General features: G+C 36.1%; 1 pseudogene; it reads left to right on the plus strand.

Annotated features, from left to right (window-relative positions):
- The first annotated feature begins 4,504 nt into the window (after nt 1–4,504).
- Nucleotides 4,505–34,936, plus strand: LOC102731016 (ragulator complex protein LAMTOR1 pseudogene; annotated as a pseudogene).
- Nucleotides 34,937–72,089: the final 37,153 nt, after the last annotated feature.

Raw genomic sequence — 72,089 nt, forward strand, 5'->3', positions numbered from 1 at the left:
GAAAACAGTATGGAGGTTCTTCCAAAAGTTGAAAATAGAGCTACCATATGATCCAGGAATTGCACTACTGGGTATTTACGCCAAAGATACAAATGTGGGGATCCGAAGGGGTACGTGTAGCCCGATGTTTATAGCAACAATGTCCACAATAGCCAAACTGTGGAAAGAGCCAAGATGTCCTTCGACAGATGAATGGATAAAGAAGATATGGTATATATATACAATGGAATATTTTACAGCCATCAAAAGGAATGAGATCTTGCCATTTGCAATGACGTGGATAGAACTGGAGGGTATTATGCTGAGCAAAATAAGTCAATCAGAGAAAGTCATGTATCATATGACCTCACTGATATGAGGAATTCTTAATCACAGGAAACAAACTGAGGGTTGCCAGAGTGGGGGGTGGGGTGGGAGGGATGGGGTGGCTGGGTGATAGACATTGGGGAGGGTATGTGCTATGGTGAGCGCTGTGAATTGTGCAAGACTTTTGAATCACAGATCTGTACCTCTGAAACAAATAATGTAATATATGTTAAAAAAAAAAAAAAAGAAGATAGCAGAGGGGAAGAATGAAGGGGGGGAAATCTGAGGGAGAGATGAACCATGAGAGACGATGGACTCTGAAAAACAAACTGAGGGTTCTGTGGGGGAGGGGTGGTGGGAGGATGGGTTAGCCTCGTGATGGGTATTAAAGAGGGCACGTTCTGCATGGAGCACTGGGTGGTATACACAAACAATGAATCATGGAACACTACATCAAAAACTAATGATGTATGGTGATTAACATAACAATAAAAAATTTAAAAAAATAAAAAAGAAGGCACAGAAAAGGAAAAAAAGAGAACCAAAAGGAGATAGAAAACTGGAAACCAAGTAGGATGATGTAGATTTCAACCCACATATTTCAGTAAATATATCAAATGTAAATATAATTAATATTCCAATCAAAAGATAGATACTGCCATAGTGATTTTTAAAAAATCCAAATATATGCTGTTACTAGAGACACACCTTAAAATTAAGAACACAGGAATGTTGAAAGGAAAAGAATGGGAAAAGACATAGTAGGCTAACACTAAACTAATATAGCTATCCTAAGCATACAAAGTGGATGGTTAGGCTAGCATCATTGCTACAGGTGAAGAAAGACATTGCATAATGATAAAACAATCCACCTGGAACAATTCTTAGTTCAAAGACAGCTAATAAAAGTACTAATAAAAGTTTGCTCAAGTTCTGTTTCATCAACGAAGACTATTAGGGGAAAAATAGATTACCATCTTCTATCACCATCCATTTTATAAAGAAAGAGCTTTTAGGGCGCCTGGGTGGCTCAGTTGGTTGGGCGACTGCCTTCGGCTCAGGTCATGATCCTGGAGTCCTGGGATCAAGTCCCTCATCGGGCTCCCTGCTCAGCAGGGAGTCTGCTTCTTCCTCTGACCCTCTTCCCTCTTGTGCTCTCTATCTCTCATTCTCTCTCTCTCAAATAAATAAATAAAATCTTTAAAAAAAAAAAGAAAGAGCTTTTATAACACAAATAGAAAATATTCTGAGGATAAAGAACAGCACTTTAAGGAAATAAATTTACGAAAAACTCACTACATTGCCTATGTTGTTCTTATATTATTACAGATTAGAAAAACAAACTTTCTTACAAATCCTTCACTATTTTGCAAATTCTACTCTACCCATGCTCTTCTTCATCAAAAACTATTAGCTTATTAAACTAGTCACATATTGCAATATAAGCAATCTCATTCTTACTAAATAGATAAGGTAGGTTCACAGTGCAATACTGAATCTGCTTTTTCCAGCTTTGTGTATAATTTTGATTTCTGAAATGAAAGCTTCTTAACTTCTTTGCTAAGATATTTGAAATTCTTTGGTTGGTTTATTTTATACCTAAAAGTCAAGAAAAGCAATTTTACCTATTGCTGGCTTTCAGATATAAAACCCTACCTCATCGCAGTTGAGTCCAGCCATTATTTCCCTATAGTCCTCTTCCTCCTTTCCCAACACCAAATGCAGTGCCTTCCAAAGCTATAAGTGTTTGATATATTTCTTTCATAATCTATTTTCTTGGCATTTATATATCTACGTGTGTGTAAAATTTAAATGTTTTGTCACATGTATCTGTGCCTTTTTACATAAATGGCCTCACACTGGGATCATTTAATTTGAATTAATTGAACTAGCTTCTCTCTGAGATACTTCTACATGGAGATAAAACTGACGATTACATGTTTGCTTGTTTTCCCCTTTAATAAGTTATTTTACTAAGCAGTTATCTTAGATTTGTTTCTTTTGTTTCATCAAGTAAAATCTACATTTCTTATGATATGTGATGTGGGAAACAAAGGCAGAAGAAAAATTATTAAATTTCCTTACTACCTACAGCCCATTAACAAGTCTTTGAAACAGGCAGAGTGACTTAGGAACTCAACTGCCTCGAAGTTAATACTTTGCTAAGGGCGAAAGGCAATCCTAGCCCAAACTGCACACCCTCCAGGATCCTGTAAGTCTACTTTAACATATATTTCTAAATTCTTTTAGAAATTTCATTTATCTCTAAACCCCCAAAATATGTGTTGGCAATCATCCCCAAGTATATGGCCCACCGATATACATCTGAAGGGTCTCATGACTAAGGTTTTATTAGACGGTAATAAATGACGTTTTCCCAACAATAGCTAGCCCCCTCAAGTTCCTGGGAACCTTGCTTCCAAAATTCCTTAGAGACTTATGCTATCCCTAACCCCCTCCCAACTTGAAAGTATATAATGGGCCATTCCTCACGACCCTGGTACAGCTCTTTGTGCTCACGGGTCCTGTCTCTGTATTTTAATAAAATCACCTTTTTGCACCAAAGACGTCTCTAGAATTTTTTTCTTGGCTGTCAGCTTCAAACCCTAATGTCATCTTTCCTACATCAATATGTCCAAAACTTTTGTTTTTAACCACCAAACACACCATAGGATAGATTTCAAAGCTCTCTCTAAATCAGAAACTAGTCTTACCTGAAGAGGGAGGAACATTCCAGATATGATGTCTTCCTAAAAAGTATAAACTGCCTATCTAACTGTATTATTTAAGCAAGAGTACCACCATCCATCTTCATCACGAAAAAATGTTTTCATGATTACTCTAGTTACTTGTCATTCAACTGTCTACTTTTAATAAACTTGCCTGAAAAATAAAGTGCTTCATTCTATGATTTGTGATATGGTTTAAAGTCCCTGTAGTCTCATGAGTGGTGTTTAAACAATCCAAATTAAAATGTAAGCACTTGAGAACTAGATTAAATTATGCATCACCAGTTTCTCTTCTTCAAAGTTCCAAACTCATGTTGTCTTTGAAATTGAGTATTAAATTGCCCCTGGTGGTGCTGAGCTCTTCTTATCTTTTATAAATTTATACTGTTATCCACTAAGTTTTTTTTTAAAAATCACACTTACCAAATTCATTTTCTGAGAAGTGCCAGAGACTTGCTCTGAATAGATAGCAAGCTTTCTTTTTCTCTTCCTAAGTAAGGACTCTGTTTTGAGGTGAGAGAGGTGAATGAATGCTGGCCACCCCACCATGGGTAAGCATAACTAGGATATTTGCATGCCTTTATTTTATTAATGCTTTAAATATCCGTATGAGGCAAGTATGTTTTCAGGTTTTATAGATGAGGGAACTGAACTCAGAGAACAAAGTCATTTTCTTCAGATCCCTCAAAGCCTAGCTTATCCCAGCATATTTTACATAGGTGGTGGTGAGTAAGGGATAGGTGGGGCTAGGTAAGGAGAGATAGGGGGATAGGTGATCAGGCTCACAGAAATCCCAAAATGTGGGAAAACCAGAGATAAGGGAACAAACCAGACCACCGTGCCCTAGGACCACCCTGCCCTAGGCATGGGGATGGGTGTCTTTTTTATGATAATAACCTGTGACCAACAAAGAATAACCAGAACCTAAAAAGGAAGTAAGCCATTGAAGGTGTTATCACTAGTCCTTGCTCAGTGGTTATCAATAGAGATGTTAAAAGGATTTAAATTCCCTGGTTAACTTTCTATAAAAGACCAACCCTAAAGGCAGTCATTGGCAACCCTTTCAGGACCCCTCTCACTGTTGAGAGCTTTTTCTGTATTTTCACTTAATAAACTTCTGTCGCTTTACTCACTCTCCTCCATTGTCCAAGAGATTTATTCTTTGACTCCGTGAGACAAGAACCTAGTTCTCCCACTTCAGTGGGAGGTGGAAGGATGAGGTAGACAGGCATCATGGGATCTTTTGGTTTCCCATTTTGTAAAATCTAGGCTTAGCCCCCTGTCATTACTATGGTATGCAATCCATCAGTGCCCCTGTCTCTCTGGGTCTAAGCCGTTGTCCCCACCAAGTCTGTGAATGCTTTCTATTGGTACTAAAGGGGTTAAACTGCATCAAGCATTGCAGAACCCAAGAATGAAGACCTGGCTGGCTCTTAGACTCTTAGAATGTTCAGGTTCCAATAAGAACAATGTCGGCCTTGGCAGTAAGCTCAGGATCCGATCAAGATGCCGTGAGTGAGGAGGGCAGGCCACCAGAGTCCTCTGGCTTGTATGTCCACCAGCTTGTTTCCTCTTTCACGTATGGAAAGCAGTTTCCTGGATACTGTGGACAATGAATTAAACTACAGTCTCTCTCCTTGTCCAGGCATAGCTTCAGACCAATAACTCACCCAAATGTTACAGTAGGTATAACAAGTTTAACAAGTACTATACCTTCAAAAGTCTCATAGCACTTCTCAATGTGTGTCTTTGGCAGGAACTGCTAAGCCCTTTTCATTGCATTGAGTTTTCATTTTTCAGAAAATACTCTTTGTCTTCTATATAGTTATTCCTTCGCCATTCCAATATTTTGATGACATCCTGATGAATACTATTTATGATCGCCTGAAGTTTTTGTAAGTGGTATACTTCCTCCCATGGCAACCTCACATTCCATGAGAGGCCATGGAAGTGATCATCAATAGTTATTGTGCAGGGAACTAAATCTACACCCATGAGAAATTCCAAAGGAAATTTCACACATGCTGGGGGAGAAGACCAGGAAATGGTGTACTTTGATCATGTTTTTCATATCCACATTTTTTTTTTTTACCTGTTTCTTTGTCCTTAAGGATTGTACTATGCAGATGGCCATGGCCATTCTTGGGTCAAAGACTCCAACCAGCAGTGTCATATTTTCTGCAGTGACTGAGTGGCCCTCCACCTGTCCCTGATTTTGGTTTCATACTTTGGATTAAACATGGTGGTTCCAAGACAGTGTTTAGCTCCTTTAAGGGTCTACACTGTCTACTGCACTGATTAGGATGGGGTTAACTTGATCCCAAGGGAAGGATGTAGTTGAAGGACTGCTTGTTCTGAGTGTGTTTACTGAGACAGAACAGTCATAAAGCATGAAGGAAAACCTTGTCTGGCACAGACAGCCTATTTAAGGAGTCTGGAACATGGTCCAGAAAGAGCACTCCCAGATGTGAGAGCCACCTTACTATCTTGGACCCAAAGGTTTGTATCCTCCTCTGAGAACACAGCCCTGAAATGGAACAGAACAGCCTCTCTGCCCTGCACTAAATATCCTCACTTCCAACGTTGAGTGTGATTTCTAGCTCTTTCCCCTGTGGTGTGAGTAGTTTGATGATATTGAGGAAGATTGAATTACAGTCCTGGGATTTTCTTGTAATTCAGCCATTCAGTGACCGCAATTTTTGATTTAACCACAAATAAATTCAGGAAGGCTTGGTAAGAGCTCTCTCTTTTTTCTTAACCAAAAACAAAAAAATAATAATAATCAAGAGACTGACATTTGAGATGATTGCCATGTGTTTTAAGGCTATTTTTTTCTCTTTTCTTTTTTTTACTATCTCTCTTGCTTTTTTGGAGGGGATTCACTTTTACGTTGATCTCTTTCCTCGGCTGTATACGAGTATACACTGTGAGATGGTGTTTCCCAAGATTCCAGGTTTCAGGCTAATGTTGCTGAATATCGTAGGCCTTTCCTTTTAAAGGAGTAGATGAGCCCAAGGACTGGAGTTTTGCAAACGTTTGGAAATTATATAGGATATTTATTTTTTTAAAACTCTGCTGAAAGCATTTTGTATTTAACCTTTCCTTCCTGCCTGCCTACTGCCCCCCTTTCTTTTTTTTTCTCTTCCTTTTTCTCTCTCCCCACCCTCCAACCACACACACATGTTCTTTCAGGCTCTAGGACATTTAGTTCTACCGAGCTGTTGTTTTTTCATTATTCATTTGGTTTCTGTATTTTTCCATGTACAAGGTACTTTCACTTTTTTAAAAAATTGAGAAAAAAACAACGTTGTCAGTATCAATAAATCTGCATCCAGAGAGTCACTTCCTATCAAGGTTTCAAAAGTGCTTCATGGTTTTCCGATCTCCTGTCTGTGCTAATCAACGCTGATGCTTCACATACGCAGGACACACGATGCCAACTTCTAAACCAGCTCTGTGCTTTGCGTTCCATTTTAGGAATGAGAACCTGGATTATTTATTTATAACTGTATAAAGTCCTGTTGTTAAGCTGCTCTCTGTGAAAAGCAGAGAGTGCTTTGAGCCAGATGGGGAGAGGCTGGGCAGGATGATGGCTGGATTCTGTGGAAAAGGAGGGAGGAATTTTATTTCCTACTATAAATTAAATAGCCTAATTTGACCCTCCACCAATAATGTGATGACCAATTAATACACTAATGGGCAGGGATTATGCTGTCTGGTTTTAGAGAATGGAAACTGCGAATCAATTCCATTTAAATACTCTTTGGGGTGTTTTTTTTTTCTTCCTGTGTAGCCCAAACCAATGAGAATTACAAAAGAAAGACAGTGAAACTGAATTGTTTAATGTTTGTTTGTTTATTTGTTTGTTTTTTTCTGGATATTAATTCTGGCTCAGCCTTTTATTATCTGTAATGCAATGGGAAATATCTCTGTTTTTTGTTTCAGTTTTATTGAGAAACAATTGACATACATCACTGTATAAGTTGAAGGCATACAGCACAATGGTTTGATTTACATATGTTGTGAAATGATTACCACAATAGGTTCGGCTAACATTCATCTTCTCATGTATAGATACAATAAAAATAAAAAGGAAAAAGGAAAAACATTTTCTCCTTGTGATGAGCACTCTTAGGATTTACTCTCTTAACAACCTCCCTGTATATCAAACAGCACTGTTAGCTCTAGTCATCATGGTTTACATTACATCCCTAGTTCTTCTTTCCTTCTTTCTTTTTTTTTAAGATTTTATATATTTGTTTGAGAAAGAAGAGAGAGAGAGCACGAACAGGGGGAGGGGCAGACAGAGAGTGAGAGGCAGACTCCCCATTGAGTGGGGAGCCCAACTTGGGGCTTGATTCCAGGACTCGGGGATCATGACCTGAGCCTAAGGCAGATGCTTAACTGGCTGAGCCACCCAGGCACCCTACTAGTCCTTATTTCCTAACTGGAAATTTGTACCTTTTGATCACCTTCCTCCCATTCCCTGTCCCTCATCCTCTGTCTCTGGTAACCACAGGTTTGAGCTCTTTTTCCATGACTTCAGGGTTTTTGTTTTGTTTTGTTTCTAGATTCCACATAAAATGGAAATCATACAGTATTTGTCTTTTCTTTCTGACTCATCTCACTTGGTATGGTGTCTTCAAGTTCCCTTCATGTTGTTGCAAATGGTAGGATTTCTCATTTTTGTGGCTGAATAGTATTCCACTGTGCATATAAATATATATTTATATATATACCATAACTTTATCCATTCATCCATCAGTGGATACTTGGGTTGTTTCCATGTCTTGGCTATTGTGAATAATGCTGCTATGAACATGGGGGTGCAGATATCTTTTCCAGTTAGTATTTTTGTCATTGTCTTTGGATAATATTCCCTGAAGTGGAATTGCTGATCAGAGGGTAGTTCTATTTTTAAGTTTTTGAGGAACTATTTTCCTCCATACTATTTTCCACAGTGGCTGCACCAATTTACATTCCTATCAACAGGGCACAAGGGTTCCCTTTTCTCCATATCCTTGCCACCATTTGTTATCTCTTGGCCATTCTAACAGGCTTGAGGTGATGTCTTATTGTGGTTTTAATTTACATTTCCCTGATGACTGTGATGTTGAGCATCATTTCATGTGTCCGTTGGCCTTTTGTACATCTTTTTTTGGGAGAAATGTCTCTTCAAGATCCTTTGCCCATCTTTTAATTGGGTTACATGTATGTTTGTTTTTTGCCATTGAGTTGTATGAGTTCTTTATATATTTTGTATATTAACCCCTTATCAGATAATATGTTTTGCAATTCTTTTCCGATTCCATAGGTTAGCTTATCACTTTGTTGAGCTCTCTTTTGTTGTGCAGGAGCTTTTTAGTTTGATATAGCCCCACTCATTTATTTTTTATTTTGTTGCTTGTGCTTTAGTTATGGTATCCAAAAATTTATTACCAAGACCCATGTCAAGGACTTTTATTCCTATGTTTTCTTCTTTTCATGGTTTCAGGTCTTACATTTAATTTTTTAATTCATTTTGAGTAAGTTTTTATGAGTGGTGCAAGATCTGGGTTCAGTTTCATTCTTTTACATGTGAATCTCCAATTTTCCCAGCACCATTTACTAAAAAGACTGTTTCTTCTCCATAGAGTATTCTTGGCTCCTTAGTCAAATACTAGTTGAATGTTTATGCTTGAGTTTATTTCTGGGCTCTGAATTCTGCTCCACTGGTCTATTTCTCTTTTTTCATGCCAATACCACACTGTTTTGATGACTATGGCTTTATGGTATAGCTTGAAATCAATACATCATGAAGACATAACCCTTGTAAATATTTTTGTGCCCAACATTGGAGCACTTAAGTTATAAAGCAAAAACTAACAGAGCCAAAAGGAAAAATAAACAATAATACAATAATAGTTGGGGACTTTAATACTTCACCCTCAACAATGGATAGATCATCCAGATTAAGAATCAATAAAGAAACAGTGAATTTGAACAACATTATAAACCAAGTGGACCTAACAGGTATATACAGAATATTCTATCCAACAACAGCAGAATACACATTCCTCTCAAGTGCTCATGTGATGTTTCTTTAACCCTTAGACAAGAAGTGTTGTAAGTAGAAATTACCTGACATAATAGTTATGTGAAATAATAAAAAAGCAGTGATTATCCCATTTTTCTGTAAATTTTATTTCTCCCACTTCAAACCTTGGTAGCATTTTATTTTTTATTCTAGAAAGCTGATCTATATGGCATGGCTTATTTTATCTATACAACATTTCTGTTCATTCACACAGCAGATGACGCATGTTGCAGTCTCTCCTCAAGGCTTTTAAAAAACATTTTTAGCCCAAATGACATAAGTCACTGCTAACTAATGATATGTAATTTAGCAAATCCCAGCTTTTAGAACACTTTAAAATCAAAGAGAAAGCTACACATATTTAGTGACTAACGTATACAGATGTGATAATGATGCCCTTACTACTTAATAGTGATTATTGAATTGGAATTCATCTTCAACATTCACACTGCAAGTGGTTTAGAATGACCAGACGTGGAATAAGAATTGCACTTGTAGAAAATAGGGAAAGAAATAAAATTGCCCTTTGAGCATGAAACAACTCTAGGACCCAAATATTTGGGGGAAGAAATTGAGCCTAATACTTGGGAGACAATGGACATGATTGAATATGATTAAGTATGGTTTTTTAATTCTTACAAATGTGGACCCTGATGAAGACTGGCTTCTATTGAGTCCCACTGATTTAATTTGGGCATACTGTAATTTACTGGGCTGGAGTAGAAACAGTAATTCAGTGAGGCCATAATAAGCTCATTAGAAACACACTGAGAATGCTTAATGGTGTACAACCCACAGCTTTTTGCATCCATTTTATAGTGACCCCCTCTTGCCATGCCTGCTGCTTTCTACTCCATGCTGTTGATAGTATGGTCATTTTCAAACACCCCAGAAAATGAGAGGTATTTTTAAAACAAGATTGAAGTCACCAAGAAACCTAGAAAGCCAACATTTCAGGGGTGTGCAGCACACTGTTAGAATAAAAAACTTCTCGTGTATTGTTAATCATGGTAAGATTGGTTAGCTGTTAAGTACTGTATAGTGCAACTAATCAAAAGCTCAAACATCCTACACAATGGAACAGAAATAATTACTCTCCCTGAGCTTCTATTGTTTCCTGCCTCAGCCTTCCCTGAACTAATAAAAGGTTTAATTTTAACTTGGGTGAGGGAAATGTCAGCATTACAAAGAAATACAACATTCAGCTGCTTTGCTCACCATCAGGTAACGCACATAATGAATTAGACCTTAATAGACCTAAGCGTGTGAAGCCTAAACAAACAGGGATAACCCCCCTTCTTCCCGCCATGCACTTTTTCTCTTTCCCCCTAACTGATATGACCACATGCAAAAAGCCTGGGTCCCAGCATCCTCACGTTTCAGATGAGGATGTTCTGATAAGGTGCGGGAGCTCTGGTTATGAGGTATCTATGTCTGTGCTTATGATACCAGCTACGCACAGTGGGTGATTTAGTTCAAACGAGGGATGTTTATTCTGATGCTTCACAGGAAGAATGGGGGGAGGGGAGGGCAGAGGAGATGCTTAAAGGCTTCCTGCATTCAAATGTGTGGGTTTTTTTTTTTTCACTTTACTATCTTCAAAAAAACTAAGATAAATTTTCAATCCAAAACGTGTGTTTGAAGTTTCAGTTTACTAAGAAGAAAGTACTACTCTATGAATATACGGAGAAGGACAATTCCTCCACAGTCTTCTGAACTGTGGGTTTTGCAACATAATTTGACTCAAATTTCAAACAGAAACAACAAAAAGAAAAAAAAAAAGCATACGGGTTAGTTAATATTTATTGTACAAAATAACCAAAACACCATGGAAATTTTGGGAGATTTGATTATCCTTGTGCATTCTTTTAGCTATCCACAAATAACTATGAATGACTCACTGCTTCCTGGAATTAAATGTTAGGGTGCTTCATAAGCAGTAAATAACATATCTGAAAGAATTACCTATTTGTTTAAGTCACACACAGTACTGTGAAATCGCTGGGAAGCAATTCTGCGCCGTAGCATATGAAAAGCCTGGATTGGACAAGTCACTTACCCACTGCAGCCTACTAACAAGAGGGTGATAACACCTGCCTGGCTAGTTGTGAGAATGACAGAGGCTGGATGGTGTGCCTGAAGGACTCCACACAATCCCAGGCACACAGCAAGTGCATAACAAATTGTAGCTCTGATAATCAAGATACTTAGCAGGATATTAAATGTCTCCTACTATGTCCCTATATTTTCTCTCCTCTTCCAGCTGTTCACTCCATTGCCACCAGAATTATTTTCTTCTAAACTACAGTTCTGTTAATGTGACTTTCCTACTCAACGTCTATCTACAGTCACAACTTTCAAACATTTATTAGAAAACCCCTAAAAGAAAAGACACCTACATCTAAAATTCGTAAAGAGGCACTGTTTTAGTAGTATAGACCTTATAAATTCAACTTTGTAATATATACTATATTATGAGACAAGAACACAAGAACAGGGAAACTGTTTTGAAGAATATTAACAATTTTAATATATTTTGATAATATTAAATAGACAGCTAGGAATGATAGTGAAGTCTGGTATCAGTTCAGCATGGAAAGAAGTTATTTCAGACTTCTGGTTGTACAGAATAGAAAAAATATTGAATCACAAAGATAAATAGTCATGAATGAGAATAGGTCTTTTTACATAGCAGTTTATAATCTTGAGGTTTAAATAATTTAACAGATCTAGAAACTTGAAAGGAAGAGTAGTAAATTTTGTTTATTCTTTAACTGCTCATATTTCTTCTGCATTTTGGTGGGAGTCAGCAATTGAATCTCTTAGATAATTTTAAACTTTATTTTTAGCAGAGACTTTTATAGTTTGCAAACATGTTATCAAAATTTATTTAGACTTAAGTTTCACACGATTCTTTACCCACTCCTGTTTTATAGATATTATTAGTACCTTTTGAGATTTTTTTATTATTTGGGTATAATATTTTGGACTCTCCCTCAACCCCCTTTCCCTTCTGCCCGGGGAGGGGGGGGTGAGGGGGAACCAATTGTGATGAGTGATGTGCTTTTGGAATTGGAAATATCTGAAGTTGCCCTTACTTCTTCCTTATTTATAAACACTTGGCTAGGCACAATATTCCAAGGACACTGTCCCTTTCCACAAACCTTGTCTTGCGATTTCCAGTGTTGCAAAGGAGAAATCTGATGACAAGCTATTCTTTTCCTGTGTTGGTCCTCACGTCTCAAGAACCTTGACATGATTTCTCTTTGTTTTTGGAGTTCAGCACTCAGCTGGCTTATGCCTCGTCCGTGTCTGTCTTTTTGCCATAATTTTAACTGGCATTTGGTGAGCTCTTCCATTTTAAAATTCAAATTTGGCCATTAATAGCACTTTAGTTTGGCCCTGTGTGTTCCCTTGACATGCCCCATCCTTCAGTTTCTTTTCTTGTTCTGTTCTGTTTTGTTTTTTAGCACTTTCTTACTTTTGGGCATATCAAGAGGTTCCAGGGTCATCTTGTACATCTGCTGCCCCAGCGCTAGAATCATTTTTCCAATATGATTCCTTTATTTGAAAATATTATTAGAAATCAAGATCTGGGCACTGGGTGAGAACACTATAAGAGTGTGATTGCTTCAAGGCCCTCTTAGCAAACAGAGCTATGAAGTGTATACAAATATCTCTCCTTTTTTCTGAATCCATCTATCTGCATCTGAAATAAACTGAACCCAAGCTCATCCTAATGTCTCTAATTCTAGTGCAGTACCACATGGTTCGTTCTCACATTTCTCTCTTGCTTCTCTGTAAATCCCACCTCCAACAGTGAAAAGTCTGGCCCCTAGCATTCATCATCCATTTTTAATCCACCCATGTTTAATCCAAGTCTACCTATGCAGCAATTTCAAATTTTTTAACCCATAACCCTAGAAAATCATTTTTCAATTATCACTGCAATTTTTAAAAAGACTTTTTAAAAATCCCTTTAGAAAAACTTTATCATTAGGATGTTACACTTAAATACTGAAACATCCTAATAATAAAATTTTAGATACTCTGCTTTCCCTAAAGAAAGGGTATTTGGTTTTAGAAAATAAAGGGTGACTAGATTTGGTTTCCCTTGAAATATTAATATCAGCACTTTAGCTCAAGACAAACAATAATAGAGTGATAGAAATCATATAAATTACTGCAATTACCACAAATAATTGAAAGATCCACAATTTAAAGACCATGCCTTAACAAAATGGACAGCTTATGTGTCATTGACAATGTATTTTGAAAGATAACATCTTAATCATTATTACTACCTATTAAAAGTAGAACAACCACTTGGGAACATCTAGGAAACAACAGTTTTTCCCTTCTTTTGCTTTCTCATTGTATCACTGTGAGATGGACTGGGCAGTGAGTTGTATTGGAGATGACCATATGGGTGCCTGGGTGGTCTTTCTGTGTTATGGACTGAATGTTTGTGTCCCTCCAAAATTCATATGTTGAAGCCCTAACCCCAGTGTGATAGTATTTGGAGGTGCAGCTCTGGGAGTTAATCAGGTTTAGATTATAAGGGTGGGACCCTCATGATGGAATCAGTGCCCTTATATGAACAGGAAGAGAGAGAGAGAGATCTCTGTCTCCCTCCACAAGCATGCATGAGGAATGGCCACGGGAGCACACAGCGAGAAGGAGGTCATGTGCAATCCAGAAAGTGAATCTGCTGACATCTTGATCTTGGGTTTTCCAGCCTCCAGAACTGTGAGAAACAAATGTCTGTTGTTTATACCCCCCGGTCTATGGTATTTTGTTACAGCAGCATGAGCTGACTAAGACACTTGGTAATTCATGAGTTCTAGCTCTTTTGGTCACGTAGAAATTTTGGAGGTTAACAGTTGCTTTATATTGTTCAGTTGCAACTACATATGTAAAACATATTTTCTTTACACTAAAAAATCATCATATATCATTTTGTTCTTTGGAAATTAAGATATTTAAACTATGAAAACATCATTAATCTGCAACAGGCTAGATCTGAAGAATTCCAAGTACAGTACCACATTATGGATTTTTTTTCTAGAGTTGAATGTGTGTCAAGCATCCCACAAAATAATAAGTCCATATGAAAATATCATGCAAAGCAAGAACAATGAATGTTTTTGTCTTGATTGAATTAGCAGATTGCATTTTCTAGTATCTGACTCATATGACATTTGTGCAAGGTCAGTAACAGAAAGTTTAATAAGCTCCATCCTGATAATGTAGCTTTTCCAACACATGTGATACCTTAAGGTATTTAAATATGATCAAATTTTTTAAGTCGTGTTTTTAAAAATAACATTAAGTTATTTATTTCTGCAGACAGAAACTTGAAGCTTTATTTCCATGCACACTATGCTGTATTACAGAATGATATTATTACTTAGCAAGAATCATAGAAACTCTTTTGGAAAACTCATTGCATAAAACATGGTGGAGTGTAAGAGATATGTTAATGTAACTAAAGATAAAACCCAGGACCAAATGAATAGGATCATAGTATTTTTGCCTGTGAGTGATTTTGTGTAGAAGCAGAACAAATTGATTTTATTTTGTATTGTCACTATGACCAACACTAGCTGGATGATCAGGTGACAGCAAAGTTGATTTGTCATTTCTCCTTGACATAAAAGCCCTTCGATTATTTTACATTTTCTAGTTTTAGGCAGAAATGCATAATTATTTTGCCTCAAAAACATAAGATAGCATTTATAAATATAAAACTTGTACAAAATAAAACACAACTTACCATAAGTTCTAAAACTAGCTTTACCATACCTTAGTATTTCCCAATATCAATTAAGTAGACATGCTTAGGACAACTCTGCAAACTTCCTAATCAATTTTTTTTCTTCAGAAGTTATACAATTGCACAGAAAGAGTCAAAGGTATACCCCATAAAGAGAAAACTTGGTTGTAATTATTATATTGATAATCCTCAAGGGGTTAAATTCTAGAATATGTCATTTTTGGCCACATATTTTAGAAATGCAATTTAAATGTTATTTCAATAAAATGTTTGCGAAACCTCAAAATCCTCCACAGAACTTCAGAAATTCATGGTACATACTTGGAAAACGACTTCTAAGATTCAGTCCAGATTCCTAATGCACTTCTCAAACTCATTCACATGCCAACCCTCACCTCCCAGTTAGTCTTATTTCCTGGGATCTTACCCTGAAAATATAGCCCTCTTTGGCCATGGCATTTTCTTGGACCCTCCATATTCTTTTCCACTTGTGTAGCTTTGTTCCCTTGCTTCTGTTTGCTAGAAATATGTTGTTCTTCTATAGTCTTATTGGTAAAAATTTAGGCTTATTTATTAAATTTTTGTCAAGTCTTAGCTTACAAGTTTGCTCTTTGGGGAAGTGTCTGATTTTCTCTGTCAGAGTCAGGTGGTTTTGCACTCAGTGCTCCTTTGGGATTGTGTGTCTCACTCCACTGCTGGAAAGAACCCATATTCTCTTTCCTCTCATGCCCAAAAGGGAGAAAACCTCCTCTGCTTTCAACACACACAGAATAAATAGGACAGGTCTAGTGGTTCCAGGCCTTTACCAAGGAGAAGGTCTGGCTGGTCAGCTTGGTCAATCTGACACTCAACTACCTCTCAGCAGTAGACAGTTGGAAAATGATGCGCGTCTACTCTTTATCCTCATTCTTCCTGCCTCACGTCTATGAAGCAGGCCTGTAGTCTTTGCAGATGTGGGCACCTGGGGCCAGTTATATATCTGCTCAGCATGCATTATACTGTGATGGACAAAATCTATTTTGAAGATGCCTCAGGCTTGAGCTGCTTACTGCAACATTGTTTACAAAAATCCCTACATCTTTGGGGTTATGATGTGCTTGCCTAGATTAATAAAATTGTATCTCATTTTTCATTTCCCTTGCCATTCTTTGATGTATATGCCAGGAGTCAAAAATCTAAAGGAAATAGAGTAATAGGATTCAGGCATATCAAATGTGTAACATGCATGCTACCATTCATCAAGATGTCAGTCTCCTCTGCTAAGCTGTGAGTTTCTTGAAGACTTGGAGGGTCTCTTGAGGCTCTGGTGACTTGTACAGGTACAAGCAGAAATACATGGGTGTATCTAATAAATGCATGATCAAAATAGATAGAGATTAACCCAGTCTCAGATAGGAAATGGATTGGAAGGGGGAAAGCAATGAGAGGGAAAGGGAAGCCTGGAAGTACACAAGTAGTGGTTAATAAATAGTAGTAGATTCAAGCTAGATTAGCCACTTTGAAGCCTGATTCTGATACTTTACTAGCTGTGGTATCTTGACAAAGTTATTTTCTGTGCTCAGTATCTTCATCAATAAAATGGGAATAATAATAGTGTATACCACACCTTTCAGAGGATTAAATAAATGAGTCAGCACTTATAAAACCCTTAGAACAATGTGGGGCTTATATTAAGGATCATATAAATGTTTATTCAACCCATCAATTAATCAACCAATAGGACAGTTAGGGAATGTTGCAATGACACTGATGGCTTGAACCTAAATGGTAACACTAGAATGGGAGATTGGAGAAATTTTAGCAAATGGGCAGGGAAGCATTTGTTACTGAGCCTCCTTTAGAATTAAAGAAGAATTAAAGAATTAAAGAACTCTGGCTTTCTCTCCATGATGCCGATATGGATATATGACCTTCTGTAAATCCAACCTTCCAAACGTCAGGTTAGGGGCTTATTTATTTTTTATGATGCTCAGAAAGGCAGATACCATTTGATGGGGTGTCTGTCCATTTTGGTCCTTCTTTTGGCCTCTTTTTCCTATAATGTTGTGGAAAACATGTGTAATCTCTGTGCCAAATTATTTACAAAGGAACTTGAGCCGATCATTTTAGAATACTTCAGAAAACATGACAAATATCTTCATGTCTGAAAGAAAATAATTTTAATGATATAGATATGAAACTATATAGTCCCCATGTTTCTGGCAGATAACAAATAAATCTAGTAACTATGATTTTGGATTAATACGGTAAAAAAAAATTAAGTTAACACGAGATTTTTGTTGTCCTAAACCAGCGCACATATGGGGCCTTTATATCTTTTATAAATTGCAAAATGGCACCCTTTCTGGGAGGATGGGAGAAAGCAGCTCTTCTTCCTGGCTGACGTTGCTTGCCAAGCCAAGCTCCCCTTCACCCTGACATGGGGGACACATATGTAAGGCACAAAATGCCAACCATATCCTGAGGCCCTGCTAAGCCTTTATCAAAGAAAATGTGAGGGCGCCTGGGTGGCTCAGTCATTAAGCATCTGCTTTTGGCTCAGGTCATGATCCCAGGGTCTTGGGATCGAGCCCTACATCGGGCTCCCTGCTCCGCGGGAAGCCTGCTTCTCCCTCTCGCTCCCCCTGCTTGTGTTCCGCTCTCGTTATCTCTCTCTGTGTCAAATAAATAAATAAAAATCTTAAAAAAAAAAAAGCTGTGAAACTGTTCCTGACTAATATTACCTAACTTAGAGTTAAGTTTCAACATAATTTGAATCTGTTAATTAGATAATTGGTGACATTATTTTGATTTATTATGAAAAAAAACCCCACAGAAATGGTAAGGTGAAGATAGGTTAGAAAACCGTTTATTGGATATTCTCAATGTACCTGGCACTGAGCTAAGCATCTGAATTTGAAATTGAAAAGAATAAATCAGAGCTCAGACATTTATTTCCTAGTTTAAAAAAAAATTACAAAGAAAAACTCTTCTCCTTTATCTTAAATAATAACTGTGAAGACTAAATAAGGTAATATAGGTAAAACCATGTAAATCCTAAAGCGTTTTTAATAAAAACATGTTAATCGTATATTTTTAATAATTCAGAAATTATTTTACATAAATATAAATGATAATAGCAATATTAATAAAAATAATAAATTTTGCTTAACAAGAAAAGAGATGGTTCACAGTCATGTTTGCTTTGAAAAATAATATAATTTAAGCCTAATTATTTTATTCCTTTTCAAAAGCCATGGTTCTTTAGATCAGATTAAGAACTCTAATTTTTTTAATTTGATTTTTTTCTTTTAAATCACAATTTAACACCTTGCTGTATGGACGTAAGTTCTTTACGTCTCCATTTACCTTAGAGTGAAAAGGAAATAACTAATTCATCTATGTCCCTTTCATCAAAACAATAATCTGATACTTTGTATTTGCATGTATTTTCACTTTGAAAGTGATATAAAAGTACTTTAAAATAAGTTTTAACAGACATGATAATCAGCCTCTACATATATATTAATATTGAGAAGATTTCTTCCCAGATAGCTACAGTTTGTAGATTCTCATAGTTAATTCACAATGTTTTAATTCAATCAACAGAAATAGTGCTTAATTAACATTTTGTTTCCTGATTTCCTGGTTACTATATAAATTCAGCCCCAGCTAAAAAAAAGTACACTGAATTTTGAATTGTGAACACACAATCAAAATACTTACTCATTTTGTGAGTTTGAGAATACTTATTGATGTAAATTATTCACAAATTTCATTGGCTTCAATGAGTAATTTTTCAATCTCTCATTTTTATTTCATATTTACATTTGTCCATTCCCATTTAGACCCAATATAATCTATTCAGGCTGTGTCTATAATGGTTCTTATTGTGCACTCTGTATGCAACATATTTCAACAGATTTTTCACACCAGAACTGAATTGTAAGCATGTAAAATTTTTGTGAACTGGGCTGTAAAATATCAGAAAACAATGCACTCTATCCAAGTTGACAGCTGATATCTGATCTGAAAATAGTGTATTTTCCTTCAAATGTCAGTATCCTGTCACTTTGCATTGCGTTGATATAAACAGCTATACAAGAGGAAAAATTTCACTGTGAAAATCTTTTATAAATACAACAACTAAAAAACAAACTAAACAAAAATCAAAGCTCTTCCCATGTTTTTAATATTTGAAATTCTGCCTCACTACAGGAGTGTGATAATCTCTTGCAAATGTTTATAAAATGGTGTGTTAGTCTCTGATTGCTGCTCTAACAAATCATCCCAAATTTAGTGACTTAAAACAAGGCAAATTGGTCTGGAGATCAGAAGTCCAAAATGGGTCTCATTGGGCTACTAATCCAGTCAAAGTGTGTTGGCAAAGCTATGCTCCTTTTTGGAGGTTCTAGGGGAGTATAATAAAAAATACTAAGTCTCTGGTTCCTGGCACAGACCTTTAAAAACCTTTGGAATCTCTTGAATGATGAGTGTCTTTGGTATGCTGAGATGACTCTTGGGTGAGGGATTCCTAAATAGCTTCAGGATGGTGGCTGGTCACCAGAAAGACCAAACCCTGGTAAAAGAGTTGGGATTTTTGGCTCCACCCCACCCCTGACCTCCACGGAGGAGTGAGGGCCTGGAGATTGAGTTCAATTGCTAACGGCCAATGATTTAACCAAGCATGCCTATGTAATGAAATCTCCATTATAAACCACTAAACTATGGAGCTTGGAGAGTTTCTGGGTTGGTGAACATATCAAGGTTCTGGGACAGTAAAAGCTCTGCATGTCCCCCTGCCTCATAACTTGCCCTATGCGTCTCTTTCATTTGGCTGGTCTTGAGTTGTATCCTCTATAATCAAGTGGCCATAGTAAGTCACCTATTTTCCTGAATTTTGTGAGTAGGTCTAGCAAATTATTGAACCTGAAGGGTAACACCTGAATTTATAGTTAGCCAGGCAGAAATGTGAGCATCCTGGGCATTCCATTTGTGGCTGGTGTCTGAAGTGGGATGGTCCTGTGGAACTGAGCCCTTAATCTGTGGGATCTGTGCTAACTCTGGGAGTTAGTGTGAGAATTGAATTGAAATGTTGGACACCCAATTAATGTTGGACAATTGGGGAATTGGTGTTGATGCCATAGAGATTGGTGAAGGCACCATGTATTTGGTATCGGGAAACAAACTTCTCAGGGAGAATCCATTTTCTTGCCTTTTCCAATATTTTAAGGCTTCCTGCTTTCCTTGCCTCATGGCCCCTTCCATCTTCAAAGCAAGCAATGGCTGGTTTGGTCTGTCTAACATCACATCACGTTGACACAGCCTTTTCTGCCACTTCTTCCACATTTAAAGGACCTTTGTGATTACCTTAGCCCACTGGATAATCCAGAGTAATCTTATTTTAAGATCAGTTGTTTGGGGGCACCTGGGTGGCTCAAGCAGTTAAGCATCTGCCTTCAGCTCAGGTCATGATCTCAGGGTCCTGGGATTGAGCTCCACGTCGGACTCCCCACTTAGTGGGAGCCTGCTTCTCCCTCTCCTCCCCGCTTGTGCTCCCTCTTGCTATTTCTGTCACTATCTGTCTCTTTCTCAAATAAATAAATAAAATCTTTAAAAAAAAATCAGTTGTTTGGCAACTGTCATTCCATCTGCCCCTTTAATTTTCTCTTGCCATATAATGTAACACATTCACTGGTTTGAAAGAATTAAGATGTGGATATCTTGGGAGGGGGCTTGAGGGGGCACTATTGTATTTACTACAAATACAGTATATGTACAGTAAATGTGGTAGCAGGAAGTACACTCTTCCACAAGAGAAATCACTCAACCTAAAAATGTAATGCATCACATAAATGCTAGGAGGTTATCCAAATGATTCTGTGATGCTGGAACTTTGATATATAAAATGAATACCTGAATATATGAAAAAGAAAGAATATCAGGTAAAAGAAGACATGGTTTTAGAGCTTGTTCTGCTCTGCTCTAGTGACCTTGGCCAAATCATGTCAACACTTTGAGTTCCCTCATCAATGGGTGTCAAACACCAGTCATCAATTCAAAGAGCTATTGAGAGAAGAAAGTGAAATAATGTATGTGAAAACAAACAGGAAATCATATAGTGCTACTCATACATTATGTTCTATAAACATGCCATTGGCTTGAGTTTAGCAAACTTGGAAAATGAGATTATTGTTTATTATAATACTCCTTCCTATTTATAATGCTGTTCAAACTTGCAGGACCAGTAATCGCGAGGACACACTCCTCAAAACCAAATTTCCTCTGCCCCTGCCGTATATCCTCTGCCCTCTATCTACTCTTCACCCTCTCACCGCCCTCCTGCCCCCCTCGGGTTTGGGAGAAACAATCAAAAGAAGGAAAATTTTGGAAAATGGCAGAGGTATGAAAATAAGGGAAAGTTTTGGAGTCACTGTTTTTTTCCCATTGGGAGGGGAAAAAGTAATGAAAACTTAGTAAGAGTCTTTAAGAAATTGAAGCCTTAGAACACAAAGAATGGTGACAGAATAAGACACAAGCTTAAGGATAAGGGATTTAGTTCAGGCCTCAAAAATAACTTCCCAAACTCAAAGTCATGGGATGCTAAAGGAAGTTTTATATTTTCCTGCTTTAGAAATCTTTTGAGGAAAGAAAATGAAAGTATTCTCTCACATTCTGTGAGCTGTAAAGGACTTGAAGTGTCTCTGACTTCATTTTAAAGGTAACAAAAGTTGTTCCTTATGGAAGTAACATTTTCAGTACCAAAGTGTATTTGTTCCTTTTCAGAATGATTTCAGCTATACTTAAAATTTGATGTTTCCAAGTAAACTTTAGAACCTGTTTGTCAACCTCCCTGGCAAAGTCTCTTGAGATTGTGATTAGAATTATTTTGAATTTAAAGATTATGTGTGAGACAAGTAAATCTTTTCTGTATTGACTTTTGCAACCTGGCAATTCGCCCAGCTCTTCACTTACTGAAGGGACATTAAAGAGAAGCCAAATAACATTTATATTTTGCTCCATAAATTCATATATAACTTTAGGGTTAGTCCTCAATGACATGTCTTTTCTTTTTTTTTAAGATTTTATTTATTTATTTGAGAGACAGAAAGAGAGAGAGCAAGCACGAGCAGGGGTCGGGAGCAGAGGGAGAAGCAGACTCCCCACTGAGCAGGGAGCCCAATACGGGGCTGGATCCCAGGACCCTGGGATCAGGACCTGAGCAGAAGGCCGATGCTTAACCAACTGAGCCACCCAGGCACCCCGTGACATGTCTTTTTAATGGGTATTGTGAATATTTTGCTTTTTCATTTTTATGAAATATAAACATATACTATAAAGGGTAAGTAAAACACATATAGACAAAGTAACGATGAACTAAAATGAACAAGATATAGTATACTGCTCACACTCAAGCAAATGCCCTCAAGTCCCTCCTCCAAAATGATTTCTGCTACAAAGTTTAAAATAACCCCCTCCCTATCTAGAGGGGCCACTGTCTTAACTTTTGTGATAATCAGTTCCTAGCTTTTCTTTATAATTTTACCATATAATTATGTACCTGTAAACCACAGAATTTAGATTTGTCTGCTTTTGAATTTTGTATTAATAGAATAATGTGGTCTTTCTTGTTTCTTGTTTCTTTATTCAAAATTATGTTGGTGAGATCCATGCTGTGTGGTTATACCACTATTTATTATTTATTTCACTGTGCTCACTTTTGTTGACAGTAATACTATGGACATTCATGGATATGTTTTCCAAAGCACATGTGAAAGCCTCCTTGGACAGATGTCTAGAAGTGAATTTTCTGGGTTATACATATGTATATTTTTCAGTTTCATTCTGTGACACAGACTATTTTCTAGAATGTTCTACCAGTATACATCACCACCATAGTGGAGGAGAGCTGGATTGTTCCATATTCTCACCAACACTTGGTATTGCTAGCTATTTCAACTTCAGTTGATAAGTGTGCACTCCCATCATGATTTAATTTGCAATGATATGAGCAAGAGCATTAAGCTATTTTTCATATTCTTCTCGCCAATTTAGAAATCCACTTTTGTGAAGGTCTTTTTCCTCTTAGAGCTGCATTTTCAATTGTTTTCTTTCTCCTTTTTTCATTTGAAGGAGTTTTATTATACTGATTCTAATCCTTTATTTAAATGTCTTGTATTCTGTTGGTTTTTGCACTCCTCCTTTGCTGTCTTTGATTAAAAGACAATTTGTCTTACATAGATTTATCAATTTTCTTTTATTGCTATTGTTATTTGTGTCTTGTTTAAGAAATCATTTACTATCTTGAGATCTTGAATATATAATTCTATAATAACTTCTAAAAGCTTCATACTTTTTTTCCATAATTTAACTTATCTGGAATAGATTTTTTGTAAAGTGTGAGACAGGAACCAGTTTAATTCTGCAAATGGCACTCAATTCCTCAGTGCCATTTATTGGAATATTCACATTTTCCATTGATCTACCTTGTCCCTCTGTCATATATCAAAATTCCATATATGTATGCCTTTTTCTTGGTTTTCTTATGCTTCTGTGCCATATTTTCTATTCCTACTTCTGTTACATAATCTCTATATGATTAGAACTTCATAATAAAAATGTCAGAATGTCTTGAGACTAAGTCTTCTCAACTTGATTTTTTTCTTTAAAATATTTTTATTATTATTTTTCCATTTTAATTTAAAAACTACTTTGTCAAATTCCACCAGAGAAAAAAATGGTGGCATTGAATATTGAAATAAATTTGATGGAGATTTGGTATATTTATAATGTTTTTGCCTTACATCCAGGAATGTGATATTTCTCCACTTATTTGTGTAAGTGTGTTGTAATGAAGTTTTATGTGTTTCAATAGAGTTCACAGGTTTTGTTAGATTGATTTCCATATAATTTATGGGTTAAATGCTATTATAAATAATATAGTTTTTGTATTTCTAAGTGTAAATTATGATATAGAGAAATACAATTGAATTCTGCTTCACTGTCATTAGCCCTAACACTATGTTCTCTTTGATTTTTTACTTTCTTTCAAGTTCCTGAAACAGCAGTGAAGAAGCATGTGATTATAATTATAAATTTCTCTTTTTAACTATCAAAATTTGTCGGGTTCAAATAAATTCATTTATTACATCTTTTTAACAATTTCTTAAAAATTCATTTATTCCTATTGGAACATTTATAATTCGACTGCTATTCCTTTGCCATTTACAATTAAACAAGTAAAATTAACTTCACAATTTTCTATACATTTTTTAAAGAATGCCATATCACTAGCCTCCTCCTGAATAGGACACATTAATCCGCCCAATTCTCTATATTAGAATAACATATTTTATTTTACTAGAACATAATATTTACAGAAATTTTCCTACACTGTGATGGGAGAAAAAAAAACAGCCAGACATGCCATACCTTTTTGATGATTTCACAACAGTCAAGTTGATATTTTTGCCTCTCCTTCTGTATTACAACAGTGAACCAAGATAAAGAGTCGACAAGCTCATCCGCATTTACTCATCAAAGGACTGAAAATATCTGGCCTTTTAATTCTTCCTATGTCTCACATCTCAACAGTTTGAACAGAGGAAGGAAGATGGTGAAAATTCGAAGATTGGATCACAATGAAATATTATTCACACCATCTAAGCAGTTCACACTGCAGTGATTTGAAGGGTGGCCTTCGTTGGCCCTCCACTGCTGTATTGTTTCTTTTGTTGGTGGATAATGAGGATGGGGAGCACTTGGTAGATCCAAAGCAGAACCTTCCAGCTCGATAGTGCTGGCATCCACTTGAATTTCGGTTAATCAAAACTTGTCTACATTTAAATGATAAATTTTGGTTTAGCCTATAAAACACTGAACAAAGTGTGTTTACCACAGAAGAAAAAAGTTGAAGTTGCAGACCCTAGGAGGAAGCTTCTCTGGATCAATTTCAGGACTGAAAAGGAGGGGAGGTGAGGATGTATGGGAACTCCAACACAGGTAAGCCACATTTTCGGGAAGCAGCCAATTTATGTGATGCGGGGGATAAGGAGACTTTGTTATGCAGACAAATCTACAGCTTCATATATCCGCTGGATAGGGAAAAGGGAAAGTTTAAAGGATTCATGCACCAAATCCTTCATCTTAAGGAAAATTGCTGCCAGCATGAAACACAACCATAGACCTTTTCCCCAGAAACTCCTATAAATAGGTGGTTCAGAAATAACTCTTCTTCTTCAAAGATGGGGAATCAAAAATAAAACAGCACAGGACATATTCAAATGAATCGAGAAGCTGGAGAGCAGAAGAAAAATACCAGAAAAAATGTCACGAAGAAGAAAATTGTGACCTAATATTTTTTCAATGAATTAAAACAACAACAACAATAATACAAAAACCCTTAGTGAGTCAAATGCCTCTATGAAGCGAAAGTATAAATAAAATTTACAAGAGCTCAAAGAAGAAATAGTGGAATAATTGGCAGAAATGAAATGCTAACTGGAAGAGGTCAGGAAATATGTGGTGGGGAAAACTTAAACATAAAGAAACATGGATGAGCATAGAAAGAACTCAGACCAAAAAAAATCACTGTAGAATACAGATTTAGGACTATAGAGAATAGAAATGGGAAAACCTGGAAAAATAAAATAGAAATGACTAAAACTTTAATCTGAGTTAGAGAGATAATTATAGAAACAGGATAACAAAGGAGATGTAATATAACAGACCCACAGAACATACAATTGAAGAAAAGTTTCTTAAATTTGAAAAAAAAAAAAAAACAACTTTTTAGGGGAAAAATTTCTAGCTATCAGAAATTTTAAGTGAATTATTTAAGCATTTAAGCAAAAAGAATAAAATGACTTATAAGGAAAAATATATATATGAAGACTTTCACAGAAATATATTAGAGCAAAATATACACAATCCCCAGGGGAAAGAGGGACTCAAGAATTTTATATAACATGAAATCTGTAATGCAAATGTAAAAGCTGTATACACTAGTAAACATTCACACATGAGAAATATATTTCTTGATCCCCTTTTGGGGAATCTACTGAGGACAACCTTCAGCCAAACTAAAGATGACTAAACATTACAGAGAGGGGCTTGGCTGTGAACAGTGACTCTACTTAAATGTAGAAGCAAGACCAAAATGAAAGGGAAGATTATGGTGACAAAACAGGAAGTAGGCATACTAAATTTTGACTTCTTTGAAAAGAGTTCATTAAAAATAGGTATGAAGGAAAATGGAAAAGAAGGTGAGAGGTGGTACACATGTAATAATTTCCTCAGCTTTAGTAGTTGCACAGGTAAAAAGACGCCAGGTAAATTATGTTTAACAATACAACTGTGAATGCTAAGAAATATTTTTTAAAAAATCAACAGAAACCAAATGGCTCTAGGTTTCTGACACATAAGTTTCCAGCAAGGTCCCATGGTGGAATTAGCAGTGAAACTTTGCAGTAACAGGCAAGTGGTGCAGTGTTGGAGATGGGCTAAGGCACATGGGCTTGTGCCTAGGTACAGCAGCAGCTAGAGCAAGAGGCAGGTGAGTTTAAAGATATGTAGTTATGTGAGAGGTGCCTGATACTTGAAAAAAATAATAAAAAATATATAACATAAAATATTATAATTATGATAAAATCTACCTGTTACATAAATAAATGAAACGGTGTGAACTCACCTCTTGAAAACTTTTTCAATTGCCCAGAATATAAAATTATATGCTGTATGTCAAAAAACTAAATCTAAAACAAAGTGATTCAAAATATTTGAAAATTAAAGATGGGGCAATGATAAAACAGATAAATTCAAATAATAATGCAGGGAGTCACAATATCACTATAAGAAATTTGAACACTATATAAAAATCATAAGAAGGACATTTTATAACAATGACATGTGGAATCCATAATGAAGATATAATTATACATTTTTTTACACCAAATAACTTAGTGGCAATATCCATAAGGCAGAAATTACAGGAGATTCAAGGACAAATTGCAAAATATTAAAATACATGATTTTAATTCACCTACCTCATGCTATGATACATCAAGTAGATGAAAATATGGGTAGGAATAAAAGAACTGAATAGCATAATTATTAAGGTGGGCCTGTTTGAGATGTATATATGATAAATGACAGGCTGAAAAATGGTTCCCAAAAGATATTCATACCAAATCTCTGCTAATGTTACTTTATTTAGAAAAACACACAGAGCATAAGGCCATGTGAAGATGAAGGCAGATACTCTGTGATGAAGCTATAAGCCAAGGAATGTCAACAGTTACTGGCAATGACAAGAGAATAAATTTCTGTTGCTCTAAGCCACCAAGTATGTGGCAATTTGCCACAACAAACTTAGAAAAATGTGTGTGTGTATCCCTCTTTTTTTATCTATATTCATATCTGCTTCCACCCATTTTTATGTGAAAGTAGATATTACAATATTTTTTCTAGGTAATCATAGATATTTTTATAAAAATAGAACATTGTTTTGGCTACAAAGAAAATCTTGGCAAATAACAGCCTCAGGAAAGTAAGTAAATATGACCATATACATATAGGATGTCAACCTCCTGCATAACAGAAGTATTAAAAATTAAACTATGATGATACATTATTTTGTATCTTCAGATTGACAAGAATGATGGCAATTTCTATTCTCTCCTCCATCTACTGCCTATCCTTTTCTGTGGTTCTCCGTAACCCTGGAGCATGATCTGTAGCATACATTACTCAGTCATCTTTTGCATAAGGCTTTAGTTGGATTTAGCCACCAGCAGGTACTGACAGAAGATTGGAGGGCTAGAGGAGAGAGTTGTTGAGGCATTTTTTTGCTTCTTCCTCCCTGCATTGTTACATTGATTCTGTGGCGGTGGTTCCTAAAATTAGGATTCATATGGTGATCCTTCTTCCATGGCTTCTACTTTATTTTTTTTAAAGATTTTATTTATTTATTTGAGAGAGAGAAACCACGAGCAGTGGGAGGGGCAGAGGGAGTAGCAGACTCCCTGCTGAGCAGGAGCCTGATGCGGGGCTCAATCCCAGAGCTCTGGGATCATGACCTGAGCCAAGACCATAACCTGAGCGAAAGACAGACACTTAACCGACTGAGCCACCCAGGTGCCTTCCTTGGCTTCTACTTTCAAAGGATTCCTAGAACCATATGTCTTTTGAAATAATCTCATTTTAATAGAAATTATCTTTACTAAAATACAAAAAGATGAAGAGTAAAAAACTAGGACAGCACAAGAGCCGTAGGAAAATATAAAGTGGTCTAACATAGGTGTAATTGAAATCCCAGAAAGAAAAGAGAAAGATACTTAAAGAGGAAATGGCTAAGAAATTTTCAAAATTAAGAAAGACAACAAACCACAGATTCAAGAATTTCAGAGAACTTGAAGCGTGAATAAAATATAAAACACCAAATTTTTAAAAATACAGTAGATCAGCCAAAGAGAGAAAGAAAAGCTGGGAAAAGAGTTTCTTTGGGAAATGAAGGTATTCATTCCCTGTGTATGCCACACACCAGTACAGGGCAAGACACTTGCTCAGAAAGGATGTGAGAAGACCACAAGCTTTCACTTCTGGCTGATCTCTTGGGTCAGCGCAAAAAGGAAGTAAAGACTGAGTTGGAATTATAAATGTCTGGGCTAAGTGTTAAAATGGTGTTCCAGCTCAAAGCCAATCTGCAAAGACTGGGAGACTTTTTTTGTTTTTGTTTGTTTCCTTGTGTTTCTTTGTATGCGTGTGTGTGTGTGTGCACACGCATGGTGTGTTGTAGCTCCTAGCTTTCGAGGAAATCTCTGTCAAAACATTAGCTGAAAACAAGCGGAAGGGGGAAGAATACAGTGACTACACACAAGTAGGAGAAAAGTCTGCAAAGATGGTTCAGAAAACCATTGAAATAAACGAATGTAATGGAAAAGCAATGAAACAAACGAATAACTGCCTTCAACGAGCAAGAATGGCAAACCCAGGGGGATGGGAAAAACCTGATTTCCAGAGTTAACACATAATAATATTTAAATATCTAGTTTTCAATTAAAAATCATAAGGCATACAAAGAAGCCGGAAAGTATGGCCCAAAGAAAACTATAGTAATCACAACAGTAAGGTTTTGAGTAGGATAGTTAAAACAATCCACTAATAGACCTATAGAAATATTATCAATTGATTTTACAAAGGGGCAATGGCTATTCAATATGAAAAAGATAGTGTTTTCAACAAATGGGATGGAAGGATTGATCTTACCTTATATTAGACTTTCATGAGGACACATCACCAAAGTAGTTTCATGAATAGCACACATACACATGAAAAGATGCTTAACATTGTTTATTAGTTATTGTTAAAACATGAATTATAAACACAAGGACATATTACTCACCATCCACTGCAATGGCTTAAAATGAAACAAAAACAAAACAAAACCCTGACAATGCAAGTGCTAATGAATATGTAGAGCAAAACGAAATCAGTTATATTTCCAGTAGGAATGCAAAATACTACAGCCATGTTTCTTATAAAGTTGGTCATATACTTACTACGGAACCCAGCAATCCCTCCCTAGAAATTTAGTCAAGATAAATGAAAACTTATGTTTACACAAACACCAGTACATGACCAGCAGCTTTACACATAATAGTCAAAACCTAGACAAAATTCTAAATGATGTCCTATAACCTGTGAATGGATTAAAAAAATTGTGGTATCTCCATGCAATGGAATACTACTCAGCAATAAATGGCCTGAACTTCTGACACATGCAACAACATGGATAATTCTTCAAAGCATTATATGAGGGGAAAGAAGCCTTTCACAAAAGCCTACATACTGTCTGACTCAATTTATATGACATTTTGGGAACTCCAGTTTGTAAGGAGAGAAATTGGGTTGGTGGTTGCCCGTGCCAACGGATGAGGGAAGAGACTTGACAGCACGTAGATATGAAGGAACTTTTTGGTGTGATGGAAACATTCAATATCTTGATGATAGTGGTGGTTATTGGTCAAACTATGTATTTTTAAAGGGTGAATTTTATATGTAAATCAAACCTTAATAACCTGACAAGAAAAAAATTTAAGTAAAAAATATATATCAAGCTGCTCTGAATATCCTAAAAAGAAAGAGTATTCTCTTGGAACTAAAAAAGCACGATTGTAGAAATTTTAAAAAACAGGATGGAAATTGCATTTGTAATTAGATAAACTAGAAACAATTAATTCTCTCAAAAAACATTGGCAAACACAGAGATGACTATTACGTGATAAAATCTAAGAAAGAATAAGAAAAAAAAAGATATTTAAGACAAGTGTAGTAGGAGTTTTAGAAGGAAAAAAAGAAAGAGGATAAGAGAGAAGAAATACGGCAAATACCTAAATTTTTCAAATAAAAAAGGCACAAGCACAGGTTTGTTTTATTTGGGGAAAGAATTTACGTAATGTTTATCTATGACTTCAGAAAAATACATGTTCAAATATGTAATGAAATTAAAAATAATTACTGGTAACATATCATCGAAATGAAAAGTAAACAAAAACTTGGTCAATATTATAAAATAAGAAAAGTAAATGAAGGCAAATATAAGAAAGTATAATAAACACAAGGCATTAAAGTCAAATGGGTAAGACAAGCATATCAGTGATCAACATATATTTGCTGAAATTAAATTCTGGGAGAGATACCATTAAGATGCAGAAAGATTGAATATTAAGTAACAGTAAGAAATGTTCATGTGTTTGTAGTATGATACACTGCTACTCACATAAGTAGAAACATTAAAATGAATATAGAGGACTAAAGAATGCACTATCACTTGGTTTCTTTTAAGCAAAAAAGGCATGTTTTTCAAATAACTGTATATTATTTAGAAAAAGAGCCAGGTAGTAGCACATAAAAAAAGTTTAAATGACAAAAGGAAAATAGATATTTTAGAGACTCCAAATCTGACCACAATGCAGTACAAACAGCAAAAACACATAATAACAAATAAAGGCCACAATAATCTAACAAAAAGGAATTTTCCTTTATTCAATTCTTGGGTCAAAGAGTAAACCAAGATTGAAATGTCAGCATTTAGAAATGATCTCTAATGTGAAAAACTTGAAAACAACCTCCAAAGGCCTAAACACTTTTGTTAATTAAAAAAAATTATTGAACATAAATGTTATGCAAATTACTTCTAAAATTATGCTCTTTTGAATATTCAAGGCTATGCTTTTCTGTTACTTTCTGGTTCAGAATTTTTTATAGTCCCCATGCTGTTACCTTTTTCTGTTTGGATTAGTTTTCTTTGACTAAAAAGGAAGCTGAGGTTTTCTGAAAGACAAGATTTAAGGATTGTTCCAACTGGCCTTCTCAAAACTAGACACAGAATTGAAGTTGATGACTATAACCCCAACTTAATTTCTTGTATGCAGCTGACATTTATCCAGATTGGGTCTGTTGGACTTCATTGGGTTCTTTGGCTCCGGTGTTATGGATCTTCCCTTATTCTTGAGAGGTAGGATATAGAGTTCTCCACTACAGAAATTTGCACATAATGGATGTATAACCACAGGCCTGCACTCCTCACCAGGCTTGTCCTATCTCCAGTTATGCACATTATGCTTTTTCTTTTGAAAATATGCATTCAACCATGTTTTCTTCTGTATTTATTGTCTCTGAATAGGTTTGAAGGTAGAAACGAAAGGGCCTCAGTTCTTGCTAATTCCCTATATAGATTCCATTCAAAGAGGGCAGGTGCTGAGTTTCCTGGATAGCACAGACCCTATGACCTGAATCATGGGCAGAGAGTGATCTGATGGGAAGCAGTTTTTGCATCTTCTTTGTGTCCATCTATGCCTAGTGTTTGGTTTTACTCAAGGAATATGCATGGTGAAGAGGTTTTATTTTTTGTTTCATTTTATATCAAGACTTTAACAATGTGATAAAGGCCATTTCCTGGGCATTTGAAAATGGCTGGAATTTGTAGGAGGATTTTATGTCATTGATATTTTGCTAGCCTGATAACATCATTTCCCCATTTTTTTCTAGGTCCCAGTGATAGTCATTAATTTAATCATTAATAAAATTTTATATATGTCTAGAATCATCTCCCTAAGGTAAATCTCAAGAAATAGAACTAATTGTTCAAAGATATTTTTAAAATTTTTGATACACATGGCCATAATAACACCAACTGCCCATGTCAATTTCTATTCTCTCCCAAAATATTTAGAATTGTTAATTTCAATAGCATATATTCGTTTTTTAAAAAAATAGACATTCTATTACACAAAATAGTATCTCGCTCTGTAGAGTCTACTCATTTTTCATTAAAAACATACGAATTAACCAGTTTCTACCCAGTTTTCTAGTCAGCAATTGCAAATTCCATAGCCTATAGCTGTGAGACAGATAACATAAATGAGCAAAACAGTTCAGGGAATTCTGGGTACTATAGTAAAATAGAGACTTTTATCACCTTTGTAAAACAGGGATAGTTGCTACTCAACTCCAGCCGATGGTGCCATAAAACAATGAGGTCTAGTTTTGTGAAATCTTCCAAGGGAAACTAGAAATCCAGAAAAGGAAATGAAATCTTCTGAAGCTTAAATACCAGACTCTAAGTGAACTTTTAAGAAATATTTTATAGACCAAGACAAAAACATTTTGGATAAGATTTGGCCTATAGTCCAGAAGATTAGAACTATCATAGATAGTCTGTGCCAAATATCTATTAAATTGATAATGAGAAGACTTACACATATGAACCTAATTATCTTAACTACATAGAAATATATTTGTTGAATTGTTTTTGGCTTTCTACCATCAGATTTTACAGAGAATTGACATTTGCAAAGTGCATTTAAGAGATTCTTTACATCTTCTACCAATCTGCTTAAGACCTAACAGAAAAAGTACATGAACATATCAATAGATGTAGAAAACATATCAGGCAAAAGTCATTATCAGTTCATGATACAAACTGTTAGCAAACTAGGAATGACAGAAGACATTGTCAGTCTGAATAAGGACATCTACAAAAAATCTACAGGTAGCATTAGGCTTCCTTTTGAAAAGCTGAATTCTTTCCCCTCAGAATCAGGAAAAAAGTCAAGAAGGTCCATTTTCACCACTCTTATTTAACATTTTACTAGAAGTTTTAGCCAATGAAATGAAGTAAGGAAAAGAAAGAACCGCCATACAAATTAGAAATGAAGTTGTTCCTATTTGCAAGCAACATGATTGTCTATGCAATAAACCCCATCAAATCTACAAAAAGAAGCCTATCTGAACTAGCAAGGGAGGTTAGAAAAGTTGCAAGGTACAAAGTCAAATTACAAAAATCAACTGTATATCTATAAACTAACAACAATTGTAAACCTAACCTTGAAAAAGCACCTTTTACAATAGCCCCTCCTTCAAAAAACAAACAAACAAACAAAAATACATACAAATCTAACAAAATATGTATGGGATTTATATGGTGCAAAACATTGATTAAAAACGTCAAAGAAGACCTAAATAAATGGAGAGAATACTGTGTTCATTATTGGGATAATCAATATAGTTAATATCTCCTCGATTTAAGTATAGACAATACATTCCAAATCAAAATTCTGGTAGGAGATTTATATATATAGATAAGCTGACTTCATGATTTATATGAAAAGGCAAAAAAAAAAAAAAAAAGAAAGAAAGAACACTAGAATACTCAAAGCAAATGGAAAAAGAAAAAAATGGGAGGACTCCCACAACCAAAATTTAAGAGTTACCATAAAGTTCCAGTAATCAAGGGGGTGATGTTGATTAAAAATAAAGTCACCTTGATCAAAGAAGAGAATAGAAATTTTAGAAATAGACCTATACAAATATGATCAACTGATATTTTTTAACAAAGCAAATTCAAGGGCAAATCAATGGAGGTATGAAAGTTTTTTCAACAAATGGTGCAGTCACAGTTGGATATTCAGATGCAAAAATTGAACATAGACTTATACTTCACAGTGTATATAAAAATTTAGTCACAACTGGTGATTGACTTAAATGTAAAAGATATATAAAATTCATAAAACATCTGGGAGAAAAATCTTTGGAAATTTAGGATAGTCAAAAATTCATAAAAATAATACCTAATTCCATAAAAGTAAAAAAGGACAAATTGGATTTCATTAAAATTAAAATAATTTTTCTTTGCTAAAGGCATTGTTATGAAAACCAAGAGCCAACCCTCTCACCAACTGGGAAAAAGTATTTGCAAAAATTATATATTTGATGGAGTGCTCAGATGGCTTAGTTGGTTAAGTGTTGGACTCTTAGTTTCCACTCAGGTCATGACCTCCAGGTCTTGAGACTGAGCCGGGAATTGGGCTCCCCAATCAGCTGGGAGTCTGTTTCTCTCCCTCTCCTTTTGGCCCTCCCCCCAACTCTCTCTCTTTCTCTCAAATAAATAAATAATTAAAAAAAATAATATATTTGAAGCAAGTGACTGCTTGCTGGATGTAGCCACGGGTCATGTGACCAGAAGGGCTCCCCACAGACATTGTTCCTCCTCGGCAGGTCCTCAGTGCCCTGCCCCACCCTGGCCATAGGTGCTGCTACAGCAGCCAGAACAAGGACTCGAACCAGGACTGAGAGGAACAGAAGCTGCTGCTGGACCCTAGCAGACCCCCACCAAAGCTCTCAATGGAGTGAGCCCAACTACCATAGCCTGCCTCCCACTCACACAGATGAGCGGGCCCTGCTCTCCTCCAGCCTTGCTAAGACAGCCAGCAACATCACTGGTGTGTCTGCAGCTGCAGACTCCCAGGGCACGGAGCAGCATGAGCACATGGACTGGGCAAGGCAGTACAGCACCCGCTCGGCTGTGCTGAGCAGCAGCCTGATCTACTGGAAGAAGCTGCCCCCGCTGCCATCTCTCACCAGCCAGCCCCACCAAGTGCTGGCCAGCAAGCCCATCCCCCTCTCCAACTTACAGCATGTCTCCAGGATAGCTGCTTATGCCACAGTGTACTTTCTCAGATCTGAGTGGATGCAAAAGAGGAGCTGGTTGTACAGTTTGGGATCCCATGAAAAGAGGGATCCTTGCACAGCTCTTCTTCTCCTCTCTTCACCCCGACTCCACCTTGCCTCCCCTAACCCCCAGCCTCACCACGGCTCACACAGAACCCTAACCTGCTACTAATCACAGAGAAGAGTATGAAGGAAGAGAAGAGTGAGGCTGGAAGCCTGAGCAAATGAAGATGGAGCAAGGGAGGGCAGAACCATTTGGGACTGGCCTTCAAAGCCCTGGCCAGGGATGGGGTGGGAGTCAAAAGGTTAGGGTCTAGTAGGTCTTCACTAGGAAGTTGGAGGTACCACTGTGAGGGTGATCCCTAGGGGGCCTGTGGGAGCCCCCTTTCCACCCTTTCTCTTGGCCTCAACTCCTGTCCCCCTCTCTCCTACTTGGTGCTCACATGCACCTCACTAGGGTTTGTGACCAGAGTCTGGATGAGCTTGATTTTGAATGAATTGAGTTTGTATTTCTAGCACCCTGGGTTTTTACATGTTTGGGGTTTGGGGGTTTTGTTTTGGTTTGTTGTCCTTGATAAAGGAAGTGTATTCATCTGAAAAAAATAAAATAAAATAAAAAATAAAAAAATTTATATTTGACAAAGGACTTCCATCCATAATATATTAAAAATGCTCTGAAAATGCAACAAGAAGGAAGCAAAGAACCCACTTTAAAAATGGGCAAAAGTTAGAACAGACTCTTCATCAAAGAAACTATTCAAAAGGGAAAATAAGCACATCAAAGATGATCACCATCATTAGCAATTACGGAAAAGCAAATCAGAACCACAAGGAGATACCACTCTACACTTACTAAAATGGGAATGAAAAATAAAATGTGATAATACCACATGATGGCAAGGATGCAGAGCAGCAGAAACTCTCATTCTTTGCTTATCAGTTTGCAAAATGCTATCGTCACCGTGCAAAACAGTTTGGCAGTTTCATAGGATGTTAAACATGCTACCATAGCATATAGCAATCTCATTCCTAGGTAATTACTCTAGAGAAATAAAAATTAATCTTCACACTAAATCTTATGTGTGAATATTTATAGCATCTTATTCATAATCACTAGAAATAGAAACAACCAAAAAGCACTTCAGTGGGTGAATGGATAAATGTGGTACATCAATGCAATGGAATACTATTTAGCAATGAAAAAGAATGACCTACTGCTACATGCAACAACATGAATGGATGTTAAATGCATATGCCAGATGAAAAAAATCCAGTCTTGAAAGTTTTGCTTCCTGTAGGATTCCATTTATATAACATTCTGGAGAGGTAAAAGCTGTAGAAACTGAAAATAGATTAATAGTTGCCAGGATTGGGGTGCAAGAGGGTTTGACCACAAGAGGAAAGCACAATGAAGTTTTATGGGGTGATGGAACTTGTCCAGTCCTGTTTGTGGTTGTTGTTACGCAAATCTATGTGTGTATTGAAATCTACACCCAGCTACTGATTTTTAATGTAAATGAAAATAAATCTAATTATCAAATAGCTGTGCACAATAAAGTAGTATTCTTAACAATTTTTTAAAAACCCAGATACTGGGGCGCCTGGGTGTCTCAGTCAGTTAAGCATCTGCCTTTGGCTCAGGTCACGATCCTGAGGTCCTGGGATCAAGGCCCACCCATCAGGCTCCCTGCTCAGTGGGGAGCCTGCTACTCCCTCTCCTTCTGCTGCTTCTCCTACTTGTGCTCTCTCGCTCTCTGTCAAATAAATAAATAAAATCTTTAAAAAATAAAATAAACCCAGATACTTTCTGTGTGTTACTAAAAGTTTTTACCCCAGGTCTAGATCCACAATCTAATAATTCCAAACTAAGAAGAAAAGTTATAAATCTGCAATAAAGAGGATAAGATTATTTTTAAAATACTAACATTATAAGATGTCAGCTAACAAAACAAATGAACAAACAAATACAAAAGGCAGAAACAGACCCATAAATACAGAAAATGAACTGGTGATTGCCAGAGGAGAGGAGGGTGGAGGGAGGGGCAAAATGGGTGAAGGGGAGTGGGAGGTACAGGCTTCCAGTTACGGAATGAATAAGTCATGGTATACAGCACAGGGAATATAGTCAATGTAACTATCATAGTTCTGTATGGTGACAGATGGTAGCTACATTTGTGGTGAGCATAGCATGACATAGACTTGTCGAATCACGATGTTGTACACCTGAAACTGATGTAACGTTGTATGTCAACTATATGTAGAATTTTTTAAAAAGGAGAAAAAATACCTCAGCTAAAAATCAGAGAGTAAAGTACATACATAGAGATGTTTTGGGTGTTAATTAGTTTGTTTGGCAGGAATCTCTTAAAAAAAAACCCAACCACTGCTTCTCCTTAATCTGACAAGAGACTTTTATAAATGTACTTTTGACACTAATAGAAACAGTGACATTTTTTTGTGTGTTAGTTTCCTGCTTTTAGTACCTCTGGATTGTAATGGTGGTGGTAGGTCTGTAAAACAAATGATATGATAGATTTTGGAGGCAGCATGCCTTTATAAAGTACGTCATTTTTTCCCCCACGTGTGATCTCAGGCTGTGCATCTCTTTGATTTACATTAGTGAGCCCTGTGACAGGCTGAATTAAAGCAACTCTACTCACAATCTGTTCAGACTGGAAATATGTCAAGAAGAGAGCTTTGGTGGATTACTGACAATTTGCCAAATTTGCTCAAAACTGACAAGTAATGGCTAGCTTCTTGAAGGGTTCTTTCAGAGTTGGGCATCGTGTAATAGGGTTACACCCACACACACACACACATACTCTGATTTGGGTAATAAGACTCATTTACACAGTTCAACTCTCAAAGTATGCTTTGTGTAAGTCATTGGCTACCAATTTATGATTTAGGGACTCCTGGTGAAAGGGAGGATGTCACAAAATTACTGCGAGAGTTCTAAAAGTGTATATGTACACCAAACAGTGTCTGATGACTTATTTTCAAACATTATTTGACCAATGAGGTAACACCTAATTACAAATTACAAAAATCTCAAATATTAATGAATTCATAATGGCTCCTTATTATTATATATTTTCTCTATCAATGAATACTAAAATTATAATTATGTTATTGTGGGGGTGAAGAAAATTCTTTGATTTACAAGGAGTTTGTCATACTCCCATAAATTCAGAACGACCAATGTAGACATCATTAATCATGGCAGGCATAATAATCATATTTCAATTTGTTGCTGTTTTGTAACAATGAGTTGAGAAATCTGCAACTTCTTTGAATAAAGTCAATGCTAATGATGATATACTTACTATCTTTTAAAATATCTATACTGCAATTTTCCAAGATTCCACTTTCAAAGCATCACTTGATAAAAACAAGAAGAGCTCAATATAACTAGCTGGAAGACATGAGAAACCAGGGTTCATATAGCAAAGTATCGGTTACTCTACTATAGGAAACGGGCCATGTGGACCTTACAGAGGACATGAACCCCATACCAAAGAGCTGTCCCCACTGAAGCTTCTTGATTCTTGCTTCATTCCTCTCAATTATTTTTCCTTCTTGCCAATTACTGAATTGTAAATATAAGTTCCCTATCAGAAAACGTATTTCAAGTGTATTTTCAAGATCTACTGGAAATAGTGTGGTCATTTTAGAACCTGTTATGAGATTACTGTATGAAAAATATTCCCTCAGTAATATGGACATTTCAGCTTTGCCTGAGTAATGATGAATTCTATTTGAATCCAATTAATCACATTAGCATCTTACCTCTTGGAGCAGACGCCTGTCTAGTCAGTCTTCTGAGGACAATGCACAGCCAACTTGATGGACAGCTCTTCTGACCTATGGGATGTAATGCTTGCTCACTGGGGTGTTGTAAGTAACAACTTCATCACTCTAGTTTATTGTATAAGCATCAGTGGTTGAGATGACAGAACATGATCATTGCAGAAGGATTCCACTAAGAAGTTAATATGGCAGAATAACCTGAATGAGAAAATAAATGTGCTTATATTTTCTTAGTTGCAAGTTCATTAGAAAAAAATAAGAGATATTTTCTCGAGAGACTAGAGAGGGGCTTTATATCCTAACAGTCTGAGCTTCATTCACTCAGAGTGGCTTTAGAACTGAATACACTGAATATCTTCAGGGGTTAGATGAAAAAGAGAACTGACTAATCCTGTCAGGGCAGTAAGGAGGGTTGTGTAGGCTGTGCAAACTCCATATGCAAGAATGATAACCATGAAATCGCCAGTCTGAGTTTCTAATTGTGAACATGGACTCTAGATTTTTATATGAAATATTCACATTTGTAATTGTGGGCAATTGATAATAGCAATGAGGTCGGCACTTTATTGACCAACGAAGCACATCAGTGAGCTAGATCTGCCCTGTTGACTCTGGTGTTTAATTGTTGGCCCAAGGCCTATGGGAAGAATAAGCTGCATGCTCAGAGAAAGGAAGCTGATGGGGAGGCCACAGACTGAGAGCTAAAGAAAAGAAAACTAGTTTCCCTGGAAAAGAGAACAGGGTACTTGGAGATTCCCCAAGTGGAAGAATAGTAGGTCCCCCTCAAATTCAGGGACCCAGAAGTAAAACTTCTGTGGGAATAGTTGTATGGACACAATAAAAACATGTTACTCTTCCATGCTTTTGTTTTGGGTACGTTGGTGGCCTTCAGTATCAATGCTGGCTGTGAGCATCAAATAGAGTCTGATTGATGGTGACTAAGGATAGAAGCAACAAAGATCGGCCAAAGGAGTCCACTGTGGACTGGAAAACAGGTCCCTTCTTCATTTTCCTGGGACTTGCATGATGCAGTGGAGGAGGGGGTGTTCCAAAAATGATTGACAGTGGAGTTCTCGCAAACCCCAGCAAGTGCAGGGACTCAGCCAGGCTGAACTCAATCAGAATATTTTAAGAGAAATAGGATATATCTTTTACATGGAGTGCTATGACAGTACAGAGAAAAGTTAAAAGGTCCATACTGTGAGAAATAAAGCTCAAGCTAAGAGAAGAAGGAGAATGTATCATAATTCTAAGAATCAAAATCCTGAGGACTTCTTTCCAGCTCCCCCTAGACTAGAAACCTCTGGGTCACACGTCCCCAGTCTTGGACCACTGGCACCCAGTCAGTCATTCTCTCTATGCAATGTTTTACCAGGTATAGAGTTACTAAGCACAGGGTTTGGAGCTAGCCTGGATTTGAATCCAGCCTGGTTGCTCTGGTACTTGTCAGCTTAGACATTTAACTTTATTATTTAACTTCTGCCAAATGAGGATAACAGCAGTACTCAGTACTGTTGTGAAAATTAAATGTATATTTAGGGGCACCAGGGTGGCTCAGTGGGTTAAGCATCTGCCTTTGGCTCAGGTCATGATCCCAGGGTCCTGGGATCTAGCCTCTCATTGGGCTTCCTGCTCAGTGGGGAGTCTGCTTCTCCCTCTGCCCCTCACCTCTTCTCGTGCTCTCCCTCTCTCTCAAATAAATAAAATATAAAATAAAATAAAATAAATGAATTTTTAGAGCAGTGCCTGGCATTGTGGCACAGAGCAAGTGTTTGATAAGGTTAACTCTTCTAAATACCATTATTATCACTGCCAATTTCATTACATAAATCAGGCTTTAAGCATTTATCACCTAAACATTTAAATTCTAACATCTCACTGCTCAAGTTCCAATTCTTTGGTATCTTTCTTATATTAACTTAGCAGCATGCCCCTAAAACACAGTTTTGATCATCTTCCTCCAAACTTAAAGAACTTCACTACTTCTTCATTATCTATATAATCATTTTCAAAAACATGTAATATTTATTTGTAGCTTACATTTTGGCTTCTATGTCTACAGCCTCATGCTCCTCTACCACTCTCCCCCTTATAAGTGAGTGGTACCTAGGCAGAATCTTGCTCTTCACACTTCTACTTGAGTAACCTTTTAAAAAATAAATTTGAGCTAGTCATTCCACAGATTAAAACATTTCATGACCTACTGATAAAATCAATCTTTTTTTAGAGGAAAGAATGTTGGGAGAGAGAGAGAACATTTGCTTCACACATTTCTGTGCCAGGCATGGTGATGAAACCTTTATAAATATTGTTCTAAATGTCCCATTTAGCCCTCATACAGTATGGCAACCCCGTTGGAACTGGAACCCTTGGTGTTTTGAACCCTTTATGATAACTGACTAAAAAGAAGGTGGATTAAGGATGGGCAGCACAGTTATGTCCTGGGATGTTGTCTCACATATGATGTTATCTGAGATTGAAAAACCCAAGACTTTAGAAAATGAAGAGAAATCAAACCAGTGTGTGGCTGTCTTACTGAACATGGAGCTAGACCACATTCTTGTGGATAGAGCTGTGGTGTGGGTGGAGGTGAAGTAGGTTGAAGAATCGTACGTCATACTTAATGAAATTGAACTTCTGGAAGAACTAGAGCAAGAACATAGGTACAAATAAACAAAAGAAGAGCACTCAAGGGGACCTAAAAAAGCACTAAAAAGACCTCTTAAGTCTAAAAACTGTGACTGTTGAATTAAAAATTTTAATATATTAACTGAAATAAAGGTTGATTTTTGATGAATGGTAAATTTTGATAGATGATCGATAGATAGATGATAGATAGATAGATAGATAGATAGATAGATAGATAGATGATAAATAGGTGATAGATAGATGATAGATAGATGATAGGTCTATGCTTCCCTGTGTATCAATGCTGCTATAATTATTTATGCCTCTTAACTATCATCTATTTAAAATTATTCAAGAACTTTGAGACTATACTACCAAGTGCTTATTTAAGATCAAACAATTGACTCTTTCTACCTATTATCTATCTATATTTAAAAATATTCAAGAATTTTGACTGCTAAGTTACCCATCTGAGGACAAACAATTGACTTTAATCAAACAGCAAATGAGGCCACACATCAGGGATCCTAAGACCAGTGCACATCCTCAGAAGAGGAAAAAGCTGTGAGCAATGAATATATATGACTTAATAAGTATAGACTTTCTGGAAATGTATGAGTTTAATGTATTTTGAAATAGAAGAGACATGTATCAAGATAAGTTCTATTAAGTGCAGATTTGTCCTAGCAAACATAGGAATTGCAATGAGGGAGAAAACTGGGTGAAACCTTTCCAAATTTCTCACTGAAAAGAGGGAAAAAAGTAGGGGAGAAGAATAATAAAAGGGAAAATAGTCTATGTTATAAAAAGGATAGGAAAGAAGTTCATTATAACACTATCCTATGGGTAGCTATTTAAAAAATCATTTCAAAAGTTTTCAAGGGCGGGCTTCTGGGTGGCTCAGTCAGTTAAGTGGCTTCAGGTCAGATCAGATCATGATCCCAGGGTCTCGAATGGAGCCCCTGGCTCCTGCTCAGAGGGAGAATCTGCCTCTCCCTCTGCCTCTGACCCTCTCCCTGCTCATGTGCTCACACACGCTCTCTCTCTTAAATAAATAAATAAAATCGTAAAAAAAAAAGTTTTCAAGGCTTAAAAGGAAATGAAGAGCAACTATGATCAAGTCAGTTAAAAAAACAGGTAAAGAAAAATAATTTTAACAAATAATCCACATAGATGGAGTATTGGTTCTAATACGTATTTTCTAATATTTTGATCTCTGATATCAGAATATCATCATGATTAATAAAGATAAAAGTTAAAATTAATTAAAAAAGAAAAATCTGTTTTTGATCATGAAAACTAGTTTTTGAAGTAGAAGTTTAAGAACACTTTCTCTGTCCTAATAGAATAAAAATTTTAAAAACGAATACAAAAGGTGACTGAAATATATTAAATACTTAGAAATTAAACATTTTCCTATGAAGCAATAAATGCAAAAATTACTTATTATTTAAAAACTGATGGATAGGGGTGCCTGGGTGGCCAAGTCAGTTAAGCATCTGCATTTGGCTCAGGTCATGATCCCGGGGTCTGCTTCTCCCTCTCCCTCTGAGACTCCCCTTCCCCCTGCTCATGTTCTCTTTCTCATGCTCTCTCCCTCTCAAATAAATAAATAAAAGCCTAAAAAAAAAAAAAAGCCTGATGGATAGAATACTCAGTAAAACAAAAAACAAAAAAACATGGAATACAGTGAAAGTGGTGTATCAGGAAGACTATAATTTAAAATGCCTGTATTCATAGAGAAAAGAAAAGAGAAGACTAATAAAATAGATTAAATCTTGGCAATCTTGAAAATAGAAAAAATAGAGAGCAAAAATAGAAGACTGGAAATGAGAAAGCAAAGAGCCATTAGAGACAACTAACACATCTCATTGAAAGAAATGAAAATTTGGGAGAAATTGCGTTTGCCTGTCAACATATTGTCAGGGTATCAAATGTGATGTTACAACAAATGGAAAATTTGAGTAGGCTCATTACCACTGCAGAAGTTAGAAATGTGGTTAAAGTTATTATTTAGAAAAGGTCATAAGACAGATGGCTTCAAAGACGAGTTTTTTCTAACCTTTAAGGAACAACTGATCCTAAGATTGTTCAAATTATTGCAGATGGAAGACCCTGTGGTGGCTAAAACCAGCATTAAAAACACACCTGGAGGGACCCCTGAATGGCTCATTTGGTTAAGCATCTGCCTTCAGCTCAGGTCATGATCCCAGAGTCGTTGGATCGAGTCCTGCATTCGGGTTCCCTGCTCAGCAGGGATCCTGCTTCTCCCTCTCCTCCTGGCTCTTGCTATCTCTGTCTCTCAAATAAATAAATAAATAAAAATTTTAAAACACACATACACACACCTGGATATATCAACTACACTTCAGTTAAAATAATAATAATAGCACATATTTGAAAGTTAAAAAAAGATCTGGAAAGGAAAAACAACTATGATACTATATATCAACCCCATTTATTATTAATAAAGCTATAAAAATTCTAAGTAACACTTAGAAAATGGAATCTAACAATGTATTACAAGAATAATATGTTATGAGCAAGTAAGGTTTATTTTTAAAAATGCAAGGGTGGTTTGATATCAGGAAATCTATCCATATAATCAATTGTATTAATAAATTAAAAGAGAAAAAATACAACATATCAAGAGATGCATTTCAAAAAAATACATGTATTAAATCCTGCCACTATGTTAATGAAAACTTTAGTAAAAAGAAATAAAAGAGAACAATTTATATGTAATAAAGGCTACCAATCAAAAATTAAAGACAAATATCTAAAACGGTGATCGCCAAAATCATTTTAATTAAAATTAGGAAATATACTGGAATTCCTATTAAGATAATACTAATTATCATTGCCTTTGAGGATTTAGGAAATGCAATATAACAAAAAAACAATAAATGGCATGTCTAAAAAAAAGGGATTGTTTTATTTCTTCTTCCTGATGATATTATTGCATACCTAGAAAATAAAAAAAATCCTCTGGAAAATATTGTGATTCTTAAGACAGTTTCATAATGGGAACAAATACAAGATAAATATCCAAAATTAACAGCTTTTCTACACTTTAACAATAAATGCCTAAAAGTGAAAATTGAAAACGGTGTGGTATTTACAATGGGGACCAAAAAACCTCTAAAAATTAAGAAATATATCTCCCAAAAAAATAACTATCTACATGGAAAAACTATGCCAGATGAAAAACATAAAGTGAATCTGAATAAATCAAAAACCATATGTTCTTGAATGGGAAAATCTAATATCTTAAAAATATCATATTCTCACAGTTATATATAAGTTCAAATGAGCAATTCAAGAGACTCATTTGAAAGTGCATAAAATGGTTAAAATTTACAGTGAACAGTTAAGGATCTTAGAAAAAAATAATGAGATTATGAAGAAATTGAGAGGATACTTGCTTACCAGATATTAGAAGATACTATCAAGGCAATATGGAATTAATATAGGAACAGATAAATATATCCGGCAAATACAGAATTCAGAATAAGATCCTTGACATAAAAAATGCACATATTAAAAACATTTGGAAGAAAAGGATAACTGGGGCACCTGGGTGGCTTAGTGGGTTAAGCACCTGCTTTGGGCTCAGGTCAATGATTCCATGGTCCTGGGATCGAGCCCTGCATCTGGCTCCCTGCTTAGCCTGTTTCTCCCTCTGCCCCTACCCACCCCCACCCCTGCTCTTGCTCTCTCTAGCTATCTCTCTCTCTCAAATAAATAAATAAAATCTTTAAAAAGAAAGGATAAACTGCCACAAGTTGTTTCATGAAGAAATGGTAAATGAATTCCATCTCATAACATATATAAAAATAATTCAAAATAGATTTAAAACATTTTTATTTTATGTATATATTTTCCTTTACTTTTTTTTTCCATCATGTAAGTGTAATCTTTAATCTTCATTCCCTCTTTCCCCCATCCCCCCAAGCCACCTCCCCTCTGGTAACCATCAGTTTGTTTTCTATAGTTAAGAGTCTTGTTTCTTGATTTCTCTCTCTCTCTCTCTCTCTCTCTCTCTCTCTCCCTCTCCCCCTCTCTCTCTCTTTCTCCTTGCTCATTTGTTTTGTTTCTTAAATTTCACATATGAGTGAGAGCATATGATATTTGTCTTTCTTTGACTGATTTCGCTTAACATTGTTATATTCTCTAGCTCTATCCATGGAAAGATTTTATTCTTTTTTTATGGCTGAATAATAGTCCATTGTATATATATGCCACATCTTCTTTATCCAGTCATCTATCAACAGACACTTGGTCTGCTTCCATAGTTTAGTTATTGTAAATAATGCTGCAATAATCATAAGGGTGTATGTATCCTTTTGAATTAATGTTTTGTATTTTTTGGGTAAATACCCAGTAGTGTGATTACTGGATCATAAGGTAGTTCTATTTTTAACTTTTCGATGAATCTCCATACTGTTTTCCACAGTGGCTGTACCGGTTTGCATTTCTACCAACAGTGCAAGAGGGCTCCCCTTTCCCCACATCCTCGCCAACACCTATTGTTTCTTGTGGTTTTGATTTTAGTCATTCTGACAAATGTGAGGTGATATCTCATTGTAGTTTTGATTTGCATTTCCCTGATCATGAGTGACCTTGAGCATTTTTTTCATGTGTCTGTTGGCCATCTGTATATCTTCTTTGGAGAAATGTCTGTTCATGTCTTCTGCTTATTTTTAATTGGATTATTTGTTTTCTGGGTGTTGAGTTGTATCAGTTCTTTACATATTTTGGATACTAACCCTTTAACAGATATGTCATTTGCAAAATCTTCTTCAGTTCCATCGGCTGCCTTTTAATTTTGTTGATTGTATCTTTCACCGTGCAGAAACTTTTTATTTTGATGTAGTCCCAATAGTTTATTTTTGTTTTTATTTCGTTTGCCTCAGGAGACATATCTAGAAAAATGCTACTATGGCCAACGTCAGAGAGGTTACTGCCTGTGCTCTCTTCAAGGTTTTTAAGGTTTCAGGTCTCACATTTAAGTCTTTTACCCATTTTGAGTTGATTTTTGTGTATGGTGAAAGAAAGTAGTCCATTATCATTCTTTTGCATGTGGCTGTCCAGTTTTCCCAACACCGTTTGTTGAAGAAACTGTCTTTTTCCCATTGTATATTCTTTCCTGTTTTGTTGAAGATTAATTGATCATGTAGTGTGGATTCATTTCTGGGCTTTCTATTCTGTTCCATTGTTCTATGTATCTAGTTTTGTGTTAGTACCATACTCTTTTTAGCACTACAGTTTTGTAATATAACTTAAAGTCCAGAACTGTGATGCCTCCGGCTTTGCTTTTCTTTTTCAAGGTTGCTTTGGCTATTCAGGGTCTCTTGTGGTTCCATACAAATTTTAGGATTCTTTGTTCTAGCTCTGTGAAAAATGCTGTTAGCATTTTGATAGGAATTGCATTAGGTCTGTAGATTGCTTTGGGTAACACAGACATTTTCATAATGCTTGTTTTTCCAACACATGAGCATGGAATGTCTTTCCATTTCTTTGTGTGACCTTGAATTTCTTTCATCAGTGCTTTATAGTTTTCAGATTACAGGTCTTTCACTTGTTTGGTTAAGTTTAGTCCTAGATATTTTATTGTTTTTGATGCAATTGCAAATGGGATTGTTTTCTTAATTTCACTTTCTGCTGTTTCACTATTAGTGTATAGGAACACAAAATATTTCTGTATGTTGATTTTGTATCCTGCCACTTTACTGAATTCATTTATCAGTTCTAGTAGTTTTTTGGTGGAGTCCTTAGGGTTATCTATATATATTGTGTCATCTGCAAGTAGCTAGAGTTTTACTTCTTCCTTACCATTTTAGATCACTTTCATTTTTTATGTTGTCTAATTGCTGTAGCTAGCACTTCCAGTACCATGTTGAACAAGAGTGGTGAGAGTGGACATCCTTGTCTTGTCCCTGACCTTAGGGAAAAAGCTCTAGGTTTTTCACCATTGAGTATGATGTTGGCTGTGTGGGTTTTTCATATGAGGCCTTTATTATATTGAGGTATGTTCCTGCTAGACCTACTTTGCAGAGGGTTTTTATCACGAATGGATGTTGTACTTTGTCAAATGCTTTTTCTGCATCTGTTGAAATGATCACATGGCTTTTATGCTTTCTCTTATTGATGTGATGTGTCTCATTGATTGTTTTATGAATATTGAACCACCCTTGCAACCCATAAATCTCACTTGATCATGGGATGAAATAGTTGAAAAATTTAAGCATACTAAGTAATATATTAAAAGGAAATTTCCTTGCAGAAAATCTAAATCCCTACACATACTAGTTAAGGGGTATCAGAGATCTCCCTAGATAAGACTCCATACTCTAGAAGTTATAAAATGAAAAAATGATATACATTTAATGCTGAATATAGAAAAATTATAAAACTTTACATGACAAAAATGTTAACAGGCAAAAAGTGGGTCTGGGTAAAAATATTAATATTCTATAGATGCAAAGGGTTAATTTTGATAATATTATTGTATTCTTACCAACTGACAAAAAAAAAAAAAATGGAACAATGGACAAGGACCTGAAGAGCAAATACCAGCATGTGAACTGATGCTTAAAATTCACCAGTGGTCAAATTAGAAACAATTATAAAGTACTACTGTAAGATCCATAAATTGTGCTGATGTCAGGAAAATGTTATTCATATACAATGCAACAAGAGATATAAGGAGTTATACATTTCCTATTAAAATTTATGTTATCTAGACTTTAAATAAAAAATTCTCTCCTGTGGATATATTCCATAGAAAGTTATGTGTCAAGTTGGAAGGACATATAAAAGGGTCTTTAATTCAGTATTGGACATACTGGCCAAGATTTGGAACTATCAACAGGGAACCCAAAAAATTGGGATACATGCACAATATGGAGTATCAAGCAGCCTTTATTTAAAAAGTGAGAAAAGCAAGAAGAAGAAAAGATTATGTGATATGATCTAGTTTTTCTAAAACAACTAGACCCCAAATTACAGATATAATTAAATAGCTATATTACAGGTATGATTCAATTTCTTGCCCTAATGTCCTGAAAAGGAGATGGAAGGGAAGGCCTTACATCTCTCGCCCACCAAAATACCCAAAATAACAATAATAACATGTGTACTATGACTCATTTATGGTATCTGCACATTGCCTACCTCCAGGGGTACACTATTCCCACAGAAGACAATAGAGGTGACCTTCTTAGTTATGTAAAAATCCATTTATTTTAGTATATATAATGCAAAGCACAAATAAATAGTCATCAGGAAGTTCAGGCTTTTTATCTTTACCCCAGGGTTGGAGATTCCAAATGGCCTTTATTTTTTTTCATTATTTAATATATATTATTTGAGGTTTTTTAAATGCCTATTTATTATTTGTATCTTAAACAAACAAAAACAACCATTTTTTATCGGCAAGTGGGGAAGAAAGAGCAGCTACTATACTTAAATACCCCAAATTTAGACCTTTCCTTTCGTAACTCTCAATTTACTCAGTCTCACTTAAGAATGTTTTCGTTTTCTCATTCCGAGGCTCAAAATTATGGCACATATACCTCACTCTTCTAATGGTCTCTCTCCTAAGAAAAATTCTGTCTTCATGAATGGCTGTTGGCCCTATTTGCAATGTTATATTCAGTGTCCTTCACATCTGTAGCACAAACTCCCTGCCCGCACCCATCCTGTTGAAACCTCTAACCAGCCATGTATAAATATGAGAGGGTAACTTAATATCATTGATCTCTAATTTAGTTTGGCAATTGTGGAACTACTGATCTAAATGCTGAAGAGAAAATACCAATGATCATGTCTGTTTGGGGAAAATATGTGATTTATGTTAACCTTCATTGTTTAGAGCCATAATATTGTCAGGATATATGACTCACAACCCTGTTGCTAAACAAATAACCCTTCATTAAATCTAAAGTGAGTAGTACCATGTAATCAAGAGCTGCAAAGAGTTTATTTACTTGGCTCTTTTTGTTGTTGTTTAATAGCACATTTGTGGCCAGTTTTATTGTTCAAAACATCTTCATGAGATATTATTTTAAACAGAAAATTGATTGTAATACGGTTATCTAAATTATCTAGCCATAAGATCTATTTTAAAATTTTGCGCAGATAAGACTATTTTAGCAACATTAAGTAGAGAAAATTGTGGCAAAACATGCAGCGATAATTTATTTTGCAAAACAAAAAGCGTATAACTGCTCTCTAATTACTAGCCTTTGAGGCATTTACAGCTAAATTAAAATCATCATTAGCTGTTAAGTGTGTTTGCTTTGATTAGTTCCTGTTTTATGAGGTTTTAGGCAGAAGTAATTTTGTGATATTGTTATTAATGAATTTAATGTTAAGTGGGGGAAAAAAAAGTTTTGTTATCTGACAAGTATCAACCCTGGTATTAGTTTAAATTTTGTCAGAGTCACTGAGATCCTCCCTAACATATTTACCAAGTATTGAAAATGACTATATTCAAAAGAAAAGGTCTTTTTAAAGCTAGCGTAATGGAAAAAAAGAAAATAAAGCCTGAGTCCCTTAACTGCTACAACCCAGTATTACAATAACAGCAGAAAGCATGGGCAGTCCTGTTCAAAACCATATCTCATCACTGCTAAACTGGACTAGTAACTTAGCTGACAGAGACTGGAGGTTCTGCATCCATAAAAATGGGGGTATTAAAATCTTTCCTGAAGGATAGTTTTCAGGATGAAGTAAAATATTGGGTGTTAAGTAAGTAACATAGTGTCTGGAACATCCACTCAGGAAGAGTTACTTTCTTTTCTCTTTCCTTTCCACGTGATCTAGTGTGTCTAAAGATATTAGAAAAACAATTCTGAGCATCTACCCAAAGATAAACTAAAGGATTTAGTATATTCATGTTATTACTGCACTTGAATTTTGGCGAGAGAAATAATAGGAGTATATGTGGCACTTCCTATTTTAAACAGTGACAGCAAAAGTAGGTTATTAAAAACTTGTATTACCGGGAAGATGGCTCTTTTAAAATATCCTCATTGTATGATTTCTGAGGACACGTGCAAATGTATAAAGCCTTGTCTGTTTCCTTTGTCACCAAAATCCAGTGATGAAATATAATTATCCCATGGGTCCAGATGTTAAAGGCAACGTGGAGGAAGTTGACACGGGAAGAAGAAACAAAGCAAAAGGCATTAAGTGTTGGCCAAGTCTGCATCACTGCATTTATAGGACTCCAACATCACTCATGCCATGCTTTACAAAATGCAGCATTTGGGACTCTTACAAAACACCCCTGTGTTCATCAAGATTAATATTCAGGATGTTGATATTATATTGGACATTCATAATGTATTCTAAAAATATTTACAACATGAGAAATTAAATCTAAACCATTGCTATGATATATGGAAAACACATGGATTTTTGCATGTGGTAATGAGATGAAAATTGGGCCCTACCACAGTCTTCCTCTTGAAATCACCTAACCTCTGTGAAAGCTGTGGCATGCTTAATCATACAATAGAGATAATCAGACCTACTTCCCAAAGTTTGAATCAAAGGAAAAGATAAAGAAATAAAATAATGCTCTATTTGTGTTACTGTTATTCTCACCTACCTATTGATAAAAGAATTACACGATCAAAAAAAATGACCAGAGAGAGAATTACAGGTAGGACTAAGTCTCAATATTTCATCATGAAAGATGAATTACTATTCATATTTAAAGTACGGATCAAGATGCCAAAGGTTCCTGCAAGTTCCATAGGACTAGCTCTTCTTTGCCCTGGGCCAGGGTAAAATTAATGACCGGTGGAAACCATTTTAGAACCCCATTGGCATTCACTCTCATATCTTACCACTGTCTTTTGTTTGAGAAATATTGAGGAACACCTCTCCATTGGCAGCCCTATACAGATTTTATATTAAGCTGTTTTTCTAAAGGTTTTCTTTTTGTAATTTCCCTTTATTTAGAAGAGCACAATCATTTAAGCTGTTGTGGGAGCCCATAGATTGGTGTAGGTGCCATGTTCATATCAAAGTATGTCATTGGGATGAATAGTTCCTAGAGCTGATTCACATGCTGTGTACTATGGCTGGATAGCTGGGTCTGGCATAACTCCCCAATCACATTTGAGAAATCTCAAGTTATCAAATACTTGAGCCACAAAAGCAATTTTAATTAAAAAAAAAAAACAGATTTGAATTGAAAGCAGCAAACTTACAATCACAAAGTTATTTTTCTTCCAGGAATGTTTGTGAATAATGGTTTTTAAAAAGTTAGTGTCTACAGCTATAAAACCTAAAGATCACTGAGATAATCCAGCACTTGATTAGTAATTACAAGTGTTTGTTAAAATTGCAACTCATCACCACCAGCACAAGGATAAGCCTAGTGATTCTTATATAGATTCTTTATATGTTTACCACCTATTTTCATAATGGAGCCTAAAATTGAAATCAAATGGCAAAAAGATGCCAAATCAAAATAAATTGCAGAACCCTTCACAACAGTGTGATAAGCAAAAGATAACAACACCAACTGAGATCTAGCACCTCAGATGAAGTCCTGCTTCCCTACTGCCTGATGCAAAGAACACAAGGCAGCCTTAGTTATCCATCAAGATCCTGCCCAAACGCAGTCTGTATGTTGCCAACAGGGTTCATTAACAAGTGTTCAATTTACGCTTTCACACAAATACCCATCACACTTTAGAAACTTATTTTGTAGAAGAAATGCTGTTAGCGGCTAGCCTCCTTTGATATCCATATATATGAGTTGTTGGACACAAAAAAAACCCCCGAAATCTAGATTTGCTAGAATACTTATTTCCTGTATTTCTCGGCAAAACTTCTTTTTACCTGGAGAGATTTAATTTATTAACCTCTGATCAAAGAGACATGGCCCTGATGGCTTTATTCCTTCAGTTCGGAAGTTTTAAAGACAACTATGGCAAAGGCAGTAAGCAGTTCAATGACATTTTTTTTTAAAAAGTCAGCACTGTCTTTTGTCTATAAATTAACAGTGATATAACAGTTGATGATTTTAGTTACAATGGTGAGTCTCTGTAAAAATCTTGAAGAGTATTTTGAACCAACCAAGGAAAAAACCCTGACTTCTATCAGTTACAATGCTTTGAGAACTGATACTCCACAGGATTTTGGTTTGGCAACTCTTCAGGAGAATACCCTCCTGTCTAAATAAAAAGAGAAAATGCACTTTGGTTTTCTAACTCATTCATTTCTTCCCTCCAACTTACCGTAGTGAACAATAACAACCACTAGGCCTTCCTTAGCCATTACACATGGACATGAAAATCAGGCAGCTAGCTATTGGCAATTATTTTAAATAGTCATTCACATGAAAAAGAATGAACAGCAGTGAGATGTTGTATTCTGGTGATTTCTGAGACATAAAACACAATTGATTTGAATAGTATTGTGAAAATTAATCACCATAAATAGTAGTGGATTTTTATGTTAGTTTCCTCCTACCTTTGAAAAACTGTAATAATCTTGGTTTTGCCTGAGTTTTCCAACTCCAGAAGGAAATTTTACCCTCAAAACTGATATGTAATACAATAAGGTCTCACATCAGTTTGTTAATAGAGTAGAATTAGCCATCAGCAGAATTAGACATTAGAAATAGCATATGCTAGTGACTATATATATTGGAGATTTAGAAAAAATAATTTTAGATCCCTTGGAATTATATAAAATATAACACTATAATGCATCTTCTAATTAAAGTATACTTGTTGAATTAATCAGGAAAATTAGTTATGGTCAAATGATTTTTTAAACTGCCATAAGAATCAAGCTTCAGTGAGTAGTTTTTACAATTAGAACTGATTTAGCTAATGTAGTTTTCCTTAGGAATATTTTCTTACTAATATAAATCATTGTGACAAAACACTGCAGATTTTCTAAGTAATAGTTGGTATAGATTGAGATATGCCTCATTTACCTATAAGATTCATGTCTTTAAAAAGGTTTGCAAGTCTTATAGAATAATAGGCAACCTTGGCTTTCCAGGCACCCTGTTATTTTATTTCCCCAAGAATTCTATGAGGTTGGTGCTATCACTCTCAACCTCTTTTTAGAGATTAGGCTTCTGGGCCTCCTAGAGTTCAAATTCTCAGCTTTATCCGAGCAGGCAAGTTGTAGGGCTGGGGTTTCAATCCATGCCACATAGTTGTGGGTACAATAGCTAGCAATTAAAATTCTTGGGCCTTCCCATTATGCTTTATTTCTCTCACTTCATTTTTTAAAAAATACTGAAAAGTAGAAAAATAATATAAAGCCCCCTATTTTATCACCTACTCTGATTTCACAGATGACGTTTGGTTTCAGATCCTATGGATTTGTTTCCTTTTTTGTAATTGCTGTTCTTGTTGTGCTGTTTCCCTTTTGGAAGTAAAATATAATAAGTGGAGGTAAATCAAGCAGCAAGAGGACTAGCTCACCTCTTGCCTTCTGTCATCACAGCAGTTCCTTAGACCCTTGCTCCTGGACTGCATCAACAGACTCTCATGCGATCTCCCTGCTCGAGCCTGTCTTTGATCCAGACTGTTGCTTATACAATTGGTACGATAATGTTCTCCAAACATTGCATTCTTCCTGTCATCCTCCTTTTCAAGAATATACAGAGCCTCCTTGTTATCTATGTTATCAAAAATTTGCTCTTGAAGCCTTATGTCATGAGGGCCCTTCCTTAATCCTTCTCCTGGATAGACTTTTCTTTCCTGTATGTTCCAGTGTTACCTAAGGCTTCATCTGGTTTTGTTGTAGTTATGGCTCTGACTAAACCCTGCTCTTCACATGTTTTGCCAAATTTATTAAAAAGATGGCTCTTCCAGCTGGTATAGTCCCCTTAACTACATTGCTTCTCTTCTGGATATGGCTTTACTATTCAGGATAATGTTTATAAAAACTTCATTTAATATTTTTCTTGGTTCTAATACCTCTTGGTTCAAGATGGTGGCCTGAGAGCATTCATACGCTCCCCGACTCTTACAAAACACCACTGAAATGAAAATAAAGGTGTGCAAAAGTGAATAAACCCAAAACAGCAAGAAAATAAGAGTGAGGACCAACAGTGGACTAAAGTTGTTAGTGAAATTCTGGAAGACAAAAAACAGACATGTGCGGTGACAGGTGAAACAAAGCAGAAATAACACGAGCCAGAACAAACAGAGAATTGGTTTAAAAGCCATATCCAGGGTTATTTTTACTGGGGGTTTCTTGAAGAGGCTCCAAATGGAGTCCACAGGTACTGACAAGGTACATTACCCAGTGAGGCCAAAAAATGGTGTCATCATTTGGCAACATCCATGAGGTATATCAGTCCAACCCACGGCCCCATAAACGTAGCATGACTGTGGGCTTGAAGTTCACCCCATGAGAAGGAAACAGAAGGACCTCCTCTAAAATAAATGAACTAACTTGACTGGAGGTAGCTAAGATTCTAGTGTGACTTAATAAATGATGGAACATGCCAGAGTAGAGCCCTTCTTGCTGTGATTTGAGGTGCACCTGGGGCTATCATCTGCTAAAGTGAAATAAGCAGTTGGCACCAGTCATCTGTGTACACAGAGTCAAAAACTTTGTACCCATAAAACAAGTGGCTTTTACGGAAAAAAAAAATACATAGAACAAGAAAACAGTCTTGGAAATTAAAAATATGACTGCCCGACATTCAAATGATACAGTGGTGATCAGAGATATAAATGAAACTATCTCCCAGATCTTACACACAAAAATTCAGACTGGAAATATAAAAGGAATTTGAGCACTGTGAGAGAAAGTTGAGTGAAAAGGGAAGTGAAGAAAAGTACAAAAGAAATGAGTCAGAGGTCTTCAGATTAAAAGGCTGCTAGACAGCAAAACAGAATTAAAAACAAAACCAATTCTTAGAAGTATTTTTGTGAAATTTCAGGTCTCCAAGGATAAAGAGAAGATTCTAACAGCCTGTAAGAAATAAATAGCTAAGTAAAAGTTTTCTTAGAAAAAATATTCAAATGGATAACAAAGTGCTCATCAGCCACACGTGATGGTAGAAGGTAATAATGACATGATGTTCCCATGAAAAGAGAGGATTCTGCCATGTGATCCTCACCTGAGCCCCCAGCCTCAGTTGTTTATATCATTTATGTGACCATATTGTGGTTGATATTTGTTGACCTTTTCAAGGGGTATGAAGATGAATGAGAAGTCTCTTCAGCCAGAGGAACACTTCAGCTCTTCTACTGATTATATAATTGTATTTGTTAGTAGGTTCTGGAATAGTCCTCAATTCTGCATGGATTTCCTTCCATTTTGACAACTTTTTTTAACTTTAGAAGTGTCCCTTGAGTATCTTTCTCTTTCAGCACATGATTAACCTCTCTTTTTTTTTTTTTACATCTTTTTGAGATTTCTATACCATATAATTCACCCATTTAAAGTGTACAATTCAATGACTTTTAGCTTCACCAATCACAGACATGTGTAACCATCACCACAGTCTGTTTTAGAATACTTTTGTCACCTCAAAAAGAAACCCTGTTAAGCAGATACCTATGTATTTTCTGTCTCTATAGATTTCCCTATTTGGGACTTTCATATGAATGGGATCATATACTACATGGACTTTTGCCTCTTCCATTAATCATAAGGCTTTCAAGGTTGATTCAAGTCGTAGCATTTATCAGTACTTCATTCCTTTTTATGGCTACATAGTACACTGTATAAAATATATATTTTGTTTATCCATTTACCCATTGATGAACATTTGGATTATTTCCACCTTTTGGCTATTATGGATAATGCTGCTGTAAACATTCACAGACACATCTTTGTGTTGACATCTTTTCATTTCTCTTGGTATGTATCTAGGAATGGAATTTCTAGGTCATTTGGTAACTCCATGTTTAATCATTGGGGAACTGTCAGTCTGTTTTCCAAAATGGTTGTACCATTTTACATTCCTACCAGCAGGGGCAGAGTAAAGAGAGTTCTTATTTCTCCACAATTTTTTTTAACACTTGTTTTTACCTGACTTTTTTTATTCTGCTCTTCTGACTGGATGTCGAGTGGAATCTCATTGTAGTTTTGACTTGCATTTCCCTGATGGCTAATGACACCAAGCATGTTTTCATGTATTTACTGGTTATTTGCACATCTTCCTGGGAGAAATGTCTATTTTTATCTTTTGCCCATCTTTTAATTGGGTTATTTATCTTTTTATTATTGAATTGTGAGAGTTTATCTGATATCTTTGGGTAACCATTATCCAGCCTACAACAGGTCCCAATACTGAGGCATTTTTTGTGTGTGTGTGTGTGATGCTGTTGTCCTACAACCTTATTTTCAGTTAATACTGTGTGTATGACTACAAAATCTATGATATTATCTTAGCCTACTTCATAAGAAGTTCTGTGGACTTTTGATATGCACAAAGGATCTGAGACTTTCTTGAATCCTAAGTTTCTATATGCAGAAATGTTTAATTCTCTAGACTATTTCCCAAATCACATTTCAACATGAAGGATTACATTTGTTAGGACATATCAGCCCAGAAGTTAATTGCCTATCAATAACTTGTTATTCATCTCTAGATGAAAAAAATGTACCCTGGTCATTTAGATTTTTTATTAATTGCTTTATTTTTTTAAGATTTTATTTATTTGAGAGAGGGAGAGAGCATGAGGGGTGGAGGGGCAGAGGGAGAGGGAGAAGCAGATTCCCCGCTGAGCTGGGAACCTGATGCGGGGCTCGATCCCAGGACCCCGGGATCATGACCTGAGCCGATGGCAGACGCTTAACCAACTGAGCCACCCAGGGGTCCCATAATTGCTTTAAATTATGTAGAGCATATATGGCATATATGGCAGACTCATTCATGTCATATACTATTAGATTAAAGAATGAATTATCAAAATCTTTGTGGCTATCATTGTAATAATCTTAGAACTTTTAGGGTTACTTTATTTCCAATATATCACTGGCAGTTGACTTTATTTTATGGCCACTTTTTACTCACACACACACACACACCCACACACAACACACACACAATAACAAAATTGTGTTATTACGCAATTTACACCGACACAAAAACAATACAAGGTATTGTATATGCCCTTTGAGGATTATAGAATCAAAAACTCCATGGAGATATGGATGTCAGCTGATCAAGTTTACTCACTCACTCTTACCCATTAAGTGATTTGCATCTGTACAGCATTCTTTAAACCTGTATAATTCAAATGTTTCAATTGGAAAAATTACTAATCACTTCGTATCATGGGCCTTTGAATTTTCTCTAAAATAGTCAAAATTATAGATGTTAAATCTATTCACCCTAAGGATCCCTGAATAAAAGTCTAGAAATAGCGAGCAATAACATTGCCTTACTTTCCATTATTCAGAGACATTTAGTAAGTGGAGCTTTTCCAGGAGAGAATGAGTAAGGGTCTCAAGATCAAGAGAAATAGTTGAAGGATCTGTGATGAGATGATGTAAAGAGATTTGATAACTCTCTTCAAGTAACAAAAGTACTTCCATATGGAAAAAAGGATTATAGCTTTTTAGTTTAATCACAGAAGGTAGAACTGGGACAAACGAATAAATCTTTTAGAGAATTCAGTTCAAAGAAGCGCTTTCTAAGAATGAGAACTGAACATTCTTGGAATAGGATCTCATAATAGGTAGTAAATTCTATAAACTGGGACATGTTCAAGTCAAGACGTTGGTCAATCCCTTCATCAGATAATGGTGGTTCTGCTGATGTAGTGTGAGAATTGATATCCTTCCAGGTTTTGCTCATACTGCAGGTTCTATTCTGAGTTCACACATAAGTGTTATAAAACATTTAGAGCTTAATTTAATAATTACCAGAGGGTTGAATGTTATTCTTTTGTAATGATGTTAAAATATTACTGTACAAGAAATATTAGAATTTGTAATCTAATCTCTTCTGGACCTTTCCGACTTGGGGATGTTATTAGCAGTGGGGGAAGGGGACAGTTCTGCTATTTGTTATTCTAGAGAAGTAAAATTGAGCTATCATTGTCTTAAAATGTTTCTGCAAAGTATAATTTTCTCATGATGCTCATCATATAATTAAGCAGATTTTTACAAAATATATAATATATGTTAGTGATATCAATAAATGAAATGGTATTCTAGTGTGACACAGTCTTGCCCACAAATACATACTTCAAACTTCCAAACTCTTTTAAAATATGATAAATATAATTCACTAATCTTCTTATAAAAATTTAAAATTTTCATTCAAAGTATGCTTTTATATTTAAAATAATCCCTTTCTTATTTTATTTGCCTTGTACCAAACATACAGATGACTACATTACTAAAAAATATTAAAAAGCTGGTCTCTTTTATTTTTGTCTTAGAGTTTTAGTATATATAGAGTGAACAATTTAAAAATAATGATCTTTAGAAAGTTTTTTCTTAGAATGTGATGGTTATGACCCTAGGAACAGACTATAGATACTATATTGGTACTTTCAAGAATATAAATACTATGTTTCCAGGAAACTAAGTCCTCCTATTGATCTGTCTACAAATTATGTGTGACATTGTGAAGAAGAAGAGAGGAAAGAAGATGAATTTTATATTCAAATTCTTGGCACAACACTTAGGTAACTGTAGGAACTCAGGTCACATAACATCTCTGAGCTTCAGTTTCTTAAACTCTAATATAGATATAATAGTACTCACCATATGGGTTGCTGTAATTATCAGGTTTTATGTAGAATATAGGAATAATACATAAGAATATAATTCTTAGAGTGCTAGACAAAATTGCATGAGCTTGATCATTGCTATAATTGTATTAGCTGGTAGAATTACTATTACTATTATCACTACTTATTTGTCTGTTTGTTTTTCAGTAGGTTCCATGCCCAGCATGGATCCCAGAACAGGACTTGAACTCATGACCCTGAGAGCAAGACCTGGGCTGAGACCAACAGCTGGATACTTAACTGACTGAGCCTCCCAGGTGCCCCACTATTAACATTACTTTTTTTCCCACTCTCCCCAGTTTTTATTTTTGAGTCTCCCCATTTTTTAATTTAAATTCAATTTAATTAACATATACTGTATTATTAGTTTCAGTGGTGGAGTTCTGTGATTCATCAGTTGCATATAACACCCAGTGCTCATTACATCAAGTGCCCTCTTAATGCCTGGCACCCATCTACCCCATCCCCCCACCACCGCCGCTCCAGCAATCCTCAGTTTGTTTCCTATAGTTAAGAGTCTCTTATGGTTTGTCTCCCTCTCTGTTTTTATCTTACTTTTCTTCCTTTTCCCTATGTTCATCTGTTTTGTTTCTTAAATTCCACATATGAGTGAAATCATGTGATATTTGTCTTCCTCTGACTGACTTATTTAGCTTAGCATAATACCTTCTAGCTCCATCCACATCATTGTAAATGGCAAGAATTCATTCTTTTTGAAAGCTGGATAATATTATATTATATATAGAATATTATATATTCTATATATGCCACATCTTCTTTATCCCTTCATCTGTCAATGGACATCTAGGGTCTTTCCATAGTTTGGCTATTGTGGACATTGTTGCTAAAAACATTGGGATGCAGGTGCCCCTTCGAATCATTGTTTGTATCCTTTCGATAAATACCTAATAGTACAATTGCTGGTCATAGGGTAGCTCTATTTTTAACTTTTTGAGGAACCTCCATACTGTTTTCTAGAGAGGCTGCACCACTTTACACTTACACAATAGTGTAAGAGGGTTTCCCTTTCTCTACATCCTCACCAACATGTGTCATTTCCTGACTTGTTAATTTTAGCCATTCTGACTGGTGTGAGGTGGTATCTCATTGAGGTTTTGATTTGGATTTCCCTGACGTCAAGCGATGTTGAGCACTTTTTCATGCGTCTGTTGGCCATTTGTATGTCTTCTTTGGCGAAATGTCTGTTCATGTCTTCTGCCCATTTCTTGACTGGATTATTTGTTCTTTGGGTGTTGAGTTTGATAAGCTCTTTGTAGATTTTGGATACTAGCCCTTTATTTGATAAAACATTTGCAAATATCTTCTCCATTCTGTAGGTTGCCTTTTAGTTTTGTTGATTGTTTTCTTTGCTGTGAAAAAGCTTTTTATCTTGATGAAGTCCCAATAGTTCATTTTTGCTTTTGTTTCTCTTGCCTTTGGAGATGTGTCTAGCAAGTTGCTGTGACTGAGGTCACAGAGATTGCTGCCTGTATTCTCCTCTAGGATTTTGATGGATTCCTCTCTCACATTTAGGTCTTTCATCCATTTTGAGTCTGTTTTTGTGTAAGGTGTAAGAAAGTGGTCCAGTTTCATTCTTCTGCACGTGGCTGTCCAATATTCCCAGCACGATTTGTTGAAGAGACTGTCTTTTTTTCCATTGGATGTTCTTTCCTGCTTTGTCAAAGATTAGTTGACCATAGAGTTGAGGGTCCATTTCTGGGTTCTCTATTCTGTTCCATTGATCTATGTGTCTCTTTTTGTGCCAACACCATACTGTCTTAATGATTATAGTTTTGTAATACAGCTTAAAGTACAGAACTGTGATGCCTCCAGCTTTGGTTTTCTTTTTCAACATTCCTTTTGCTATTAGGGGTCTTTTGTGATTCCATACATATTTTAGGATTATTTGTTCCAGCTCTGTGAAAAATGCTGGTAGTATTTTGATAGGGATTGCCTTGAATGTGTAGATTACTTTGGGTAGCATAGACATTTAACAATATTTGTTCTGCCAATCCATGAGCATGGAGTGTTTTTCCATTTCTTTGTGTCTTCTTCAATTTCTTTCATAAGCGTTCTACACTTTTCAGAATACATATCCTTTACCTCTTTGGTTAGGTTTATTCCTAAGTATCTTTTTGGTGCAATTATAAGTGGGATCGATTTCTTAATTTCTCTTTCTTCTGCCTCATTATTAGTGTATAGAAATGCAACTGACTTCTGTGCATTGATTTTATATCCTGTGACTTTGTTGAATTCCTGTATCAGTTCTAGCCATTTTGGTGTGGAGTTTTTGGGTTTTCTATAAAGAGTATCATGTCATCTGTAAAGAGTGAAAGCTTGACTTCTCCTTTGCTGATTTGAGTGCCATTTATTTCTTTTTGTCTTCTGATTGTGGTAGCTAGGACTTCCAGTACTGTGTTGAACAACAGTGGTGAGAGTGGGCATCCCTCTCATGTTCCTGACCTTAGGGGAAAAGCCCTCAGGTTTTCCCCATTGAGGATGATTTTCGCTGTGGGTTTTTCATAAACGGCTTTTATGATATTGAAGTATGTTCCCTTTATCCCTGAATGGTGGGGAGTTTTTATCAAGAAAGGATGCTGTGGGGCACCTGGGTGGCTCAGATGGTTAAGCATCTGCCTTCAGCTCAGGTCATGATCCCGGGGTCCTGGGATTGAGCACCGCATTGGGCTCCCTGCTTGGTGGGGAACCTGCTTCTCCCTCTCCCTCTACTGTTCCCCCTACTTGTGCTCTCTCGCTCTCTCTGTCAAATAAATAAATAAAATCTTAAAAAAAAAAAAAGGATGCTGTATTTTGTCAAATGCTTTTTCTGCATCTACTGAGAGGATCATAGGTTTCTTTTCTTTTATTAATGTGGTGTATCACATTGATTGATTTGCAGATGTTGAACCACCCTTGCAGCTCAGGAATAAATCCCACATGGTCGTTGGATCCTTTGGCTAGTAATCTTAGTGAGAATTTTTGCATCCATGTTCATCAGGGATATTGGTCTGTAATTCTCCTTTTTAGAATTGGCCTCGTAGAATGAATTTGGAAGTCTTCCTTATCGTTACTTTTTAAAGAATCTTTGCAATGGGAGCTGATTGCCTCTATCAACTCTATCAACTACTCAGCCTCAGTCACTTCACCTCCAAGACATTTAAGATATCAGAGAAAATCCCACATTAGTTACCCCATTTCTTTATCCTACAAATAGGATTATTTGAAAATGATTTTTGATAAAACCAAAAATAATAGGCTAGCTACTCAATGCCAGCTCTTGAAAGTTAACACCAATATGGAAAGGAGTAAAACATCTCCAGGTCTATATTTCTTTTTTTTTTTTTAAAGATTTTATTTATTTATTTGACAGAGAGAGAGAGACAGTGAGAGAGGGAACACAAGTAGGGGGAGTGGGAGAGGGAGAAGCAGGCTTCCTGCTGAGCAGGGCGCCCGATGCGGGGCTCAATCCCAGGACCCTGGGATCATGACCTGAGCCGAAGGCAGACGCTTAACGACTGAGCCACGCAGGTGCCCCTCCAAGTCTATATTTCTTATAAAAACTTAGTGACTCTCTTACCCCAAATCCTGGTATTAGTTAGTTCTTAGCTAAAAGAAAGTTCAAATCTCTAATATATAAGAAATAATACTACATTATTTTCAATGCTGTATTTTTTCTAATAAAGAAATTAATATATAAAATTACTAAGTTTTGTGTATATAATATAAAGTATTATTTGGTCCTTATTCTTAAGAATCTCATAAACTATTATGAAGAAAAACACAAACATAATTCCATTTATGTCACTGCTAGAATTATCATATTTTTTAAAAAATGATTTCAAGTTTAGCTATGCTAGGTAAATGTTTTAAATTTAACCTACTCTTTTTCTTCTATTTCTTTTTCTTAATGCTTCCAATCCTCCACCTAACCCTTCCTTTTTTTTTCTTTTCTTTTAGTTAAACTTTTTTCTTACTGTTATATACTGTGGTCTCTGTTGTTTTATAATGCCCATCCCTACTATCATAAACATTTCACAGAGGAAGTGAGTTAGTTATGCTGCAACAAACTGGGACATCATTCTTGGCAGAGTTTTCATGCCAGGCACATCTCATAGCCCCGTCCACTGTTGGTTGCCTTTGAGGGCCTATTTCTGACCTAATGGTCTCTGGATGATGGGGTTGGCATGACACAAAGCATAGCGACTTATAGCTGTATTTTTCCTAGCTACACCATGGCTGTGGCCAGTATCTGGTATGCCCAGTCCAGCCTAGATCCCATTATTGTAGACTTCAAATCCTTTTTTGTATTGATCCAGCTCCGTTACCTCTTCTCTGGCACATCTTCCTCGTACACGATACCAGTGTACACAAAATACTAAATATATCTAGAAAAAAAAATTGACAAAACTATGTAAATTCATTAGTAGTAAAAAGTAGAAAGTAAATAGTAAAAAGTAGAATTGTTACAAATTTGTCATTGTCAATATGTAATGGATTCTCAAAACACTTTGACAGTCTTTAATGCAGGCATCCTCACTGGAATTAGTACAATCTTTCCATAATGTTCTTTAGATCCTCTGACACAATCTCACACAGATGTTTCTAACATGCTACCTCTCCAACGAATCTGTTGAGTCCACACGGGTACTCTCCCTTCTGTCTAATCTCAGAAGTCCCTTCTATACAAGAATAACACCTCCCTCCATCTGTGCTTTATCCTCATTCTTTCTCACATCCTTTGAACTTCCCTCCATTAATTATTCTCATGCTACTTGTATTTCTGGCTTCTTTGTTTCAACTGGCTCCTGATCCTAATTCGATTCATGCCTGATCTCTCCCATTTTTGTCTCTTTCCTTTTGTACATAGAAAAACTTACCAAAGGCGTAGACTCATTGCTGCTATTTTTCTACCTCTCCCGTATTACAAAAATTCATTATTATGCTGCATCCATACCCACTCTCCCACATTTCACTGTACAAATCCTGTCATTTTCTTCAAGTTCTCATACTATTTGGCCTCTATAGCATTTATCAGTCATCAGTCCTCTTTAAATTTTCTCCCTGGTATTTTTCCCTCTTAGCTTCTTTAGTTACTTTTTTCCAGAGTCCAGTGGACATTCTTCATCCTTCAGCTCATCACTGAAATGTGATTTCTCATGTTCTCCTCTCAGTCCCTGGCTCATGTTCCTTCTCCTGGTTGATTTTCTTCGCTCTTGTTATCAAGTGTATAATCACATTGAAACACTTATCTCTAGATAAGACTTACCCAAAATCCAGATCTGAATATCCATTTGTTAGGCAGCTCTCTTTGGATTTCCCACATGAAACCCAAAACTCAGCAAATTTAAAATGTTGTTCTCCACCACACCCCTAACTCTGTTTTTCCAGATTTCATCATCATCTTAGATACCTAAACTAAAAATTCCATACTTCCATAACTCCAAGTATGGTCTATTTCCTATTCCTTCCAGAGAAATCTGTTTATTCTGGGGAATACAAATTTTAGATTTCTGCTGTTTTGAAATCTTAAATAAATTCAAGAAATTGTCATTCTATCAAAGAAAAAAAGAAAAATGAGGTGACTGATTGAAAATTTAGATCTGTCAGATTAAATGAAAGAACTGAATAAAATAATAATCTTATAAGATCATTTAAGTAAAATTAAAAATAGTAAAAAATAGAACTGACATGGCCCTTCTGAAATTGACAATGTAAAATGCATGCTTTTGGAGCTTTTCCAGAATATAGAGAAAGAGTTTTTAAAAAGTTCTCAGAGTGGAAAAGTTACTAAAAGACAAAATAAAAGAAAAACTTTCCTGTTCTAAATAGAGAGATTGAGAGGGTTATCCTGAACCTGTAAATATTAATTAAAAGAACAAAAAAAGCCACATCTAGGCTTATACACTTTTTAATTTTAAAGATACATATATACTTCTACTCAGGTTCAAGTAGAAAAACAATTAGGAAAAATTTAATGAAAAATATTGGGGGCTATATCCTTATTTTTTATAACATGTAAAGGTAGATAATGGCATGGCAGCTAATAACACTTCCTTAAATAGCAAACATTTGTTGATTACTTATGTTCCAGAACTATGCTGCATATTTATAGGCATTATTTCATTTAATCCTCAAAACAAATATAAGACAGATGTTATCATTAATCACATTCTACAGATGAGTAAACTGAGGCTTTAGAGAGGTTGAGAAATATGTCCCTGTCACAAAGCTATTAAAAAAACAGAGCAGGCACTGGAAGAGTCTGACTGATGTCAGACTGTAATGCCATACGGTGGTTTTCAAGACGTGGTCCACAAACCATACTCATTGGAATTATATGCACTCTTACCAGGAACCTGCATTTTGAGGAAATAACCCTGGTGATCCCTAATGTCCTATGCATTATGCTAGACTCGTTTATAGGGAAAGAAAAAATAATCCATGCGCTGTCATGAGTAAAGGCACAGTGAAGACATTATATAGAACCTCTATTTAAAGACTCAGAAAGTAAGCAACCTAATGTACTTTTCATCAAAAATGGACTTGATGACATATTTTAGTCACCAGAAGCATGAATCAAACAAAGAACCCAAGACTGAGGAAGTATGAAAGATTGGTAGCTATGCTGCTCGTATGTTCTTTGTGGGTAAGTTACTTAACCCCTGTGTCTTTAGGTTTCTTATCTTAAAATTGGAGTCATCACAGCTTCTATGTCATAGAGTTGCCATGAGGTTTCAGTAAGATCATTCAAAATGTGCCTAGCAAAGTAACAGCATTCTAGAAATAAAAGCTTTATTTTATGGACTGTCAAGCTGTGAGAGAAGGTATTTCAAAAGAATCCATATTTTAAGGAGGTATGGTTATTGAAAGAATAATCGTCTATGCACAGAGGGGTTAGCATGGTGAACTAGAATTCACATCAAGCCTGGAATTTAGAGAGGGGTATTTGCATTAAGCTGAGCAATTGCTACTCAAATTTCTCTCAACACATGTGTCTCCTGGGGGGAAAAAAAAGGCTGAATGTTCACTTGAGTAGTGGTCTTGCTGATTCCCCAAGAAGGCACCTTCACGAAGAAATCCCTCTAAAAGATTTCTACTCTGATTTCACCGAAGATAGCCTCATCTTTACGACACCCGGAAGACTGAATTATCTCTGACCGGGAGGCCTGTGATACCCAGAGTCCGTCTTCAAAGAGCAGCCCATGGAGATAAAGAGTAGATTACTGATTCCAGAGTACATGTCAGATACTGCCTAGGGACTTCCTAAGTAGAGGTCAAGGTCCTACTGTTATACAGGTAGGGGTTAATGAGCTAGCAAATTAGGATATTAATATTAATGGAGCATCCTTAGTACCCACAGGCTAATGAAGTCTGGGGTCATTTGGGTTATATTAACATCAAACAAAGTGGAATTTTAGGCCAAAGGCTTTTGCCAGGATAAAGAGAGCAATTTTATTGATTAGAGAAGATAAAATCTGTAGTTATTACCTGAGGTAAATAACATATATCAAAAATATAAAGCTAAACACTACTAAAAATTTAAGGAGCAACTGAAAACATAGTAAGAGTGTTCCTCAGTCTTTGATGGATGAAGCAAAAAAAAAATTTTAATCATTTTAGAAAATCTGAATAATATAATTAATGAGATCATACATAAGAGGTATATACATAGTGTGTATTGATTATGGGTATACCAAAATGTTTTTCCTTTTAAGAAATGCTGGTACTTAAAAAAATAAAATACAATAAATCCCAACAAAGGAGAAATTCTCCAAAGTAGAAAAGATACAGGCCATATTCTGTGAGGAAATGAATTGCATATAAAATTAATAACAAAGGGATTAAGCATTTCCTAACCACCTAGAAATAAAGCCTATCAGAAAGTGACAGTAGTGAAAAGACTATATATTAAAAATCCTAAGAGAAACATATGCGCTAGTAGGAAAATATTCTTAAAGCTTTTTAGTATTGAGATAATTAAGAAAGAAAATATCCAGTCAACTTTATATATTAAGAAGGGAATCATAAAATAAAAATATTGAAAGAGAAAGCAATTAGTAGTGCTAACAAATTAATGATTTAGAACAAACAGAACAATTGATGAAAACAATCCTGGAATGTGTTCTTTGAAAACCACAAAAGCAGAATAGCTGAAACAGGATTCTGCCATCTTGGGTCTGCCATTTACTAGTTCTGTGATCCAAGTTCTTTGATCCTTTTGAGTTCCCTTCCCCAACCTGGAAATGGGCCTAATAATACCATTCGTGGCTTTGTACATTTCCCTCCTTATAGGAAAGTCACTAGTGTCCTGTGAGTCAGGTAGAAGGTGTCTTGCTGATTTTGTGGTATTTGGCAAGTTATTTTTGGGAATCTACCAATCGCCTTCCCTGTGACGGTGGAGCCTGGTCGGTGTGCCTGTCTGGAAGGATGCGGAGTGTGGGTGTTCACGCCAGGTTTCTATGACCCCTTCTCCTCCAAGCTGGTGCTTTCCCAAACCTGTGTTTGTGTAAAGTGCACATTACTGACTACACAACAGGGCCGGGTCCCAATCCGTTCTTTGTAAAGCGTGCCAAGAATAGAGCAAGAGGTTGGGGGCTCAACGGGGGAACTTTTGTTTATTTTCTCCTTGCGATTTTAATTTCGATCTTTGCATGAATGCCAGATTTGATTTGTAGGTCCAGCTCTCTCTCCCCTTTCTTCTTTGACTGCTACTTCCATGAAAAAAAATTTTTTTTTCCAGAAAAGCTTTAGGCATATGAGCTTGGATGCTATACTTTATTTGGCTGAATATAGTACAAGATGGTAGAAGAGGTAAATTAACAAACACTGGGAGAACACCACAGCAAGATCCCATAACTTTTAATGCGGCTTTTCATCTCTTTTTCCATTACTTTAATGGAAATTCCTTTAGAGATGTTAGTTTAGTTTATTTAGATTATGTCATTTAGGAGTTTGATGATAGTTCTAGTTTCACTTAAACTTAGAGCAGTGTTTATAAAACTTCTGTGGGCCTTAAAGAAATAGCTGATGCATTTCCAGGACAGCCAATTTGGAATTCAAGGCAGACCAAACTCCTCACACCATTTAAATAGATGATTCTCCCGGTGGACAGATGGACTAGTGAGGAGATGGCCAGGTTGGTGCTTTTTTTTTTTTTTTTTAAACACTGATAGTCAAAAACAGTAATTTTTTGGATCACAGAGTGTGTCTAAAACAAATAATTGATTTAACCCCCTTCAATCCTTCTTGAAACAATAAACAAAGGGTCTTCCTCCTATCCTGGTAGGAAGTAAATTTCTTCTTGAGAGCAAGTTAGTCTTTTGTGAGGAACAAGAACTTTTTAAGGTCCCGAGGATACCATTTAGCAAATTATTGTAGCAGTTTCCTTAGTGATACCCAAGGGCCCAGAAAGATTTAATGAGCCTTCGAAAGTGCCAAAGTTACTTTTAGGGAGTAACGTATAACTGGAGGAATTTAGCTAACTACACTGGAAAGTTTCTTTGGATGGTTTTGTAGATCAAGGGCAGATAAAAAAGGATGTTTTCTAAATAGAGAAAAGACTTCTCCATGAGATAAGCTTTATTTTATCCTATCAGGTTGCACAGCTAAGAATATTATATTTTAGATGCAATACATGTAGTAAAATGCCTTTGAACTGCTTGTTGTTTGCCTGTATTTATTCTGTTGTCTTAAGATCAATAAGAATATAAATACCTTCTTTCAGGGTTGCAGAGCTGCTTTGGAATCTAATCTGTTAGTTTCTGTTAAGAGTGTGCAAGTCAGAATAAAGTAGTTTGGGTCATGTTAGTCATATACCACTGTGGTTTGGTTTTGACACCTGCCTCTACCATCAAAGGTAAATCTAAATTACAAATAGTGTCTCTTAGATTACAAGTATATTGGAAAATAGGACTTTCTCCTTATTTCCAACTTTTCAAAATAGAATTTAAGTAACTTGGAATAATTCTCAGCACTGCAGGCAAAAAATGGCAGGTGTTTTAAACTGAGAGTCAGTACTGAAATGCTGTGCCTATTTGGGATCACAATGAAGTCACTGACATTATTTATAAATTTCACATAATATATATTTTATATGCATATATATAAATGAATAAATACAGGTAAATATAAATATTTCTATATAAATATTATATATATATTTATATATTTTTGAGGATATATATATATCCTCAAAAAAATGCCTTAAGATCATTTTAATTAAATTATAGAACAGATATTTGACTTTTGGCCTCAATGGAAAAGGGTAACATCAAGCATTTTGAAAGAAAATTTGACTTGGTTATTCTACAATCTTTGTTTCTTCATGATTATAACCACATCTTAGGAACTTTTTTAAAATTTACCTTGAAGAAAGGTGCTCGTTATTAAAGTTTCCCTTTTCAGACAGGATAACCTTGGAATCACATATTAGAGGTAACTACAGTGACTCACTGATTACTTTGCCATGCCAATCTTCCCAGACATTTCAACCTCCTTCAGTGAAAAAAAAGGCAACATTAAGAGAATCAACATGATGTTTATTATCCCCTTTGCTTCTCTTTGGATTCCAGTTCCTAATGTTTTTCTTTTGGGGTGTTCAATTCATGGAAGTAAGAGACTAAATACAGTCATGAGGAGTGCAAGGCACCAAGTGACCTTGATGGAACTCACATCTGCTCGGAAACTTGGGGCTGACCTAGTCCAAACTCTTGGCTTATCTCTATCAGAGCCCAGGGTATGAAGCTTTTGTATGACGTCAATCAAAATCTGTAACCAAGGACACCCGGGTCACTCAGTTGGTTAAGCATCTACCTTCTGCTCAGGTCATGATCTTGGGGTCCTGGGGTCAAGTCCCGTATCGGGGTCCCTGCTCAGCGGGGAGTCTGCTTCTCCCTCTGCCCCTCCCCCTGCTTGTGCTCTGTCTCTCACGCGCGTGTGCGTGTGCAAAAGTAAATAAATAAAGTCTTTAAAAAAAAAAAGATCTGTGACCAAGTAGAATTGGACCAACAAGCCCATTTTTCTGCTAAAACCGTTTTAAGCACTAGTCTCCGGAGACAAAAGCAAGCATCTGAAGGCTACTGTATAGTTTCCTCAAAAGGTGAATTTAAAAACATTCTCTGAGGGTTATAACTGTTAATTTTTAAATCCCTTTTGCTTTTCTCTTGAAATTAATCTGGTGGATTCCGAATTTTATTGCACTTAGAATCACTTGGGAACTTTAAAATCCTGATACCCAGATTGCATCCCAAAGCAATTAAGCCAGAATGTCTGGAAGTGGAAGCTAGGCATTAATGTTTTTAAAGAACTTTTTTGTCATCCCAACTGAAACTCTGTAGCTATTAAACAATAACTCCCCATTACCTTTTTTTGCCAGCCCCCAGGGTACCACCATTCTGCTTTCTGTCTCTATGAATTTGACTACTCTGTGTTCCTCCTATAAGTGAAATCATATAGTATCTGTCCTTTCGTGTCTGGTTTATTTCACTTAGCATAATGGCCTCAGGTTGTCCATGTTGTAGTATGCGTCAGGATTTTTTCCCTTTTAAAGCTGAATAGCATTCCATTGTATGTATACACTACATTTTGTTTACTCGTTCATCCATCAACGGGCATGTGGGTTGGACATTTTGGCTATGGTGAATAATGCTGCCATGAACATGAGGGTACACATATCTGTTTGAGTTTTTGCTTTCAATGCTTTTGGGTATGTGCCTTGAAGTGGAATTGCCAGGTCATATCTTAAATCTATGTTTAATTTTTGGAGGAGCCACCATATTGTTTTCAGTAGCAGCTGCACCATTTTACAGCACCTCCACCCCCCATCCCCCGGCCCCGGAGCAGTACACCATGGTTCCAATTTCTTCATCTCCTCACCAACATTTTTTTGGTAATAGCCATCCTCATGGGTATAAAGTGATATAATTGCTATTTGACAGTCACTACACTCATCCCTTCCTTTTTTTTTCCAGGCCATCACCACTTTGTGTTTTAATTCTTCCCTTACACAGCTTAGAACATTATTACTCCAAGTGTGGTCTATGGAACTCCAGAATAAATATCATCCGGGAGCTTGTTAGAAGTAAGGACTTGAAGTCGCCCCTCCAGGTTTACTAAATCAGCATCTGCCTTTTCACAAGAGCTCCAGGTGACTCGTACACACATGAAAGTTTAAGAAGCACTTTACATGTCACTTCAGTTACTCCTGACATCATCTTCAAGACTTTTCCAACCTTGCCTTTCTGCTGCACTCACACAACCCTTCGGCTAATCCAAGCATCTGCACTGCTAAAGAATATATCTACAAAACCGCACAATCTGGAGGATTGTTGCTGTGGTATAGTCATGACATCAGCCACACATGAGCCCTCATCACCTCCTTTTTAAGTCTCCTTTGTACATTCCAGGTCATATTACCAAAAAAAGCAGTTCTCGTTGGCAATGCTCGCCTCTTGACCTTTCTCAGCCCATCTTACTCTTTTCTGGAGGCACTTGCATTCTTCTCCCCGGAGAAAACAGGGGCTTTCAGACCCAAAGCTTCTCCATTTATTGCCTTCTTATCTCTAGTCTAACACTCACCCACCTCCTCCTCCAGTGATAGAGAAGGAAATATTCTTGTTCTTTTCAAGGTTTTCCTTCTCCATCTGTGCCCATGAATCTCCACTCTTCTTGTCTCTCCTTCAACCACATCATCAACCACTGCTTGTTCTTCAAAGGCTTTTCCTTAAATATCACTCACTTAGAATCCTAACTATTGATTTCACCCTCAAGGCTCATTTTTTAAAAAAAGACTTCAGATAGCCTGTAAACAAATGATTTTGTCCTTCTTGAATTCAGCTACATTCATCTCCAGTCATCTGAATTGACATCTGTCATTCTTTCTGAGAAGTTACTCTTGACTGTGCTTTCTTCTCAAGTCAGTTTATGGCTTCCTTTTCTGAGCCCCCATAATAGCAGTGCATGACTCTATTACAGCACTTACTAAGATGCGTTGTCCTTGTTCCCAGGCCTGCCTCCAAAATAGA

This window comes from Leptonychotes weddellii, chromosome 4 (assembly GCF_054177405.1).
Source record: "Leptonychotes weddellii isolate Sample4059 chromosome 4, ASM5417740v2, whole genome shotgun sequence".
NCBI lineage: Eukaryota > Metazoa > Chordata > Mammalia > Carnivora > Phocidae > Leptonychotes > Leptonychotes weddellii.